This window comes from Solanum stenotomum, chromosome 6 (assembly GCF_019186545.1).
Source record: "Solanum stenotomum isolate F172 chromosome 6, ASM1918654v1, whole genome shotgun sequence".
Taxonomy (NCBI): Eukaryota; Viridiplantae; Streptophyta; class Magnoliopsida; order Solanales; family Solanaceae; genus Solanum; species Solanum stenotomum.
This window is the reverse complement of record NC_064287.1, coordinates 2,804,003-2,876,091: the sequence shown is the minus strand read 5'-3', so window position 1 is coordinate 2,876,091 and position 72,089 is coordinate 2,804,003. Positions and strand designations below refer to the sequence as shown.

At 33.6% G+C, this 72,089-nt stretch overlaps 5 protein-coding genes and 1 non-coding gene across 7 annotated transcripts; 3 read left to right on the top strand and 3 right to left on the bottom strand.

The window, feature by feature from the left end:
* Window positions 1-13,418: 13,418 nt before the first annotated feature.
* TRNAQ-CUG (transfer RNA glutamine (anticodon CUG)) lies at window positions 13,419-13,490 on the bottom strand. Its single transcript has one exon. It is a non-coding gene; the product is annotated as a tRNA-Gln (tRNA).
* Window positions 13,491-13,942: 452 nt separating this feature from the next.
* Window positions 13,943-16,053, top strand: LOC125867524 (cyclic pyranopterin monophosphate synthase, mitochondrial). The gene is made up of 2 exons (XM_049548057.1): window positions 13,943-14,207; window positions 15,167-16,053. The coding sequence occupies exons 1-2, from the start codon at window positions 14,100-14,102 to the stop codon at window positions 15,761-15,763; spliced, it is 705 nt and encodes a 234-aa protein (XP_049404014.1). The 5' UTR covers window positions 13,943-14,099; the 3' UTR covers window positions 15,764-16,053.
* A 4,009-nt stretch (window positions 16,054-20,062) lies between these two features.
* Window positions 20,063-25,725, top strand: LOC125867625 (E3 ubiquitin-protein ligase SINAT5-like). The gene is made up of 3 exons (XM_049548183.1): window positions 20,063-20,593; window positions 23,094-23,480; window positions 25,132-25,725. Exons 1-3 carry the CDS (start codon window positions 20,336-20,338, stop codon window positions 25,492-25,494), a joined length of 1,008 nt encoding a protein of 335 aa, XP_049404140.1. The 5' UTR covers window positions 20,063-20,335; the 3' UTR covers window positions 25,495-25,725.
* Window positions 25,726-26,830: 1,105 nt separating this feature from the next.
* LOC125867327 (phosphatidylinositol 4-kinase gamma 4-like) lies at window positions 26,831-30,129 on the bottom strand. Its single transcript, XM_049547781.1, has 2 exons — window positions 28,287-30,129; window positions 26,831-27,476 (listed from the first exon to the last, which is right to left on the bottom strand). Exons 1-2 carry the CDS (start codon window positions 29,616-29,618, stop codon window positions 27,102-27,104), a joined length of 1,707 nt encoding a protein of 568 aa, XP_049403738.1. The 5' UTR covers window positions 29,619-30,129; the 3' UTR covers window positions 26,831-27,101.
* Window positions 30,130-39,560: 9,431 nt separating this feature from the next.
* On the top strand, window positions 39,561-50,913 carry LOC125869248 (dynamin-related protein 5A-like). Its single transcript, XM_049549814.1, has 16 exons — window positions 39,561-39,869; window positions 41,351-41,414; window positions 41,488-41,592; window positions 41,778-41,879; window positions 42,491-42,541; window positions 42,691-42,752; window positions 42,960-43,050; window positions 45,364-45,428; window positions 47,387-47,581; window positions 47,811-47,930; window positions 48,102-48,172; window positions 48,266-48,491; window positions 49,702-49,752; window positions 49,870-50,098; window positions 50,259-50,398; window positions 50,508-50,913. Exons 1-16 carry the CDS (start codon window positions 39,741-39,743, stop codon window positions 50,634-50,636), a joined length of 1,830 nt encoding a protein of 609 aa, XP_049405771.1. The 5' UTR covers window positions 39,561-39,740; the 3' UTR covers window positions 50,637-50,913.
* A 1,105-nt stretch (window positions 50,914-52,018) lies between these two features.
* LOC125869246 (protein REDUCED CHLOROPLAST COVERAGE 1-like) lies at window positions 52,019-69,460 on the bottom strand. 2 transcript variants are annotated; one of them, XM_049549813.1, is made up of 25 exons: window positions 69,301-69,459; window positions 68,746-68,823; window positions 68,561-68,622; window positions 67,804-67,896; window positions 67,385-67,457; window positions 67,003-67,305; window positions 65,347-65,411; window positions 65,071-65,202; window positions 64,925-64,966; window positions 64,278-64,802; window positions 64,025-64,182; window positions 62,938-62,974; window positions 61,845-62,309; window positions 61,668-61,730; window positions 61,478-61,579; window positions 60,633-60,950; window positions 59,875-59,967; window positions 59,659-59,760; window positions 59,378-59,482; window positions 59,119-59,252; window positions 58,303-58,486; window positions 56,922-57,053; window positions 56,409-56,521; window positions 55,400-55,490; window positions 52,019-54,608 (listed from the first exon to the last, which is right to left on the bottom strand). In XM_049549813.1, the coding sequence occupies exons 2-25, from the start codon at window positions 68,807-68,809 to the stop codon at window positions 52,557-52,559; spliced, it is 5,508 nt and encodes a 1,835-aa protein (XP_049405770.1). In that variant the 5' UTR covers window positions 68,810-68,823; window positions 69,301-69,459; the 3' UTR covers window positions 52,019-52,556. The 2 variants fall into 2 exon arrangements, with proteins under 2 accessions (XP_049405770.1, XP_049405769.1); XM_049549812.1 differs by lacking the exon at window positions 62,938-62,974 and having other exon boundaries at window positions 61,845-62,346; window positions 69,301-69,460.
* Window positions 69,461-72,089: the final 2,629 nt, after the last annotated feature.

The following is a 72,089-nucleotide window of genomic DNA, read 5'->3' as shown; positions in this document are numbered from 1 at the left end:
CGATGCGCTGGATGTTGATCCTGGTTATATGTGTCTGCATCATAAGAAAATGCATGTCAAATGGCATCAGTACATTGAATGTACGAGTATGCGCAGGAAATTCTAAAACAAAACATAAGCTTGAAAAGAACTGAGGAACCTACCTGGCTCAACTCAACTCAACTTAACTGAACTCATTTCAATATAAAGCAGTATAAAACAAGTGCAATATAAAGAAAAACTTTTTAAAATATGGATATCAACTCTATATGTATACAAAGATACAATAACTCTGAAATGTATGTAAAAATATAAATAAATTGTATATATAAGAATACAATTACTTTTGTGAGAGTTTAATTTCTCTAACCGACAACCATTACGTAAGAGCTATTGTGATGATACAACGTTTTGCCTCACGCTGTCAGGGCCTTCTAATACCTTGCCGACTGTATAAAACCTGAACTACTAAGTGGATTCACTAGTCTATGCTAAAAGCACTAAAGGAATCATCTAAAAAGTATGACATTTCTCTACCCATGATGGCTACATAGTTTATGGGGGGCTGTAAGTTGTCTGAACTCTCCCTCATATCGGTGCTTAATACTACTCCCAAAATATGATACTAGCTTTTATGTTTAAAAACATACTTCTTTCTATGATTTGAGATAATTGCTCAAAACTTAGCTCAAAGGCTATCTTGGAAATCAAAGTTTCCTCTCTTGCTTAATTTAAAAAGCGATTACTCTTTTTTGAAAACTAGCTCAAAAGCTCTTTGGAAATCAAGGTTTCCTTTTCTTGTTTAAATGTGAAAACATTTCAATCTTTACTCTTTACTCTTTACTCTTTACTCAACTTGAACTTTAAATCTTAAAACAAAGTTAAAACATTTGAAAAAGACTTTTGGAAAACTCTAAGAACTTTTCTTGACTTGACTCTTACTTCTCTTGACTTTAATATTAACTTTCTTTGAATTGGATTATGGATTCAAGGTTCATGATCTCATGTTTATGATGATTTCATGATATTTAAACGTACCTTAGATTATAGAAATCAATTGGAAAACACAGGTACATTATTAAGGAACTAGTACGAAAAAAAGGGGGAAAATAGAGTGAATTGGCATCCTTGGCGCTCTGAGAGGCGTGAGGCGCCAGAGCCCAAAGTTTAGAGAACCCTGCTTGGGGATCTGAGAGGGGTGATGCCCCAGAGGCAAAATATCAGAGAATTCTGCTTGAGGCTATGAGAGGGGTGACGCCCCAGGCCCTTGCACTGCCTTTATTTTCTGAGTATCAACTTTAATTCCCTCTTCAGACACAATATGGCCTAAGAATGCCACAGACTCTAGCCAAAACTCGCACTTAGAGAACTTGGCATACAATTCTCTATCTTTTAGAGTCTGAAGAACTATTCTGAAATGACTAGCATGATCTTCTTCATTCCTCGAATAGATTAGTATGTCATCAATGAAGATGATAACAAGCATATCTAAATAAGGTTTGAATACTTTATTCATAAGGTCCATGAATGCCGCAGGTACATTGGTCAAACCAAAGGACATAACCAGGAACTCATAATGACCATAACGGGTTCTGAAAGTTGTCTTTGGAACATCACATTCTCTTACTCTTAACTGATAGTAGCCAGATCTGAGATCTATCTTAGAGAAACAAGTGGCACCCTGAAGTTGATTGAAAAGATCATCAATTCTCGGAAGAGGATATTTGTTCTTGATGATAACCTTGTTCAACTGGCGGTAATCTATACACATCTTAAGGGAACCATCCTTCTTTCTTACAAATAAGATCGGAGCACCCCAAGGTGAGACACTGGGTTGAATAAATCCTTTATCAAGGAGATCTTTCAACTGTTCTCTAAGCTCTTTCAACTCTGCTGGTGCCATTTTATATGGCAGAATAGATATAGGACGAGTATCTGGAAGAAGGTCTATACCGAAGTCTATTTCTTTTTCAGGAGAGACTCCGGGAAGATCATCTGGAAAGACTTCTGGAAACTCTTTTACTACTGAAACTGACTGAATAGAAGGTATCTCAACACTAGAGTCATTAACTCGGACTAAGTGATAGACACACCCCTTGAAAACTAACTTTCTTGCCTTAAGGTATGACATGAAACGATCCTTAGGCACTGCTGAACTACTTTTCCACTCTAAGACTGGTTCATTTGGAAACTGAAAATTAACAACTCGATTTCTACAATCAACTGAGGCATAACAGGCATGTAGCCAATCCATACCAAGAATGACATCAAAATCTACCATGTCTAGCTCAACTAAATCAGCCATGGTACTCTTGTGATTAACCGAAACAGAATAATCACAATAGAATCTCTCTGCTAGAATAAACTCACCAACAGGTGTAGAAACTCGCTCATGGGTCTAGCAAATCATAAACATTAAAGTTAAAGACTTGGATCATACCAATAACAACATCTGGCGAATCCTCTTGCTCTTCGCGACTTGTGCTAGCATATAGGCGGTTTGCTCCTCTGCCAGTACCTGAAGTAGCTCCTCTAGGTGCAGCTCTGTCTGGTAGAGCAACTAAAGAAGATTGAGCTCTATTGCCCCCATTACCGTTACCCTGCTTGTTCTTTAGACATTCTCACATGAAATGACCATTCTGGTTACACTTGAAACAACCAATTGAACCCTCACGACAAGTACTTGAGTGGTTCCTACCACACTTAGCGCAGACAGAAGGCTTACTATAAGCCTATGACTATTGTACTCACATTTGTTCTTTGGTGCAGGCGCACTAGCAGATGATGAAGCAGGTCCCTTCTATTTCTGTTGGAAAAATGATCGGTTGGCATTACTCTTCTGCTACCCAAACTCATTCCCTGTCTTAGCTCTCTTACTTCAAAACTCCTCTCTGTCTAACTTGATTGGTCATAGCTTAACTTAGCATCCGGGTAGCTTCACGGGATTTAGCATTGGTGACCTCCCCTTGGGATTGCACTTCTGGTGCATTAGGTACCCCTTGTTCCTGTGGTTCAATATTCCTTCTAGCGAGACGACCTCTGACAGCTCTTCGTGGAGGCATGATCCGAAAGACACGCACAAGCACGATTTAGAAAGATATTTTATAGAGATGAACTATATCGCACGAAGTAAGTATGAAAGAAGTGAAGAAATTCCTAAATATTGCAGCCCCCTAGATATAGATGTGGCGCGCTTCACACCGATAACTAGGGCTCTATAGACACGACTTCATAAACTCCGTAGGACTCTTGAACTTTGTGCTCTGATACCAAGTTTGTCAAGCCCCGAGCCTATACCCTGGGAGGGACTGGCACTCGAGAATCATTGATGGCCCCAAGCGAACCCTGGCCTGGCTTACTTACTCAACGGAAGACTTAAACATAATAAAGAGAATACAAATACAAGATAGCTCAACAGTCTCAAAACTAAACTCAAAATGTTTTAGAAATCAACATTTAACTTAGTCAAATGGGCAACTCAAATCTGAACATAAGCCAATAACAAGGAGTTAATATCTTTGATGGTCACTCAACTATCAACTTTTTTCACTGAAAGTCACTTAACTTTGATCTTCAATTCAAAAGTTACTTAACTATGAGATCTTTGCATAGAAAGTCACTCAACCTATTTAATTACTTTTTTCATTAAAATTTGTTGATGTGGAATTTTTATTTCTAACTAAAATTTTAAGAAATAAACATATATCCATTTAAACCATTTAATAACCCGCCCAATTGACCTAACCCACTAAAATATTTTATTAACACTTTTATTTTACTCTTATTCTCATAAGTTATTTTCTTGGTCTCTCATTCTTTCTCCTCTGTTTCTTTTTTTCTTTTCTTTTTTTAAAAAAATTCTCAATTTCAGCCTTTTGTTCCTTCTTTTAGTAAATCTCAGTTAAATAGGAATTAAATTGTGATTAAAATATTATTAGAAGGATGCAGGGTTGTACAGGGAGAGTTTATTAAGAGAGAATCCATGGAAAAGCTCCGGATAATGCGAGTTCAGGTTCAGGCAATATCGAGAGGCTTTTCTCGAAATAGGTTTTTTTATCCTTTTACCTTCATACGACAACTCTCATTAACAACATCATTTAAAATTATTTAAAGCTAACAATAGTAATGAACAATAACCAAAATAAAAAATAAACCGGAGACAAAATAAAAAAGAAACCGGAGATAAGAGAGAATGATTTAGTGAGATCAGAAATTGAGATACTCCTAACTAAAAGAAGGAAGAAGAGGCTGAAATTGAGATTTTTTTTTTAAAAAAAAAAAGAAAGAAAAGAAAAAATGCAAAGGAGAACAGAGAAAATAATTTTGGAAAATAAAGGTAAATTAAGAGGGTCAATATTATATTTTTAGCGGATTGGGTCAAGTAGAGCGGGTCATTAAATGGATTAAATGGATATATGTTTATTTCTTAAAATTTTAGTTAGAAATAAAAATTCCATGTTAGCAAAGTTTAATGAAAAAACAATTAAATAGGTTGAGTGACTTTCTATCCAAAGATCTCATAGTTGAGTGACTTTTGAGTTGAAGATCAAAGTTAAGTAACTTTCTATGAAAAAAGTTAATAGTTGAGTGACCATCAAAGATATTAACTCCAATAACAAGATAATGACGAATGAACTAACATCTGACTGACTATCTATGAAACATCTAAACAACTGAGATGGATGTTGGGACAAGACCCACGACATCCTAATGAACTATCTAACACTCAAAGCAATAAAAAGGGATCCTCCGGAAAACAAGGAGGCTCACCACAAAACTCTGAGTGCTCAACTGGATCAACGATGCGCTGGATGATGATCCTGGTTACCTGTGTCTGCATCATAAGAAGATGCAGTCCAAATGGCATCAGTACATTGAATGTACGAGTATGCGAGAGGAATTCTAAAACAAGACATAAGCTTGAACGGAACTGAAGAACTTACCTGGCTCTACTCAACTCAACTTAATTGAACTCATTTCAATATAAAGCAGTATAAAACAAGTGCAAAAGCTTTTTAAAACATGGATGTCAACTCTGTATGTATGCAAAGATACAATATAACTCTAAAATATATGTAAAAATACAAATAAACTGTGTATATAAGAATACAATTACTTATATGAGAGTTTCTCTAACAGACAACCATCACGTAAGAGCTATTGTGATGATACAACGTTTTGCCTTACGTTGCCTAGGCCATCCTTTACCTTGCTGATGGTATAGAACCTGAACTACTAAGTGGAACCACTAGTATATGCTAAAAAGCACTAAAGGAATCATCTAAAAAGTATGACCCTTTTCTACCCATAATGGCTACATGGTTTATGAGGGTTGTGAGTTGACTCTCCCCCAAATCGATGCTCAATACTACTCCCAAAATATGATACTAGCTCTTATGTTTAAAAATTTACTTTTTTTGTGATTTGAGATAATTGCTCAAAACTTAGCTCAAAGGCTATCTTGGAAATCAAAGTTTCCTCTCTTGCTTAATTTAGAAAGTGATTACTCTTTTCTGAAAACTAGCTCAAAAGCTCTTTGGAAATCAAGGTTTCCTTTTCTTGTTTAAATGTGAAAACATTTTAACTCTTTGGAAATACATAGTCCCCATATACTTTTGAAGAAATGAACTTCAATCTTTACTCTTTACTCTTTACTCAACTTGAACTTTAAGTCTTAAAACAAAGTTAAAACATTTGGAAAAGACTTTTGGAAAACTCTAAGAACTCTTCTGGACTTGACTCTTACTTCTCTTGACTTTGATCTTAACTTTCCTTGAATTGAATTATCGATTCAAGGTTCATTATATCATGTTTATGATGACTTCATGATGTTTAAACGTACCTTAGAGTATAGAAATCGATTGGAAAACATAGGTATGTTACTAAGGAACTAGTACGGCAAGAAGGGGAGAAAATGGAGTGAACTGGCGCCCAAAGTTCAGAGAACCCTGTTTGGGGATCTGAGAGGGGCGATGCCCCAGAGGCAAAAGATCAGAGAATTCTGCTTGGGGCTATGAGAGGGGTGACGCCCCAGGCCCCTGCCCGGGTGCCTCCGACTTTTCATCTTCGTTTTCAACTCTAAACCCTCTATTTCGACTTGGTTCTTTCCCCAAACACTTAGAATCAAATACACCATCAATATATGAAAGATTCTAATTGAATTCACGCCTAAAATCATGGATTCGGATCAAACAACTCCTTAACAATTTCAACGAATCAAGAATTCAAAGGAACTTAAACAAACCCATCAAGAACTCAATTTCTAAGCTTTCAAGAACTTAAATTCACTGAAATAAATCATGATTGGCGCGTGGGTGAACTAACCCAATACTATGTGATCTCACATACCTCATAGGGATCACCCCTTGACGAAATTCACAAGCAATTCTTGAAGAACTTGATGATTTCCTTGCTTCTCCTTCTCCTTTCTCCTCTTCTTTCCTCTTCTCTCAAAATCCTAACTCTTTTTCCAAAAGCGTAAACTAACTAAGATCAGTTTAGACTCCAACTAATAACCAAAAAACGAAATAAAATAATTGGGTAAGGAAAGGACCATAATGCCCTTCTAAAATTCGGTTTAGACTTTCCTTAACTGAACAACCCAACTTCAATTGGGAATATCTCACTCATACGAACTCAGAATCGTGCAAACTTGGTGGCATTGGAATGATTATTCCAAGATCTTTCCTACGATATCTAGAAACACACCTAACTCATTCTGAGCTAGGAGTTATGGTCATTTGAAGTTGACCAAAAACTCAACTTAACCTACTTAACAAATTTTCCAGATTTTTTTATTCTTTCCAAAATGACTATTTCCTATTTTTTAACTTCTTTCTAGTTCTTTCAATTTGCGAGATGTTACAGATTAAATATATATCCTATCTACACACTTCTATTGACTGATGACTCCACTCCACCACCAAATCAATCCCTTTTAATTAGCCTTTTGTTGGTTAAATATTATCCCACTTGCTTCATTCTTATATTATATTATTATATATCTAAATAATTCATTGCTTTGGGGTTCAAAACCACACTATACAATGAATAATTTTTGTTGCAATAATTATTTACTAATAATAATATAATTATCGATATATTATATTCAACGATAATAATTAATATATGTAATATGAATATTTATAATCCGTACTCTATATAAATGACGCTAAAGAATATTAGTTATTAATTATAACTTAGCTTTGCATTTCCAAGAAGAGAGAACAACTCGATTTCTAACTTTAGGAAGTCACATGTAACGCCATATTTCCTATTAATAACCAACATGTACGTACGGTTAGGTAGATTAGTAAGTGCTAATTTATTTTTAATCAGATATTTCTGTCCGAGGTCTGAATGTGGAATCATTTTTGTTAGAGAGCTCTTAACTACTTCTTGATGTGCCGGACTTTTCAGTGCAAATTCAAATTAAATTGGACTCTAATTAATATGATTCGTGTAGAGATAAATTTGTAGTGAGTAGAAATTTCTAATGTATTATTTGATTACATGTGCATCACGAATTATTTGAATATATTAATTAAGAAGAAATTGAAAGTCAAATATGTATGGTGGCCTCTTAAATTACTTGATAGTACGTATATGGACTTAAAGAGATTCCATTCCACAAGTGGTCAAGATGTGTTAAAAAAAAAGCCAATGATCGATAGTTACTACTAAACACCGTGTTTACCATGTATTTATTGATTTGATATAAATACAAACGTACATATTAATATTTAGTGCATGGAGAGCGAGCAAGCATGCAACGTACTTTGATCCTTCTACACGTATCACGAATAGTCTCATCACAAATACAAATTTTCTAATTATATGAAGAATTTTCAATTTCTTCAAAATAAAAGTAGGGAAACAATTTAGTAGTAGTGATCTATTGCACATGACAAAAACGTGGTGAGCTTAGAAAATAGTGTTTTCAAGGAAGAGAAAGTGATGAAGAAAATTCATAAACATTTTTCAAACTATATGGAGTAGTTTATAGCCTATGGACCTAGCTAGCAATATATGTTGAGCTATAAGAAAAATAGAGTTTTCAAGTAATGCATGTATTCTTTGTCGACTTATAGTAATAGTAGTATTATTGAATATGGAAAAAAAAACATGTGAAGAAAAGTATATGGTTGTGATGTACGGAGGGTAGATTGACTGATTTTTAGGATGACAAATTTTTGAAGATGACATGGTGCGAGCACATGTAACATGACAGTACTTTAGGTGAATCACACAGAAAAATATTTAATTAAAATTTTATAAATAGCAAATATCGAGATAAAAATAAAAAAATAAAAAGATTCCCTATCATATCATGATTCATGCTAGTTGATATAAAAGTGGGCACATTGGATTAAGATTTGTTTAATTGAGTAGAAAATATACTAATGTGTGATTTGATAACATGTGCAGCATGAATTAGATGACTAGTACTCCTAACTCTCACATAAATTATTCATAAAAATAATGAAAATTCCCCAAGTCAATATTTTGGAGCTTTTTAGTTATAATATATGGTCCCCTTCCTTTATTCGAATTTGGTATTTACAAATGGAAAGCACGAGTTGGTTGAATGTTAAGAAAAAAGCTAAAAGTCAAATCTGTAAGGTGGCCTCTCTACTTGATATAGTACTTATATGGCCTTAATTAAGAGATTCTAAGTGGTCCAAGAGGTGTAAAAAGACAACGTGAGTGGCTCAAAGAAAGAAAATTAAGCAAGAATTAGTTCATACATCACAAAGAAGATATAAATAGTTACTTTCACTCGATGTTTTGTACGTGTATATAAGTAAAAATAAGAAATTTAACTTTATATTAGCGATAACAAATTAAAAGGAAAGTTCATATCACTTATTCATAATTGAGTTATATAAGTGTGTAAATGAAAGATACATGTGTTTAGAATCTAAATATAATATTTATTGATTTGATATATATATATCGAATGGATTATAAATATTCAGCAAGGCTCAAGAGTGGAGATTTTTTGTTGAAAATAAAAGTAGGGGAACATTTTAGATTAAAAAGAAAGTGGTTTGTGGACAAAAACATGTGAACTAAAGTATGGTTGTGACACTCCTAACGGAGGCGGACTGATGAGAGTGGATCAACTACGACTGTCAGGATTTTAGGCGGGCAACGGATCCCACATCAGAATGGGAGATGCATTTGAACTATGATTTGATTATCTCAATATATATATATATATATATTTGAACCATAGATTAATACAACTCGAACTGATCTTATTCAAATGAATAAAATGCTGTAGTAACTTTGTTTACTTGATTTTGATTCTAAGTTAAAAAATAATTGACAAAATCAAATCGATTAGATAAATATCTATTTTGCACATCCTAATATTTTACGCTCTTGATTAATAAGGTAGTTAACATTAATGGGTTACTCTGTTATCAAATATTCAAATTATATTAGTTAACCGTGATTAAGCTATATATTAAGGTAAAATTATTAACTATGCTTAAGTGATAAAAATAGGAGTATTTAAAAGACATATGTTATATATATTCATTAGTTCGATAAAAACGTGTAATATAATGTAGGTTGTTTTTTCTAATGGGCTCTAGCCTGTATATATCTATGGAACCCTAAATCTATCTATTTTCTTGGATAAACTATCTATGTACACCAACATTCCAATCATATTTACTAATTCTTCTTATAGTTTGAAATAATTACATCTTATCTCACTATTTGATAATCGCATATCAGATTTCAAGTCAGATATATGTGAATCACACTAAATACACACTATATACATGTATCTGGTGTGATTTTCATATACATGGAATACCATATACACCAGCGAGATATGAGAGTGGCGAGTGAGATGGGAGGGAAGCGAGTGAGATTTGTCTATGTATTACAAATGCATGTGAATCACACTAGATACACATTATATACATGTAACTAGTGTGATTTTCATGTATCTAGGATACCATATACATGAGTGAGATATGAGAGTGGGGAGCGAGATATGAGGGAGGTGAACGAGATTTGATTATGTATCCCAGATACATGCAAATCACACTAGGTACACACTATATACATCTATCCGGTGTAATTTGCATGTATATGGGATACCAAATATGAGAGTGAGATATGAGAGTGGGAGCGAGATGGGAGCTAGGAGGCAAGTGAGATTTGTTTATGTATTCCAGATAAATGTGAATCAACTTGGATACAATGTATCTAGAACAAATCACACTTAATTTTGACTCATGTATCATGAGATACATGTATTCAGAAGAATATGGATGCACCAAAATCTGGTAAAATTCGTAATATTACAAACTAGGGTGTATCTAATTAAGTAATTAGTTCCTAAACTAGTAAATTTTTTGTAACTTACCCATTATTTTCATTTTTTTGGTGTAGTTTTCCTTATCAGTATTGGTACCATTACTCTTCTACTATCTTATTTCTTTGATATTTTGGCTATTATCATTTTCTTTGCTTTAGATTATCTTATTATTCTTGTTGTTACTATTTCTCTTTTGCACTATTTTTAGCGTAACTTCTCTATTACTATATTTTCTTTCTATACTTGAATATAATTTTGTTATGTCTTATTTGAATCGAGATTCTATTGGAAACAACTTCTCTACATGCACAAAGAGTCAGAAGCGAAATTAAAAATTTCTTGAAGGGTTTTCAATATATAATATGCATGTATAAAAAATATTTTTTTCTATACAAAATATAATTTTTCAATAAAGAATATCAACTGACCACCCTCTCTGATATTGATCAAAATTGTATACTCATCACCTCTTCAAATCCTATTTGTTGGATTACACTAATTATAAAATGTTATTGCTGTTATTCTTTCGTTTTTTTTTTTTTTTTTTTACTTTTTCAAGTCGAAAATAATTGTAGTGCAAATAGTGAATTGGACAATTAAAGTTTCAATTGTATTATATAGTGATTATTATTGCATTTTAGTTGAAAATTAGTCATGTGATTTACTTTTTCTACTTGTATTTTTTAATAAACCTTTCCTTGCTGATCAGTTCTCATGTGATAATTTATTTATGAATTTGAATACGTCATGGATAACGACCACTTTATCTTTAAATAATATTTGGTTTTGAAAATAAAAATTGATTTGTGGCAGCACCTGTAGTACAAGATTTGGCATCCCAATTGCCAGCAACTAAACAAATGAATGGTTTGATCTAATCTAGTTCACAAAAGAAAAGACATGTCAGACTTTTCTTAATCAATATTCAACTTTTAAAAAAATATATACTAGAGTAAAAATAGTTTTTTACAGTAATAAATATGCATATTAATAGAGTATTAAATTTTTTATCGATATTAGTTAATTATTAGTAAATTTAAATTCATTGTCGTTATAGGCTTTAGGAATATTTACAAATAATATTAATTGTTACTAAAAAAATATATTTAATGACAATTAAGTTGTTATCGTTAATTAATTGAGATTGAGATCCTCCTAGAAACAGACGGAGCAATTGATGAAATGAGTTGAATGTTGATTTAGACTAACATATTAGATTGGGACTTATATTTTAAAATAATAGTGCAGGATCATTGGACCAATTACCCTATACTCAATATTGGAAAAATTATACAATAATGTAAATAGGTGCTTTGTATTTATTTTATGTAACTATAATTTAAAATTTATATTACATAGTTATATTTAAAATTTAATAGCAATTCTCTCTTTTCTCTTTCTCTCTCGCTCTCCTATCTTACTTTCTCTTCCCTCTTCCTCTCTCGCTCTCCTATCTTACTTTCTCGTCCCTCTTCCTCTCTCTCTCTCTCCCTTTTTTACTCCCTCTCTCTCTATATTTATATTGATATTTTATGGTACGATACAAAATTTAATCCCCCGTTATAAGTAGGTAATTTTCTTTATTCTTCTTCTGAAGTGATCAATAAAGATTATCAGGAGTCTTTAAAAATCTAACCTTATGGGCATTACCATTGAAACGTAGGAGCTTGTTCAACTAAGAAAAAAGTACTGCAAGATTCTTCAGCATTGAAGAAATTGTGTTCCTCCATCTAAACATATTGTGTTGATACATATAATTGCAATGGTTGATATAATTGTATTTGTTGATACACGTGATACATAGTGAATACATAAGAAATAGAGACACTTGATACAATACTCATTGATACACGTGATACATAGTCAATATACAAGAAATAGATATACTTGATACAATTGTATTTGTTTATACACGTGATACATAGTGAATACACAAGGAACAGATAAACTTAATAAAATTATATTTGTTGATATACTTGATATATTCATTGATACAAATTATATTTGTTAATACAACTGTATTTGTTACACTACTAAAAAATTATTACTTTTCCACCAAAATTTCCCACTAAAAAAAGTTTAGTGGCTAGTAGCACAAATATTTTGATTGAGTTGGTGAGAAGAAAAAATAATAATGTTTTCATATAGCAATATCGGGAAATTTTTCACTATTTCAGTGAGAATCTATTTCTCACCATGCATTTTTCCAGTGAGTTGGTTTGATGAAAAATCATGTTCTATAGCACAAATATCTCATTGATTCATGATGGGAAAACTTTTATTTCTAGTAATGTTAATACACTTGATACAATTGTATTTGTTGATACAAATCAATTATGTATTTGTGATACAACTATATAAAACAAATACAATATGCATTCACACACTCTCTCTCTCTCATCAAATCTTGCTCGCCTCTCTTCTCCCTCTCCCAATCTCGGTCATCTCTCACCTCCTTCTTACATGTACAGGCGAACCCAAGATTTAAAGACTTTGGGTGCATTAATCTAAACTTAAAATAAAAACAACAAAATATGGCTTTAGTTAAATTCAAACCTTGGTCTCGTAAGTGGTACCTTTGGCTTGTACTAGCGGTACAAGGCACTTTTATGCTCTTCATGGGTGCACGGTTAATTATATCCTAATTTCTGTCAGTTTTTCAAGATAGATATACATATAAATACATATTCTTTTCCGAAATTAATGGATGCACATGCACCCCAACTTTGCATCTGAATCCGCCTCTGCTTACATGTAGCTATGAATCGTAATTAAATCGCAATTTCAAGTTCAAAACTTCTGAAATATGGATTTGAAGTTGAATTTTACAAAATAACATTAACATAAAGTCCAAGTCCAATTAATAGTGACTCCAAAAGGGAGAAGAGGGAAAGCTATTACTCGTCCGGTAGGATGATTGATGATACCCTACTCTAGCTATGTTGCTCAGTCTTCACAAAAATGTCGTGCATGTTGAATCTTTTAAAAGTAGTGTAATTTTAGAGAATCCGACACAGATACACTAACACTTTTGAAAAGTCCGAGCGAAATATCCTCTAAATGTTTCTTAAAAACACACAAAAAAAAAAAGGAAAAGTTGAGGTTCTACCGAGATTTGAACTCGGGTTACTGGATTCAGAGTCCAATGTCCTGACCACTAGACCATAGAACCATTTGTGTTGCAATATTTGTCCTAAATATAAATATATTATTTTTGTCTTAAGCAAAACACATTCAAAATTTATAAAGCCAAATACATAGTGCCTTTTGAATCGAAATAGTTTTTTAAAGTAATTTTATAGTATTTGAGTAAGATAAAAAAAATTATATAAGTTTAAGCACGAACAACCTCTTTATCTCTAATTTTTGCTTTTAATGCCAATTTAAAAAAGTATTTTCAAGTATGACATAATTTTGCTAGATAATTTTTATTTTATTCTTAAAGAAATATCTAAATTCAGTATTATCTAATTCAATTATAAATTCATGTCTTAGTAGATATAAATTTAGTTTTAACATTTTATGCTTTAAAAAATTCATATTGCAGGTGTTACACCCTCTGTCAGTTTATTCGGTGAGGACAAAGTGCTTACCTAGGCAGGTTAATTTTTCTCTTTAATTACTTGTTTCTACATTAACCCCAATAGTCATTTTGAGCTTGTATAGTATTGTAGTCAAAGTGTTTGTGAAAATGCCTCAATGAAAGTTCAAAATTTGACTTTGCTCTTTGTAATTTTGTCTGATTGCAGTTAAGGGTTTTTGTTGGAGCAGTTGAATAGTGATGCTTCTTCACGGAGTTGTATTAAGAACAGCATTACCTTTATCAAGAAGGTTATTTAGTAGTATTGGTAGCCATGATATGTCTAAAGCTATTTCCAAGCTCAATCAGGTATACCTAGTTCAAATATCTGTTTGCTCATGAAATTTAATCTGATCAAGAATATTTTCAAGTTCCCAAAATATGGCTTAGATTAGTTTTTGGAGTTTTGGGATTTCCACTCACAAAAGTTCAAATCTTTTCTGAGTAAAATGCATGTCCAAACACCACTTCAAATTCCAAAAATCACAACTTTAAAAGCTCAATTTGCAAGTTTCAACTTCAAAATTTATGGCCAAACGGAAGCTGAAGTTTTGTTTCAAGATTTTAACGTTTTTCTTTTTGAGACTTTAGGCTTATGTTTACTTATTAGATGAATGTTGTGGTTCATCAACAGTATAATGAACTGGTAGTTCAATCATTAAAGGCTTGAGATCTTTCTGTTGAAGACATTTTAAAATTCAATCAGCTGATTGATTTAAATAATATATCTGGAATCTCATCCTGTGTCCCATTGGGCAACTAACAGGTTGAATGGGTTGGTGTCGATAGATACCGAGCTATGTTTTATCTTAATGCGTGGAAAATGCAATAGAGGGCCAATTACCTCTTGTCAGCTTCTATTGAATAAACCTTGGAGTTTGTTCATGAACCATTTATGTCAGTTGGTCAAAATGTTTGCTTATTTGCAGCCAGAGCTTTGAGAATGACTTAATCTGCAGAGTGTAAATGATGAGACTTGAAAGTTTACCGGGGTTCTTACTAATGAAAAGTGGGAAAAGGGAGGAGATAGTTAATATTGGACTCATATTTTGCAAAAGAATATAAGTATTTAATCTCATATTTTCATAGGATATTACTCATGACTCATGAAGGAGACATAGCTTTAGCCGTTGAACCTGAAACGAATTTTATGAGCTGTCAGTGACCGACTTCATTTTATTAGCCGTAATTATTTGCTTTGTTGCTTGAATCTTGTAAAAAATAGGCGTTGGATGCTTTCTGAAAAATTTTGCTCATCTTCTTACTAGGAAATGGAATCTGTATTTGGTGAACCTCCTCCGTCTAGCCTTTCTGGTTCCATTGACAATCAAAGTATGACACAAGACTTGAAGCTTAGTACTGTCGAAATGGATGATAAAAAATCTTTTGCTGGATTGACACATATTGGCAGCAAAGGTGAAGCTCAAATGGTGGATGTATCTCTTAAAAATATTAGCAGGAGAGTGGCCATTGCACGTGGCAAGGTTATTTTAGGACATAAGGTATTTGATCTGGTTTCAGCCAATCAAATGGGAAAAGGAGATGTCCTGAGTGTGGCAAAGTTAGCTGGAATTTGTGGAGCGAAGCAAACAAGCAATCTCATCCCACTATGTCACAACATCAACTTGACACATGTCCGAGTGGACTTGGCTTTGAACCCTCAAGATTTTAGCGTTGAAATAGAAGGGGAAGCTGCCTCAGATGGAAAAACTGGTGTGGAGATGGAAGCCTTGACAGCAGTAACTGTTGCTAGTCTAACAGTGTATGACATGTGCAAGGCCGCTTCGAAGAATATTCAGATTACAGATATCAGGCTTGAACGTAAAACTGGAGGTAAAAGTGGGGACTGGTCCAGGGACAAATGATCACAATCTAAAGACGTGAGAAGGCAAGTGCATTAACAGCATGAAAGCCAGTGCTTGCGGGAATTATGTATGTCACTTCCATTCCATCAAATGTCCCTTTGCTATAAAATGTGGTAATTCTGCATTAGGATATAAGTAGATAGCTAGTGAAAACATGGTCCGTCCATAAACATAAAATCGTGATACTTCTGAAGTTGATTTTAACTAGGATCTGTTAAGTGTACGACATTTGTTTGAGAACATTTTCCTTGCACTCCTATCTATTAACTACTCTACTAACTATTTTGTCATGGTTAATTATATTTAGTTACAGGAGCATAAAAACCATCCACTCTATTAGTTCTTGAAGTACACAGCACAACCTCTGAAAGTTTCATCGCAAGCCTCACAGGAAATTTACACCCTCAATACACTAGTAAATATAGTGAAGGAACAGTTACATCTCAGTAAAACTAGAATTTCAAAAATAACTTGTTTGAAAAGATCAAGAATTTGAGATGTAACATTCAGCTAGTTAAAAGAACATGCTCGCAAGAGCAATATCAAGGCTTTCCTCCGACAGTGTTGGTACTTGGCAGTATTTACTGAGGTATCATATGTCACTGGAAGTATTTGGTACTGTTACTGTGATATCATATATGTCGCTGAAGTATTTGAAGTTGTGTTTTATTTGTGTGTCAATGTATAGCGCATAGTTAAGGTCACTGAAGTATTTGAATAGAACAGTTGGAATACAGTAAAGAGTTGATGGCTCAAGTATGTGTTACACACAACCAATTGTAGATTTATCAATTGCTTTTACTATCAACTTTCTTTCTTGGCAATTAAGAATGAATTCTTGTGCATTTATCTGAGTGAGAATTGTCATCACAGTATATTCTTCAATGAATCAGGTGTTGTATTCTTCACCCCATCTTTTTACATATTATGTTCCTTCTTTTTCTGGTTCTCTTTGTCATCTCCTTCCATTTTCAGTAGAGTGAAGATGGAACTCATGCTGCGTAATCTGCTTACCTTTGAAGGAACTTCTTTTAATTTCTTTTTCCAGGAATAGTGCTTGATACCTTAAGAAACTAGCTTGTCATTTACCTAACATCTTATTTTCAGAAACAACCTTTCTACCTCCACGAGGTAAGGAGTAACGTCTGCATACACTCTACCCATCCCAGAACCCACTTGTGGGATTTCACTGAGTATGTTATTGTTGTTAACATCTTATGATTCATTGACGTTGCTTTATAACTCCTCCTTCCATCCTTTTCTATGACAATTTTTGTTGGTAGGTGTAGGATTCATCATCTGTATTTTAAGTAGTGTGTAAAATCTGATGGAAAGAAAAGAAAGAGAGACTTGGTCTTGAGATGACAAGGAGGGACTAGGGGGCGGAACTCTGGGTGCAAGGGGTTCAACTGAATCCTCTTCGTCGAAAAAGTACATGGTATATTCAAGGTCAATTTATTTATTTATGTGTTGCTACACTACTCTTTGTAGTGAAGGTGTTGTTGAAGTTGTTTCCGAGATGATTATAATTAGTTCTTTGAAAGAATGATTTGATCAATGAATATTACACTCGCTCTTCAATGTAGATCTGATTACTTCAGTTCTTCTACTTTTTTAAAAAAAATATATAAAAATTATTACCTACTCTTCATCTTTACTAAAATTATTTACATTGTTATAGATACTAATTAAAGAAAAATCATTTTAGGAGATGGAATCTACACCGAAATTGCTTGTTTTCTAATTCTTTTTTGTCATTATTTGAATAAAAGTCCCCATCTTGGCCGTCTATTTACTTCTTTTTTTTTCTTTTACGTTTTGACATTTTGTAATAAGAACAAGTCAATATTCTTGATTTTAGGATAGAATAAACTGTCAGTGGCAGAATTTAAGCTAAAAAGTATAACTTGGAAAATACTACAAGTGAAAGGGATATTGACCAAGTCTTTCACAATTAAATGGGTTTGAGAAAATTATTAAAAACTTGTAAGTAGATATTAAAATTTTAAAAATTATTAAAAAAATTCATTACTAGTTTTCAAATAATTTTAAATCTTAATTTTCCTCGAGTTAGATTTATTATATGATTACTCAACGAGTAATTATTGTCTTAAAAAGTTACTTTGTTAAATAATTTGAGATTTTTAAAATATGTGTTATTAATATTGATTTATATTTATAAAGTATATTCTACCTATATTAATTAAAACTTGAATCTCTTTTCCTGTATTTAAAAAAGACTCGAAGGTCTCTTTTAATTTAAAACTCCAAGTTGAAAAATATAGACAGGACTGACTATTAATTTTGAAATTATTTGGACAGACCATTAAAATCCAATTGACTATTGACTTGGAAAAAAAAAATCTCTTCGTGAAAACTATTTTTAAAATATGATTAAAAATATATAGTATTTAATTATAATTAAGTAATAGTAATACATATATATAAATAAAAATATACCTTATATTTATTTATTTACTTAATATAAATATAGAGTATAATTTATTTTTTATAATAGTGACAAAAGTGAAAGTTGTTGGGGTTGGACATAGAACGTGAGCAGCAGTTCGAAAAAAAGGAAGAAGGAAAATGTGTGGTGACGTGCCGCATTCTGATTCGTGGTGTCTAAAATGAGGCAATAATGATACCTTCCTGTTTAGTGGGAGGGTAATGATTTGACATATTGGGGCCGAGTTTCAATTGAGCATATGAATATAAGGTTAAATTGCGATTAGTTTCAATTGAGCATATGAATATAAGATAACAGATTTCTATTAGACATAAACATAATCATAAATAAGGGTTTTACGACATACATGAGATTAATGTATATAATTAAAGAATGTGATATATTTTAACTGATTTTTTTTTAATTTATATAATAGATGCTTGAGAATATACGTAAATATTTTCTCAATATTTAAATTAAGTATGTCTAACAAACGCATATTATCATATATTCAGGTTCTCAACTGAAATAAGCTATAATTCAAATACCTAAATAAAAACTTATTACTAATAAATTTAATATATTAAGCCACTATTAAAATTGGGAAATTTTTGAGTGAATATTAAAACTTCTTAAACTTTTAAAAAGATTCCAGTATCCCATTATTCAATTCCACAAGTTTAAAATTTGAAAACTTCACCTCTCTCCTCTTCTCTTTTTCTTTCTTTTTTCCTTTTCTCTTTTTCTTGTCATGTCAAGTAGAAAGATCAATTAAGAGAGAGGTAAATAATTTTAAATATAATTTTATCTTTCATATTTAGGGGGATTTTACTTGAATTTAAAAAGCTTAAGATCTTTTTTTTGTTTTAAATAAGTCAAATCTCATTGATCACTAATTAAAGAAAAAAAGTCTCTTTCAACCTAAAGAAAAATCTTAATTTCTGTCTTAATTGAAGTTGAACAACCCTCTTAACCAACCCACCATTCTTTATTATGATGTACATCCTCAAACAAAATAAAATGGCTTAATATGAAAATTTTCAATAAATTTTATGTAGACATTTGAATTATGACTTATTTTGATTGAATATCTAAACATATGATACATTATTTTTGTTAGATATTTTTAATTTAAATTTTGATTATTTTTTAGCATGTTTTTAGGTGTCCACTATATAAATAAAATTAACCACTTAAAATATGTCACCTTCTTTAATTATACGTATTTGCCTTAGTGAATCGTATTACACGTAGGAGGCCACGTAGGGACACAAAATATTCATTTAGGGTGTCAAGTAGGACGAATATGCCCATTTGCTCAAATTTATACAAGTTCAAGTGTCTACTTGTGCACCCCCAAGTTAAACGTCATAGTTGTCAACTAATACCAAGTTAAAGGTCATGTTTATGTATTATGTCTTCCAATTGAGACTCATGCAATAATTAAAAGAAACAAGGTATGTTATGAGGTTAATTTACTATTCAGAGGTATGTCCTGTTATGAGGATCTTATATACACAATATAATTTTTCAATTTAGGGGTTTCAAATGAACCCCTGAAGTTCACGTAGATTCACCCCTAATTAATTAAGATAACGATGTGATCATATCAAATCAGTCATTACACAAAAATAAACTTTTCATTGTTATTTACTAAAATAACATAAACAATACAATAGAATAAAATGGGGTAGAACCATCTTAATAAAGTGTAATAGAAACAATTTATCAAATGTTTGTGTGCTCAATCAAAACATTGCAATTGAAATGTGGAAATTAAAATTTAGGAGGATATTTATGTATGAAGGCAAAATAGAATAAATACCCACAAGGTTTTAAAGCAAACAAAAATAGAAAAGCAGTCAATAAAAGTGGAAAAAAGCACCATTCTTTCCTCCAAGCAGAAGCTTAAAGGTTTCTGTCTCTCTTCTTTTGTCTCTTCAATCTCTGAATCAAAACCAATGATTTGAAAAAGAAAAAGAAAAATTGATGGAAACCCATCAACAAATTACCTCAAAAACCCAGAAATTCATCACATCTAAATACAGAGAGTGTTGAATTTGAAAAAAAAATCATACATTCTTGATTTTACTGAATAAAGAATTGATCTTTTTGTGTCAAGAATGGAGTTGGATAGCATTGAATGTGTATCATCTTCAGATGGTATGATAGATGATGATGAGATCCCTTTACATCACCCACATATTATTCATTCTCAATATTCATCTTCAAAGACACCCAACAACAACAACAACAACAACAATATTAACAATAGCAGCAGCAATAATGATGGGATTGCTGCAATTCATTCTACAACAAGTGTTCATGAGCTTCTTGAATGCCCTGTTTGTACAAATTCTATGTATCCTCCAATCCATCAAGTTTGTTCTCTTTCTACCTAAAATTTTGGACCCCTTTATTGGTTTGATTGAGGAAAGATTGAATTTTGATTGTTGGGGTCGTGCTATTTTTTGATGTATAGATTTATTAAGTTTCTTGAAATGATATGTTGGCTAGTTTTGGGGATCTATCTACCTGTTTGACTGTTTTTTGTTGCTAGAAGATTGTAATATTAGAAGCATCAATTTGTTTCCTCTGGTGAATCATCTGCAAGACTTTTAATTTCCTTTTCCTTTTTCTGTTTTATGGATTTGGTGAGTTGAGTAGTGAGGAGTGGTGTGAGTTAGGGAGTTTGTTTGTGGTTAGTGAATGAATTAGATTTGGTTTAGCTTTCAAGCTTCTGGAGCCTGGCTTATTAGGTGAACTCTGAGATTTGGTTCTGCATAGGACTATTGATGCATTGGGTGGAATTAGCTTGATTGATTGTTGTTTGTTTTAGTGTTCTATTTCTTCCTTGTGTGTTGAATCAACTCCAATTGCAAGAAGGGTTTGTGGTGTAGTGGTTTGTTTGTCCCTTTGCTCATGAGAGGCCTTATGTTCAAAACTCGAAGCCATTCATTGCGGATAGTCTTTTCCTTTTTGCTCCTATGGGTGTGTCCTAATGGTCAATTAAGAGACGAGAATCATGAGGTCTCACGCTCAAAATCTTAGTGGAGGCAAAAAAAAAAAATTTACCTTTCTGAATGATATTGTTTTGCAGCGAAGAGGGTAGCCTAGTGTTTAATGAAGCGTCTGCACAACTTGGAGACCAGGTTCAAATCCTAGCAGAGAAGAAATAACTAGGTGATTTCTTCCCATCTACATAAGCCTTGGTAGCCAAAGTTACCCAATACAAGAGGAGAGACGAAAACACTAAAATTAACCTAGTTGACCTCTTCTCCAGTTTAATATGGAAATAAACTCCAGCTCCTTGCAACTTGCAACTATAGCAAAGATTGGTTATTCTTGGCTCGACTTGATTTGGGCCAGTATTGATGCTCTCATCTTGACGTGCAGGGTGCTACTTGGGAAAATTGGCAGGAATAGATAGTAAGACAATACCATTTCTTTTGAGCCTAGGGTCTATGAGAAACAACCTCTCTACCTCACTAAGGTAGGGGTAAGGTTTGTGTACATCCTACCCTCCCTAGTCCCCACTTGTGGGATTACACTAGGTATGTTGTTGTTGTAGATAGTGAGATGATAAGAAGCTTACAACCTGTTGTAAAGGTTTGAAAAATAAAAGAAGCTAATCTTATTCCACTGCAGGAAAGAAATTTATTAAGGTGCCCATTTTTCAATTACTCCGAAGCTGTCTATTGCAGAATCTGGTGTTGTTTATACAGCCCCGTAGTGAAACACTAATTCAATTGTAATATTCCCACAAGATATTTTGATTATGGAGTACCACGTAAGTACTGAATAGTGAGATGTGAACTTCCTTAACAAGATCCACATATTATTACCTGTAATTGTGCTTGAATCATGAAGCCTCTAATTTTGAGATTGAATGCTAAAAAATTTCAGACAACTCCTTTGCTTTTCATAATAGGTCATATCTTATCCCTTGCGATGCTATGTATTACATACGCTTTCACCCTGTTCATGTTTTACCTTGCTATCCAACAGTGGCATGAATTTTGATTGCAGGCAGTGTAATATCCTATGATCCACAGCTATTGCTTACCAATCAATGAATTTTGTTTGTAATTATGGCTTAAACTGACATGGGGTTTAGTTTATGAATTAGTTGAGCTTATCTATTATGAGTGTTGGGTGGCGTATGTAGGGCTCAAGTGGATGATCTTGAATGAAGGTTCCTCCAGTAACATTGTTGTTCATATTGAGTAAAACCGATGCTTTTGAGATGTGTTCAGTCTTCCTAGTTTATATTGTCACGGAGATTCTCACCTTATAGGCTTTTTGGGATCGTTACGTCTAAGGTCCATTTCCTTAACATGGTATCGGAGCTAGCTTATGGATCTAAGATATACCAAGTCCATTTTCTTGCAAAATTATGCATGTTTTTAAGATAGATATCCCTACATAGCTTTATCTGTTCGTACTGGCATTAGGAGGCTTTCTGGTGTCTTTTTAATTACTTGTGTGGATGGAAATGATGCCTTAGCTTTTTCTCTAATTGTTTGGTAGGAGCCATTTATAAGCTGCAAGCTAGTCCATTCAGTTATCTGATATGCTACTTAGCTGACTCTACCACCCAATGTACGGTACCAAATCAGTGTCCCAAACAGGGAAGATAAAAGTGAATACACTTAATCATAACCCTGAATAGTAATGAATTTTGCAATGCCCTCTGCAACTCCATTTCTTGTTAATAAACTTATGGCACGTTTGTTTTGCTGTATTAGCAAAAATGTCATGGTACAAAAACATGCATTGTTTGGTTACTAATTTTAATTTCAACATTTCTAATACTGGTATAACTTATTTCTAAACCAAACAACCCTTTAATGTATCATTTTGTGTGTTTTATTGCTGCAGTGTCACAATGGACACACAATCTGTTCGACATGTAAAGCGAGGGCTCACAACCGATGTCCCACTTGTAGGCAGGAGCTTGGAGATATCAGATGTTTAGCTCTGGAAAAGGTGGCTGAATCGCTTGAGCTCCCTTGCAAATATGGCTCTGTTGGCTGTCCTGAGATATTTCCTTATTACAGTAAGCTAAAACATGAGTCAGTTTGCAACTTTAGACCATACAGCTGCCCGTATGCTGGGTCTGAGTGCTCAGTTGTTGGTGATATTCCTTACTTGGTTTCTCATTTGAGGGATGATCACAAGGTAGACATGCACTCAGGATGCACTTTCAACCATCGGTATGTCAAATCTAATCCTCGAGAAGTAGAAAATGCGACGTGGATGTTGACAGTAAGTCAGAAATCTCCTTTTTTTGTTTTATTCTCAGTATGTAAATTAAAAGGATTTTTTTTTTTTTGAGAAGGTAACAACTTGTATTCTATTTCCACAAAAACAGAAACCTGCCACAACAAGTTACAGGTTTCCTAATTACAATTGAGGAGGAGTATCTAGAAGATCTTCAACCCTTTTAACAAAAATTTACAATGATCCTAAGACATCCATACTTGATTCTAGATCTTCCCTATACTCCTGTTTACACCAAAAATGAAACAAAACTAAGCACTTCATCTTCATCTTCTGGATATTGTTGCTCTTGTTTTGATGGCACCTGAGGTTTCTTTCTGTCCAAGCAGCCCACCAGCCACCAGATGCAAGCTGGTATAATTTTCCACCTATCCTTATGGTCTGACAGGTTAGCATAACTGCTCCAGATCTTCAAAGTCTGATCTATTTTCCTTGGCATTACCCAGTTCAGACCCTTCTTCCTTAGAAACATTTCCCATAGTTGGAGGGTAATCCTGCAGTGTATAAAAAGGTGGGTTACAGTCTCAGCCTTTTCTTCACAGAAAAAACACCTAGGACTTAGATGTATCCCCCTTTTCATGAGGTTTTCTTGGGTTAAAACAGCTTGTTTGGCCACAAGCCAAGTGAAGCAAGAAACTTTATAAGGAATTTTGACTTTCCATATAAGCTTCCAAGGCCAGTCCTCAATCTGATTATCATAAGGGTTAAATTTTTTATAGGCCCCTTTCACACTGAAACTACCTTGACTGTGGCCTTTCCACTCCAATCTATCTTGGTCAGTTGAAGTTCCTTTGAATTGCTCCAATTTGCTGTAGAACCCAACTAACCTTAAAATCTCCCAGTCATTAAAAGGTCTTCTAAAGCTCAAATTTCATCCCTGATTTGACCAGACTTCGGCCACGGTGGCCCTTTGTTGTTGGTTTAGGGTGTAAATATCATTGAAGGTGTCCCTTAGGGGGGCTTGATCTAACCATTTGTCTTCCCAGAAAAGTACCTTCCTGTCATCTTCTGTTCTTATGCTGGAATTTTCTCTACGCTTTGGCCACAGGTTTCTAATGGACCTCCAAAGGTTGATCCCATAAGTATCAGTGACCATTCTGGTGGTCCAATGATCTGCCATTTCATACTTCAGCTGGATTACTTCTTTCCAGAGAGCTAACTCACTAGAAGCAAATCTCCAGAGCCATTTCATATTAAGACATTGGTTCTGAGTTTTTAAGTTCCTGACCCCCATACCCCCTTTTTGTTTACTCCCAATCAGTGGATATTATTGGCCTTGTGTTTTGAGTTAACATGTTCTTCAAAATTTGAGCATCTGATATCTCATCGAGGCTCTTAATATTTAGAAGGTGCTTAGTCACCATTCAATGCGTCTACTCTACGTAAACCTTTAGCATTCATCTGCTTCATTTTTTTTCTCTTTACACTTGATAAAATGGCTTGCCATATCTGCACCTTAGTTTTTATCTTGTGGGAAGATTCTTATCAAGAATTACACTTCTGCTATTGAAATTTCGAGTTATGATTTCATACCGTGTATGGTTTGCTTGTTTTACTCCTTTAGGAACTATTTTAAATTTATTCCACAAGATCTCAAAAGCAAGTTTATCTTAAGCGACTGTTACTTTCTTTTCAGGTTTTCAATTGTTTTGGTCAGTGCTTCTGTCTCCATTTTGAAGCCTTTCAGCTGGGAACTGCTCCTGTATACATGGCGTTTCTTCGGTTTATGGGAGATGAGATGGAGGCTCGAAACTATAGCTACAGCCTGGAAGTTGGGGGAAATGGAAGAAAACTTACCTGGGAGGGTACACCCCGAAGCATAAGAGACAGTCACAGGAAAGTAAGGGATAGTCATGATGGGCTCGTCATACAACGTAACATGGCCCTTTTCTTTTCTGGAGGGGAGAGAAAGGAGCTTAAGTTACGAGTAACTGGAAGGATATGGAAGGAACAGCAGAATCCTGACGGAGGAGCATGTATGCCCAACCTCTGTACTTAATGCTGGTTTTGAACTCAACACCTACTGTTCTTGCTGTCCCATGTACTGATTTTTCAAAACATAAACAGATTCAGACATTGAAGATTGTTCGAAAACTGTGTGGAAAGTTTTGTTCATATGTATGAACTGACCAGTGTATTTTTGTTATTAACGCTTGGAAGAGCTTGTACCATAAACATTTTAACTTACTTCTCCTAACAACACCTACTTGTGTGCCTGCATTGTTGCAAATCTGGCTTCATTCTATGGTAGTACTAAAATGCTCACTTGGCTCATCACTAACATTTTGTTTGGATGGTTGTTACCTATTGTTTGATAATGTATCGTATTGTATTGTAGTATATTGTTTTAATGAATACAATGTTTGGATAGATTGTATTGTTCGATGTTCTCTGTCCTTGCATAATGTTACACTTCAATAGTTTGAATGATAAAACTTCAAGAAAAGTAAAGTATGAGGTAGAGCTACTATGGAAATGTAAGGTAAAGATAAAATAGGATTATCAAATAATAATAATAAAGATAGAATGAGAAGAAAATATTAAGGTAAACAATGTGATCACACTAAATTGGTCGTTACATAAAATGAGACTTTTTGTTGTTGCATAGTGATGAATTTAAACAATATGATACAATTTAAGTAACAATCAAAAGGATTTAACTTATACTATACGTAAATGGTATGATAAATTTTTTGTCAATATATAGAAGTTAAATTCCGCTAAATAATGAGAGTTGGTTGGAAAAGAACCTCCATGAAATTGAGCCAGTCATCAAGAAGATTCAATAGGGTTTAGGAACAAATACATTGGTGCCAAAGGAAGTATCTGACAAGGCATCAGCTGATCTAGGTGGTCCGAAGAGAGTTCATCTGAACACTTTTTGTCGGAAAATTGTATGTAGGATCAAAATTTTATTTTTATTTACATTAGATGTTGAAACCCCTTGGTACAAACTAAAAACTTGACCAATGGTAAAGGTGGTTCAAAATTCTCTTATATGATGTAGGTTCAATTTATGCTAGCCACAGTTTCTAATGTTTTTATCTTTTCGCATGCTTGTTTCTTTAATTTTTTGAATCCCCTTAGCAAAAATCCTGCTTTTGGCATGAGCAGCTGAGTAATTTAGTTTGAATTGAATCGACATTACAACATGCACCTCCTACTTAAGAACTCAAAGGTCACCTTTAAATGTTGAGAAATGGTGGACATTAATCGAAAACTCCTTCTATAAATTCATTGTCACGAGTGATAGAAGTAATTTTCTTTAAAGCTTATGTGAGATAGATTGTAACTTGCAGTGTATCATAACATATTATGTCTTTTTACTTTTATCCATAACCCAAATATGAGTAAAAAACTTTACAGTATTTGTACAATTGATACTGACATAGAACTTGCTAAAAGCCTAGCAAGATCATTTCCAGTAAACTGCAAAAAAAATCTAAGGTTATCTCTTTCTTTTCTTTTTTTTCTTGTTTTTTGTTTTTACTTTTGATAAGTAAGAATCAAGATAGTCTCTTGAAATTGATGTTGGCAAAGTAAGGGTGTCCTCAGACACTCCTATGTACACCACCCCCCATATACCAACTCTTGAGTGAAATGTCGTCAGGCAATCTCATCAAGACGACGGTCCATTACATGGGAGACGGATACAAGGAACGAATCTTCACTTGAGCCAGGGGACTTAGAGTCCAATGCTTCTTGAAGAATCTCCTCAATCACGGATTCCTTGTTCAAGGTTTCCCTGCACATGATGTTCCCTATGGTAAATGGTGTGAGACCCCTCTCTGCACCTTTCTTCAAAAGCATGGTGGAGATGCGCAGTGTGCGAGCACTTTCCAAAGGTATGTCCCACCCATATAACTTCAATAAGCCTATGTCTTCCTCAGTGTCAAGTGATTTAATGTACTCAATGGTCTCGGAGCTAAAAGGTTGACGAGCTTGTGGCCAGTAGAGCCAGTCAAATGTGACATCTTCAAACTGCATCATTGTTTAGGTAGTAAGGACTCAAAAGTCAGGATGACTAAACAACATAAGAAAACCATAAAACAAGCATTCACAAATCTACACATTCTCTGCCAATTCGTCTTGGAATATGTCATCAATCTTAAATCAAAAATAGGTATGTAACAAGAGAACTTGAATGCTATGAACAAGCTGAGTGCTCATTAGCAGGATCATAACAGAGAGCAAAACAACAAAGGAAATATACTAGTAAATGTTTATAAGATCTTTTTGGTGCCCTTCTGGGGCAGATCATAACAGCTCTTCCGACAGCAAGGCAAAGGAAAGAGGGGTTCGGGTTGTAAAGATAGGAGCCTCTCAACTACTATTTCGCGAACTAAAATCCTACCGATACTAAAACATGATGAGCATAACATGATATTCCTTTTCATCCAATAGTCTATGCTAGGCACATGCCCCCTATTGCAAGGGCTTGTAGTTACATAAAAATTCCTGATAAATAGTTCATATAGAGTTTAAAGCTACATCACAGTTGCTTCCTAAAATCATAAAAGGAAAAAAAATCTCTTGTTACAAGGACTTGAGAGAATAAACAAAATAAAAAGAAAGATTACTGACATGGTAGAAGAATTATTCAACAAATGAAGGCCAAAATGAGGAACATCAAAAATATGACGAGATGCAACACGAACTATCAAACAAATAACAGCATCACATTTTTGTTTTTTGATGACAAGGGAACCCATAACAGCTATCCTTAGGGTGTGCACAATAACAACATCACATTATATCACCAAATGGACAGGAAAACGAAAGATGACTTACACTATCGGGCAAGCAGTAACCATGATCAATTGGAATGAGCTCAACCTGGCCATCTTCACCTTTGCTCATTAAAATATTACCTGCATGCCTATCTGCATTTGCCAGCCTCATATCTAATACTGCAATTTTATGCACCTCCTCGACAGGGAAAGAACTAGGACCTAAATCCTCACAACTGCCATTATTCTCCATGAATTTCTGCAAGGACCCCAGCTTAACTGTAACACCATCAGGATGGTTGAAACCCTTATGGAGGCACTTCACAAAAGTAGTTGGAGGAACACCAGAAAAGCCTTTCAGCTCACCTGAAAGTGAGCGTCGTCCACTCTTTGGATGATCCAAAATGTAGGCAGCGCATTCCCTGAAACCACCTTCTCCAACTCTTGTTCCTTTCTTCAAGCCCTCGCCATTAACTGACAGAGGCAACCCTTGGGGGTTGTTCACAGCCATAGGCTCCTCATCAATTGGCTTAAACACTGCAACAAACTTATTCCCTGATGCATCACGCATAAAATATGCTCCTCCCGTGCCTTCAGTTGATCTAATAGGATAATTTCCTCTATCTAAGCCTTCAAATGCAGAAACAATCATATCCCTAAGTACCACAGGAATTTCAATCCTTGGGTTAACAATTACAGGTTCCAAATATATTTCCCTATCAGGAGGCTTCCTCGGGACCAAAACTTTGTGATCTGTTTCAGTCCCACTCCCGTTTTCTCTAACCACATCATTCTGGTATGGTGCCACAATGGACAACTCAAAATTTTTGTCCAATGGTCTAGCCCTAATTTTCGCATTTTTACGCACAAACAAATGAATCACCCCATCATTATTCTTGCAAAGATCATATACGATCCTCCGATCTTCAACATATTCACCTTTACACAACACTTCCTGTTCATCAATGTCACCTAAACCAACCTTCTTTTCAGCAAGTTGACGTTTAACATATCCAACATCCCGACTCCTCTCTACATTAAATGTAAACTCTTCACCAGAAGAAGTTGTCACATTAATAACTTGAAGATCAGATAACCTAAGGACTAAATGAAGAACATTCCCATCAGAAACTCCATAATCCCTGATAAGTGAATCTCTCCTAGCCAATTCACGACCCCCACAAACCAATTTTTGATTTTTCACCACAAACCCTTTACAACTCTGAATCTGTACCTTCACAGATTCAATTGAATCATACTCCAAAACCCTTAATGGCATCATCGAACCCGACATAGCTACGTAAATCAAAATTGATTCTTGACCATGTACAAGCGGAATTACCATATTCTTTATACAAATTGGACTAATTGCAACCACCCCAGCAGACGACATTTTCCTCTACGGAAAATTTGTTCCAAACCCTATATTCACAAATCAACCTACAAATTATCAAAGACCCTAAACAAGTGAAAAATGTGTTGTGGGTTTCAACACATTTTTCACAATGCAATCTGTACAGATATTACTTACAAATGTAACAATAATTAAGAAAAAAAAGATAAAAAATAAAACCTCTCCCAAAGCCCCAGAGATTCAAGATTGGTTCTTTACTTGAATAAATGTTATAGTTACCAAAAAAAATATGAATTTTGGGAGCTTTGGGGAAAAATTTGAAAAAAACTATTTGGGGGATGGAGAAAATGGAATAGCTTTAGATAGGGAAATTGAAAGGCAAAGAATAGAGGACGGATTCTTACAGGAGGAGGAGAAGAATCGAAGGAAAATTGGATAGCTTGAAGGATGATATACCGAGAATTTTTTAACGGTGCCGGCGAATTTTCCGGTGAATGAACGGAGAAAATACGTACAGTTGGAGAAGAATATTACTTAACCACAAATCAGTAGTACTTCAATATTTTAGCCGTTTGAATTTTGAAATTGTATTTGAATTAAAAAATTACAAAATTTGTCATTCAAACTTTAAATTTAAAATAAGTATAGAAAATAGAATCCGAAACAGATTAGAAATAATATACAAAATATTTTTCTACAAGAAGAAAATTAAGTCCACTGAATACATAGTGTTGTCCTTAAGGAAATTATTCATTTCAAATATCCAAGGTTAATGGAAAATATTCTCCTAGAAAAGAACGATCCTACTCAACGATGAATTGACACCTAAAACTATAATGTCAGCGAACCACTCAACGGTAGTAAAGTACACTAGAATTTGTTTATATAGAAGAAGAAAAAATCCTTAAGTTTAAAAAATTTGTTGGTGAAAAATAAGAGGAGACCTCTATTTATAGACAATAAATGGTAGTGTAAACATATGTGTTTATTGTGCCTAACTGGAAAGATAATTCTTTGGAAAAGTCAAAAGTCATAACCCTTCGTAAACGTCACAATGTTACAAAAAACCCAATTTTTCATAAAAATCGCAATTCTTCATAAAAGTTACAACTTTTCATAAAAATCGCAATTCTTCATATAAGTCACAACTTTTCATAAAAATCACAACTCTTCAGAAAAGTCACAACTATTCACAAAAATCATGACTCTTCATTTTCCATTCACATCTTTTAAAACCTAACAATATTAACATATTGAGTGATAGTTTATAATTGAAATTTGAAGAGGATAAAATGTATTATCTCGCGGAAATAGAGAGTCGATTTTTGAAAGACTTTCGGCTCAAGTACAACAAGTCAGAGTAGGTATGAAATGAAAAAATGATAGTGAAGAAAATATAATAATTACTACAATAACAACAATAAAATTGTGTAATAACTAAAAACACCATAAAAACATATGGTGATAGAAAGCAAAATTAAGACACTAAAATAATAAAGTGAATACTACGACAGACATCACTGAGCCTAAAACCTTTCGAGAAGCAAGAGAATACTTCACTAACTACTAATATTCTATCATAATTTATGATCTCTACACCCTCTTATCTAAGGTCATGTCTCAGTAAGCTAAAATTGTGTCATGTCTTGTCTAATAACCTCTCTCTTATACTTTTTCGACCTACCTCTATCTTTCTCACACTCACTCTATCCAACCTCTCACATATCCTCATTGGTGCATCTGCATATCTCCTATATCCAACTAATATCTATAAAGAAAACATGTCAATTATTAAGAAAAAATCTTACCGAACATTCTGGAAAAAGATAATAACAATAATGAAGTAATGTGATAACTGAAATAAAACTATTTTAATTTTTTAAACACAATGTATGAACAAAAGGCTAGTCTATTCTCCAACCGTATAAACAATTTTTATATTTGGAATATATCCGTTGGTTTCAATATATAGTTGTACTTTTTGATTATTGCCCACACCTTTTTGTTGAAACAATAATTGAACATTGCAGTTGTGATATAATGTCAATTTAAGTAATTAGTATTGATTTAAGTTTATTTAAAAAATAAAATATACTTGGCAATTATCTAATTTCAATATGCTAGGGAATAGTACACACTCATGATATTCTAATAAATGGTTGGTTACATTCATAGTTATGGAGTATTATTTGGTCACGGTGTAATTGTATGTTCAGTGATTGATTGATCGCTATTTTGAAGGTTTTAATATTAATCGTTCAGAACTTATCATTAAGTACGTTTGTTTTTCTTATTTTACAATCATTTAATGAGTTTGAATAAGTATGAATGATTAAGATCTATAACTAGGTATTTATATCATTAAGATGTCTATTTAAAAAATTTTACAAAAAAATAACAGTTCATCGTTATTCCATCTACTTTCACCCATCACCTACAACCACCTATACTATGTACAACTACCATCCTCAATCCAACCACAACTACCGCTAATGTCAACTATCTAAATCAATTGTCATCACCATTAGCCATCATTTGTGATCACCACCACCAACCATTATTACATCCACTAATCATTTACGATAATTATCATCATTAGTCAATATTATAAATGCTAACCACCTGTTTGCAACAAATTTTAAAGTGACATAAAATAACTTACAATCACAATAAAATAAGAAGAAACATAACTTTTATTGATAAAGATTGCTAGTACAATTTTGTTCCTCCCTTCATTCTACTATCCTAAAATTTATCCATGATTCGAGGGCCGTTAGTGGCGTATTTCTCGAACTAGGATGATTTAGATTTGACCTCTATATGAATATTCCATCAATTTGCGGAATATTTGAGATGCCTTTTAAGGGAATTTAGTACCTTTTATATAGGCATGAAGTAGGGTTTAGGGTTTAGCCTCCAAGAATCCTAATTGGAATTGAACACACATTCTAGAGTTTCAATTCCAATTAAACACATCTTGTAGAGTCCCACAAAATTCCAACGTCTACAAATGACCCCTGCTTCAAGGCTTGTCGGAGTGTAGACTCGATGAAACTCAAAGACGAGGCTTGAAGTACTCATTCTTCCACCTTTGCAGCTTCAGATTTTCAGATTTGATTTATGAGAGAAGAGATAAAGGGCATATTTGGTCCCACTGGGCGTGCCAATTTGTTTGCAACAAATTTTAAAGTGACGGAAAATAAAATACAATCACAATAAAATAAGAATAAACATAACTTTATTGATAAAGATTGCTAGTACAATTATGTTCTTCCCTTGATTCTACTATCCTAAGATTTATCCATGATTCGAGGGCCATTAGTGGCATATTTCTCGAACTAGGATGATTTAGATTTGACCTCTTTATGAATATTCCATCAATTTGCGGAATATTCGAGATGTCTTTTAAGGGAATTTAGTACCCTCTATATAGGCATGAAGTAGGGTTTAGGATTTAGCCTCCAAGAATCCTAATTGGAATTGAACACACCTTCTAGAGTCTCAATTCGAATTAAACACGTCTTGTAGAGTCCCACAAAATTTCAATGTCTACACCATCATCATTCACCTCCAATATCATTCCACTACTAATAATCAGTCATCACCACCAACAACAACAGTTAATCACTACTACAAACCATTATACGTAGTGATTAACTATTGGTGGTGGTGATGATTATTGATTGTTAGTAGTGGAATGATATGATCAGTCAACACAATCACAAATCGACACATACAATAGCTATTGTTAGTCATCACCATCATCAATTATCATATAGAAATTTTAAAATATTTTATTTATAAAATATTTGTCAATTTAGTATTTTATTTGAACTTTATAATTATGATTTTTTAAGCAACGACAAATTCTATACATTCAGATATTGAGAAAAAAAAACAATATTAACTATTAGTATTTAGATTTTAATGCAACATCTTAATATTCAAATGAATAAAAAAACAGTATTAACTATTAGTATTTTGATTTTGGAAAAGGGTCAAATATGCTCCTAAACTATTCGAAAAAGGTCTAGTTATACCCCCCGTTTAAAGTTTGGCTCACTCGTTCCCTCGCCGTCCAACATTTAGTCTAGATATGCCCTTATGGGCGTTAAACGCCAAATGGAATTGCCACATCATTTTTACATTACCACGTGGCATTGGAAAAGGGTCAAATATACCCCTACACTATTCAAGGGCACGAGTGAGCCAAACTTTAAATGGGGGGTATATCTAGACCTCTTCGAATAATTTAGGGGCATATTTGACCCTTTTCCCTTTCATTTTAATGCAGCATATTAATATTCAGATGTCTATTCAGATTCATGCTTCTAAATCTTAATGCACATCTTAATATTCAAACATAGATTTATTCATACGTCTTAATCTTAATAAAAATAAATTAGGCTTTAGTCGCCCTACATGATGCCTACCAGTACATAGTATTTGTACTGATGCTACTCTTCAACTTTTTTTTTGTATAAACTGTGATCCAAAAGCGCCTACGAGACCCCATATTTAGCAGAGTTACTTCTAGATCTGAAGGTGAGCTTCTTCCGTTCGGACTGTCGTAGATCTTCCTTGCTTTGATGTTTTTCTTTCAGACATTGAGACTATTAATTTACTTATTCATCAGCTACTCTTAGACAATTTTTGTTAGAGTTTTAGTACGATGATTTTGGAATTCTGAAAATGTAATAGTTTTGACTTTCGCTATTTTATTAATTTAGTTTGACACTTTAGAATTATTTTGTTATGCTTTGTATTTATGTCTAGATTTCTTAAATGTTACATGAGTTTGAGTGTTTGAGTGTTGATTAGCCTACATTGGATTGACGTGGATGTCAATCATGATGATTTGAATAGTAACAACTAGTCTCTTAACTGTTTTGATTAATTACAAAAACTGCCCTCTTCTACTACTTCAAGTAATGCATGTTTCTATAGTTATATGATTAAACGGAATAAGTTCATAAATTATAGACAAGTGAGTAATTTCAGATGTTTAATAAAAATGTATACATATTTATTTTATTTAGTGCATGAATTGTCAATGTATTCATTATAGATCTGATTTCATATACTCGGAAACAAATAATCTTAGGCTTTAATATTAATGCATAATTAGTTTTGTAATATGAATAGCGTTTTTGTATATCTGTTAACAATAATAAAAATGTACGATTTTGATGTCGATATTATTTCAAGCTGAACTGAGTTTCACTAGAAAATAAAGTTAAATCTCCCCAAAAATAATTATTTGTTAAATGAGGAAGAAAACATGTTTAATTCAATCATTTAAAGAAGAGAAGAAAGGTTATCTTGGAGAAATTGTTATCCCCTACTTTTCACTTTGATAATTGTAGAAATTAAAAAATGTGAGGTAACTTTTTCTTGGGAAAATTACGCCAGTTGGCAAACATTACTAGTTTATTATTCACTATGGTTATAGTTTCAATTAATTATTGTGTGTGGTTATAGTTTAATATAATTTGCTATTAATTATGGGACCCACGAACGAATTGTATAAAGAAAGAAAAAGAGTACTTATTTGAATTCTCTCTTAAAATCACTCATACACATTGAATTTGAATTTCAAAATCTACTTTCTCCCTCCTAATCATGGCATCACAATTCAAGATTATCGCCCAAAACATGTTTCAACTCTTTTTTATTGTTTTTCGTTTGTATATGATTTATGCTTGTATTTTTTTTCTCAAAAATCTTTCTTTAAGTCTTCAAATTTTCAGATTCTTTCAGAAAAAAATGGATGAAGAAACTCCATTCAAGAGGATTACTAGAGGTATGCCATTGCGTGCCAAATTTGTTGATGATCCACCATCATTCTTGTTGAATCTAACTCAAGCATTCTAAGATATTGCAAGATCTATTGTTAAATCTAGACCGAATGAAAAAACTAGATCCATTGAAGAGTTTGGATCCAAGCACTGAAATGACTCAATTAAGATGCAACAAATTTTGAAATTTTTTCAAGAAAAACATAGACATGGAAAAGTTGTGGAAAAAAGTTTGATGGTTCAACAGGGATGAATCAATGGTATATGTATTTGTCGTTTTTATTGTATATTTCCATGTATAATATACAATTGTTTATTTGTGTATATTATTACTATATAAGAAAAGGGAATAACCAAGCACCACAAGCCAACATGTGTTCCAATAAGAGTTACTATAACCAATATATTTATAAAAAAAAATGACATATAAAATGAAATTGAGTGTTTTTGAAAATGGAAAAGGACAAAACACATATGAAATTAAAAGACATATAAAAAAAAGTTGGTTTAACTTTCAAACATAAAAAGTAACATATGTTATTAAAAACTTTAATAAAAAGTACTATAATTTACAATAAATAATAACTTAAATTACTATATAAGAAGAGGGAATAACCAAGCACCACAACCAATAAATTTATAAAAAGAAATGACATATAAAATGAAATAGAGAGAGTATTAGTTTTTGAAAATGGAAAAGGACAAAACACATATGAAATTAAAAGACATATAAAAATAAGTTGGTTTAACTCTCAAACATAAAAAGTAACATATGTTATTAAAAACTTTAATAAAAAGTACTATAATTTACAATAAATAATAACTTAAAATATCTACAAGACAAGAAAAAAAAGACTAATTTTTGTACTGTTTCTGTCACATAAATTAGGATTGGGATGATTTTAAAATTTTAATTTTGGTTATACATTATAAAATAGCCGAAAAATTGAATGATATAATTTTTTTAAAAATAACCGAATGAATCGTCCTATCGATAACCCTAATGTTACTTCTACTCTGTTTATTTTTACTTAAATTTAGAAAGATATGCTTCATTTCTACCCTCAATCTTATCGCTACATTTATTTGCTATTTAAAATTGAAATTAAAAAGACAAATGACAAATAAGTTTCTATATTAGCTCACTTATGAGCAAAATATATTATAACAATCTTTACTAATTTTATAACAATACATAAACTATACTCNTTGGTAAACATTACTAGTTTATTATTCACTATGGTTACAGTTCCAATTAATTATTGTGTGTGGTTATAGTTTAATATAATTTGCTATTAATTATGGGATCCACGAACGAATTGTATAAAGAAAGAAAAAGAGTCCTTCCCTTATTTGAATTCTCTCTTAAAATCACTCATACACATTGATTTTGAATTTCAAAATCTACTTTCTCCCTCCTAATCATGTCATCACAATTCAAGATTATCGCCCAAAAGATGTTTCAACTCTTTTTTATTGTTTTTCATTTGTATATGATTTATGCTTGTATTTTTTTTTCTCAAAAATCTTTCTTTAAGTCTTCAAATTTTCAGATTTGTGTGTATATATATATATATATCAATTGCATATATACAAAAAGGTTGTCAATTGTAAATATATAAATAGTTGCCTAGCATTTATCATTTGTATATCTTATACGATTGAATCTGTTAATAATTTTCTAGCATTTATTATTTGTATATATTATACGATTGAATTTGTTAATGATATTTATATACATTTTAATTTGTATATCAAATGATATATATGTATTTTTCGTTTTTAGAAATAATAAATAATTACTTATTTGACTAGTTGTATATATACCAATAGTTCTCATGCATTTATCGTATGTATATCTTATACGATTGTATATGCTCATGATAATTATATACATTTTGATTTGTATATTTCAGAGTTCATGATTTGAATTTTATTTATTTTTGTTTCAAATGAATAATTAGAAAGGATGAAGAAATCAAACCAAATTTTGATTGTTAAAACTCAGTAAAAATAAAGAAATCTGAATTTGAAGGGAGAATTTTATAGTTAGCATGAATCATGGGATATTTTCTTTTTTAAAACTAATTTTGTCGCATCAATTAAGGGATTAATTAACAGTTATATTTTGTTACCGTATTTAGCGCTCATGTATTCATTTAATTATTAATTTTTTTTTTGTATAATTTTTTTTAAAAAAACGAGATATACAAACCTAATGCTCCATTTCAAACTAAATTATACCCATAGAGCGTAATTAGATAAACTATAGCTATGAAACATTATTTGCTTAAATCTGTTTGCCATATATGAAATTTACCCTTTTTTCTTTAATGTTAACTATAACAACAATAACATATCCAGCGAAATTCACTATATAAAGTCCAGAAAAATAGAGTATACATAAATTTTACCAGTACCACAAAAGATAGAAAAATAACCTCTTAATGTTATCTTTCCTAATAAAGATCGAGTCAGGTCACGTAAAGCATGATCCACAACCCAACCCAAAATCAACTATGGTTATTTGCATATGCAAATAGAACATAGAAATATTTCTACAAGTTAATAACCCAAATAAATGAATTAATTTACAAAAATATAAGAGTGCATTACTTATTTGTTTAATGTTAGGTAAGTATAGGTAAAAATAATAATATTATAACAAAATATTTATACGTAATCTAGGAAATACTATTGAAAAATCACGAATGAAATGTGGTTATCAAGAAGGAAGTTTACAGCATTGAAGGAGAAAAAGATACTGAACTTAGCCATTTATAACACTTGTTTTCTTATTCTAATTAAAGGAATACATTTTCTATTTTTTAAAAGGAAATTTTTTTTTTGGCCAGAATAATATTTTATCTATGTTATTTTACCTTTTTAAACATTTTTAGCCTTTTAACTTTAATACCTTTTAACTAAAAAATGGAAAAAAGATCAATTTATTTTAAAATAAAAAAAATATTATAGTTNAAAAATGAAAAAAAGATCAATTTATTTTAAAATAAAAAAAATATTATAGTTTTTTAAATTTTCTTACCAAATTCTGGTCAAATTTTCTGGCAATTTAGCACTTGTTATGTTGAAAAAAACAACTTTTTTCATATATGAAGAACACCTTTATTTATCATATTTTCCTAAAGTTTTGAGCATTTAGTTTCCCCCCATTAATTGTTTTAAATCTATTTAGTGTAATTCAAACTACAAATACCAATTTATACAATTTTCACTACTAGATTTAGTTATAGCTTTGATCAAAGTTAGTGATTACTTAATAGACAATCCTAGTGATCCCATACCTATCTCGTTACTTTGTGCACCAACTTTCGTGTACCCTTGTGACCCAACACCTATCATTTCCCCATATGCCTCGGTGTCCGGTGCCTAAATTTGAGCTTCGACTGAATTTAGATCACACATTGTAGGGCTCATTGAGGGGCTGGCGCTCCCAACATGATTTTCTCCATCCTCAGGAGCCCAAGACTTTTAGTTAAGGGTGAAATAGTCCCACCACCGCACTACAACTCATGATGGACATATGCCTATGCTACTCTACGTTTCAATGCTAAATTAGGTAAAGACATTTTTTAATTGAATTAATAATTATTCACGATTTGTTAGTTTGATATTTAAATTATATGGATAGTATTGCTATACTTTGAACTATAATATTTTATTTGAGTGAGTGTTTGACTATGAGTAAAATGTAGTGAAAATAGAATATTTCAAAATCTTAAGGATAATTGTAATTTTCAGAGTTTAATTTTGAAAAAAGTGAAAATTTCCTAAGAATTGATTCAGAGAAAAACGAAGCATAACATGAAATTAGCGACGAATAAATTTTCAATATTTCGTGACCAAACGATTAAACTCCTACTATTATGACATGAAAAATCATCTCATTTTCTTTACAATGTGTAAAAGCTAGAAAATAAAATATAAAAAAAGGCTACTTTATGGTATTTTCAATCATTTTTTATATCTGAATTTATGTAGTATTATTTTTTACTTTGCAAAAGTCAATTTAAATAATCTTTAAAATATCCGTAAATAATATTTTTTCTCATATCATCAATATAATTAAACGACAAATAATATATTAACTTGAATTTCAAAAACACAAATAAATTAAGACTGAAAAAGGGTCCTGGTATTTTCTTAAAGCGGTTCTCCATTCAAATGCGAAACTCAAAAAGCTTTCTAATTTCAAAATCTTAGCTCTCTCACACACACAGCTGCACACAAAAATTGCGAAAAGCCTCTTGCTTCTTCTCTCCAATATCTCTTCATCTTCCCCTCTTTTCATCTTCTCTCATACTGTTTCTTACTCTTGTTGACTATCAAGTCGCCGATTGATATGGAGAATCTCATAGCATTAGTTAACAGATTACAGAGAGCTTGTACTGCACTTGGAGATCATGGCGAAGAGAGTTCGTTGCCTACTCTTTGGGACGCTTTGCCTACTATCGCTGTTGTCGGTGGACAGGTTTTGACACATCTAGATTCTCTCTATTTTTATATATTCTGTTTCGTTACTGTATTGTGAAGCAAACGCAAATTCTGTTTTATTGCGGTGTTTTATGTATGAATCTGGAAGTGTTAGCTGGCGATTCGAATTTTTGAAAGTTGTTGCTTCGTTTGAATAGTCGTGTTCTTATTTATTGAGCTTGAGTTTGTTGATTTGCGTGTTCATTGAAGTCAGATCTGCGGTTTGTATTGTATTTTTTGGTACTTGTATGCTCATAGTTTCTGTAAGTAGTTGTTGTTTGTTGCAATATCTACGTTGCTTCCATTTTTGGTCATTTACTTGCCTTATTTTACCTGAAAGTTTTGTAGTGGAGTGATTTCTTCGGGTCTTGTTACTTGGCTCAGCTTGATTTTATGGTTAAGTTACTTGCCTCAGGTTGATCCGATAACATTAGTCATGAAATGCTCATATATGTAGGTTTCACATTAATTACTCTCGTTGTGTCAATTCTTGTGACACGGTTGGAATTTCGAGATTCAAATTTCTAAACTTTTGGCTTGAATTTGGACATAGAAGCTTTAAGTTTTTTGAAATAAAATTTATATATTTGAAAATTGCGTAAAAAAATACTATAAATCACATTAACAAATTAAAATATTTAAAAGGCATATAAAAGAATTTCAGTAGAAAACTTGGTTGACTCTTGAAATTCCAACTGTCCACATAAATTGGGATGGGGAAGTAGTTAAAGTATTCTCTCAATTTTATTTTATGTGATATTTGACTTATATAGTAATATATTAGTGATAGTGAAGAGACATTTGAGAATTTTGTTTAATTATAAAAGCATCATATTAGAAGGTCTGAAATTAAATAGTTAAATGAATTGAATTCTTGAGAGTTGTAAAGTTCTATAGACATAAACATTTTGGAATGTCTCAAAAGGGATTGAAGGGAGCCGGACCTAGTATGTATGTTATTTGAATTATTCAGGACCCAAGTTTTTTCTAGCTTTATTTGGGTTGAAACTTTGAGAATTTTGGTTCATGTTAGGCACATGGGAAGAGGCAATCTAGTACCATAGTTTCTGTATTGAAATGTCGAAGCTGAATGTATCAATGTAATATGCGGTATATGTTTATCGTATTGAAGAAGTTTTATGAGCTGCTTGACATCATTGCTATGAACGTGCTGTTACATAGCTGGACATGTTTCTGAGTGTGCATTCTATGCTAATATACAATGGCTGTTGTGGAGAATGGACGTTTGGGTCCAGAAGTGAGTGATCCAATGCCCTTTCTGCTCAACTCAAACTTAGGTGCATGCTAATAGTTTTCTAATGGTGGTGTGCATGACCTGTATCATGTATCATGTGTCTCCTCTGTGATAATCTATCTTCTATTGTGTACTTAATGTCTTCCAAAAACTATTGATTCCTCTGATTTGTAGGTTTATTTTGCATTTATGTTGCTTAACTCCGTCTTTTGGATGACTTGTAGAGTTCTGGGAAATCTTCAGTGCTTGAGAGCATTGTTGGAAAAGATTTTTTGCCTCGTGGATCAGGTAATAATTCCATCAATTTGAATCATAGATGCAAAACTTTAACAATACCAGAATTCTCACATATCATGTACAGGAATTGTCACCCGCCGCCCCCTTGTCCTACAGCTTCATCGGATAGAAGAAGGTAGAGAATATGCAGAATTTGGACACCTACCAAGGAAGAGGTTTACTGATTTTGGTGAGTTTTTGACTAGCTATTCTACCGTATTATTTGCTCAATTCTACTTTTCATCTTCTGCATGTAGCACCTGTCAGTGTGTGTTCTTGTTTTCATTATCTTCTGGGACTTCATTAGCAAACTTTTCCTCAACATTCACTTCAGTCTGCTGTTGTTTTTGCTTCTAAGTCTTATGTGTCTTTCAGCTGCTGTGAGGAAAGAGATTGCTGATGAGACTGATCGAGAAACTGGCCGCAGCAAACAGATTTCTAGTGTGCCAATTTATCTCAGTATATATTCTCCATATGGTATGAAGAACTGTTTGTTTTCTATTTGTGCAATTCAATTGTCTGCAATGATGTATTTTTGAGGTTTTTGGTGGGTTTTTTTTTTTTTGGACAAAGGTTGTTGATGATGTATTTGTTTTGAGTAAGCAGGATGTTGAAATTTGTAGGATGAGGTTGAATTTGATTACAAAAAAAAAAGTATTTTACTGAAGTCTGGTGTTAAATGTTTCTCCCCCAATAAATGCATTCAGGTACTAGCAACTAAAAGATTGTTGCTTCTGATAGCTGTGTGGATAATTGCTTTTAAAATCACCTCTAACATATAGTGGATAGTTATCTGGTGAATTCCTTTGTTGTGTATGCTTAACTATTGCTAATATTGCCTTTTCAGTTATACATTCACTTGTTAGAATCCATTTGGTGTTGAAATCAGTGTTTTTTTGGTAATTTGTTACCAGTTTGGCGTAGACTTCTAATTTTACTTGCCTCAGTTGCAGCATTTTTTGTAGCACCAATACATTGTATAGTTATCCAAAAATCTGAGAAAAGATTTTCTACTCATTCCATTCTAATTTTACATTGCCTCGACATTAACTACTTCATCTACTTATTTTGGATTTTTGTCATGGCAGTTGTTAACTTGACTCTGATCGATCTTCCTGGACTTACAAAAGTAGCAGTTGGTGAGTGTAGGGTTGCTGTTCATTCGTGTCATTGATTTCAAATGCAGAAAAATGTATATTGGTCGAACATGTTTGCATTGATACATAACTTTTGTTTTCAAAACAAAAACTGTTTCTGAATTGATATTCTGTCCATTAAATTTATGTAGAGGGACAGCCTGACAGCATTGTACTAGACATTGAAAACATGGTTCGGTCTTATATTGAGAAGGTCAGTACTAGTCTTTTATCCAAGAGAAAATGTTCCAGTATGTAGTGTTAACATTTTGAAAAACAATAATACTACAGTTCTCTAGTATTGCAGTAGTTTGCTATGCTTGCTCTAATATGTCAGGAAACATTTAAATTGTGTTAGAAGATCGCAATTTGCTCTTAATACTTGTGAAGGTCATTGCTTTCTGTTTTCTTGACATTGCAGCCCAATTGTATTATTCTTGCAATTTCCCCTGCGAATCAAGATCTCGCAACATCGGATGCAATCAAGATTTCTCGTGAAGTAGACCCTAAAGGTCAGATTCTGGGAATTCTTCGTATAATTTTCCTTCCCTCTAGCTCTGGATTGTTCTGAATGTGTTAATGGACATTTTCTTTTATTGGTGGGAAGTAGTTGTATCTAGTTTATTATAGTTGGTTTAGTTAATTACTGTTAGGCAAATTATACACTTTAACAGAGCTGCCACATGCATTATAGATCTGCCACTTGATTAATAAAATTGCTTACCTTATAAAAGACTGACGACTTTAGTGTAGACATGAAAAACTTTATCCACCTTCTCTACCTTTCTCCAAAACCTATCTTTAGCATCACAAAGTTCTAGAAGTACCAATTCACGTGGTCATACACATTCTCTAGATCCAACTAACTTTCAAGAAGCCACTGCCTCATTTTCCACCAATCCTGCATGTAGAATTTATCTGCCCTCCACAGATACAAACACATCCTAAGAGAGAGACATTGTATCACCAAGACCTTTATTCGTATACTTGAAACCATCTTAAAATTGATCTTGTTGATGTTTCCTGCTAGACTAATAGTTCCACATTCCCCAATATTTGAGGCTCCCTCCTCCTTTTGGGTGATGCAATGAATGCAGTGGGGGTTTTTTCAAGCTTTTCTGATTTCTGGAATGATGTAGCAGTTTTCATGTTGTCTTCCTTCACGACACTCCCAACATTGCTGGAAAAAAGGAGTGAAGTCCTCCAGTCTGATGGTTTATCTCCCGCACGATTCTCCAGTCTCCCTCAACTCCTCTCCTCTTCTACTCCCCAACCACTCCTTCATTTTCTCTCATATTTGGTTAAACTCTATCCTCCCGAATTCAGTCTCTATTCTTCCTTTTCTTTGTACACACTCTCCAACCACTCTTTCATTTTCTCTCATATTTGGTTAAACTCTATCCTCCCGAATTCAGTTTCTATTCTTCCTTTTCTTTGTACACTCTCCAACCACTCTTTCATTTTCTTTCATATTTGGTTAAACTCTATCCTCCCGAATTCAGTCTCTATTCTTCTGTTTCTTTGTACACTAGGGAATAAAAATTGCAACTGACTTGACCTCTTCCTCATCTTTATAAACCATCTCCCCCACTTCTGTTCACTTCACTAAGAACTTTTTATTGGACCCTCCTCTTTCAAACAGAGTGTTCCATTTATTTTGTTTTCAGCTAGTCTCCCAAGCTGTTGGTTCATCTTTTCTCCCTTGTTTAGCCTCCCCCGCACCCCCCGACACACACTAGATCTCCCGATTTGTTCATTACCTCCCGCATCTTAACCTGCACCCTTCCAAAGATGTCCCTATTCCACTCCTTGTCCTGTTTAACAGTATCTTAGCCAAGCAAAATGTAGTTTCACTTCATCTAAATTAGAATTCTGAGGATTACGAGTGCATTTTTATTTACTATGTTACTTGGACTCTTCATAAATGTCAACGGGTGCGTGTCGGATTCTCCAAAAAGTACTGTATTTTTGGAGAATCTGGAACAGTTGTGACAATGAAAGTGAATAGTCCGCACAACTTAAACCCTAGGTTTATTGATTATGAATCAAAGATAAATTCATACAACTTATTTCTTTTTTTTGATAAAGAAGATTAAGTCATACAACTTTTATATCTTCTGTAAGAAAATTGAAGTTTCTTATCCTATATTGACTTCCCAGTGCTCACATTCTTCAAAGTGAACAAGAGTTGGGAAACTTAATTTAACATAGACCTTCAATGTGCTTCACATTTGTACTTATCTCGTTTACGGTGGCAAAATTCCAATATTTGAAGGCCTAAATGTTTTTCAAGTTTGCCAATGCGTAATTTCATTTTTTTTGATGAACAGAAAGATCATCAGTGTTTACTTATCCAAAAAGAATAAGAGGAAAAATGAAGGCAAGAAAGACCATTCCTGTTTCTTAGTTACCTGCTAAAACAGTCACTACTAGTGAAGTCTAGTGAGACATGTTCCTTTTATTTTATGCTTATGTTTATTTTGAGTATTGATTACCTTTTACTTGTCGTTTTGCAAATTTGTTCATGTTGTGGATATGTCCATTCAATTATCTTTTACATTCAGAGAATTATTTGTTCTCACACTCATTTGTGATCATTTTTTGATTGAGCAAATAATGTAGTTTAAGTTTTATCTAGGTTCATAATCTCAGCTCATTTGCTATCTCTGACTCTCGACTCTCGTCTTTTCCTTGTGTGGTAATGTGCTAGCTCGATGCTAGTTTTACAATATGGTTCATTATTGGTCAAGATTATGCATACTCATATCAAGAACAATTACATCTTTTAAGATGCTTTTGACTCAGTATCTGACCACTTGTCTCAGGAGAAAGGACATTTGGAGTTCTGACCAAGATTGATCTCATGGATAAGGGTACCGATGCTGTCGATGTAAGCTTTTATTTGGTTGATAATAATTACTGCTATACTTGTTTGAACATGCATTTTTACTTAAATGTAGCTTCAATTGAGCGTATATGAGTATGGACCTTATATATTTTTGTATCTTTGAGATAAAACTAGAGAAAAGTTGCTTTTAGTCTTTTCATTCCCCTTTGGATCTCAAATTTATGCCATAAGTTGATTTTTTAAGTGTGATAGTTAACCATACATGGATCTAACGAAATAACCTCTCTACCTCGGAAAGGGAGGGGTAAGGTCGCGTATACCCACCCTCCTCAGACTCCATTTGTGGTAATAAACTGGGTATGTTGTTGTTCTTGTAGTTAACCATACATTGTTCTTTCGGAAACAACCTCTCTACCCTGCAAAGGTAGGGGTAAGGTTTGCGTAGTTCCCATCCTCTCCAAACCTCACTTGTGGGAATATACAAGGCATGTTGTTGTTTTTGTAGTTAACCGTACATACATGTAGCTTTTTAAAATTAATGCCATTAAGTGTACTCCATCTGTTCAAGTTTTGTGGTGATGCTTGACTTGACACGAAGTTTATGGAAAAAAAGGAAGTCCGGGACTTTTCTAGTGACATTTTTTGTGACTATAAAAGCATGTCATTATAGGTAAATGAGAAATTTAAAGTTCAAGTGTTGCCTTGTATAGAAATGTGTCATTCTTTTTGATAAAAACTCATAAGGAAATAATGCCACCTAAAATGGAACAGAGGGATGAGTTTACATTCTTACATTGGGAAAAATGGGGAAGTATCTTTTATATAAAGAGAAATACCGGAGCTTCCGTGAAGAATAAGGAACCTCTGTACATAAAATGGAACAGAGGAATGTTTCATAATTTTTCTAGTTTTTGGAGAACTTGTGTATTTTGAGTTTGATTGGGTTAGGGTGATCGTAGTTTCTTATTCTAGTTTGATAAAGTCCAAATATCAATTTTTTGTTGATTGTTGTTGTAGACTTGTAGTAGTAGTAGTCTAAGTTGCTCGGACTCTTCACTTTTGGTGCTGCACCCGTGTTGACATGACATGGGTGTGGAATCCATCCGTGGTCAACCGATTTTGGGTACTTTGACCAAAATCGATGGGGAAAGTCTGGACAGTTTTAATCATTTCAGTAGCCAATACTAAAACTAAGGTGAAATTGAAGAAAATGGTATACCTTTTATATAGAAGTTTTTATGTCACTCCTTTTCCTTTAATCTCCTTCCAGGATTCTCCTCAAGTTCTCCACATAATTTACGTTTAATAACTCTTATTTTTATATATTTTAATTATTTTTAGGCGAATCCTCGCACCCGTATCCATACATGGATCCATATCCCCAAATCTTAAAAACTAGATCATGAAGGATTTGACCTTTAGATCCGCACTTGTATCGGATACCCACACTGAGTCCGAGCAACTTAGGTAGTAGTATCGTAGTGAATACATAGTCTCATATTCGGTGAAGAGTTATTTGAACGGATCTTGTGATAATACCCAAGGAGATACTATTTGAGTATGCTTTATTAAGTAAAGAAGTTGAGGCAATGCACATGACATGACATGATGTGGAGGATGAATGTTATGATTTTGCCAATCACTCTACTTGAGTACTCTTCTTTTAAATTTATGATTTTGGACATTGAAAGCCTATCCTTGTGTTCTTTAGTCTGAGCATCTTAAAATACTACCTATTGGAATAGACAAAGGCACTTCTTCATGCCCTCTTGACATTTGTAGGAGCAGAAGTGGTAATCATATCTTTATTTGTTTCTGCAAACGTGTTTGTCAGTATCCACTGTTTAATTCACATTCCTATGATTTATGCTTTCTGATTAAAATTTCTGCTGCCATCAAGATGTCTGTTAACATTTACAAGAAAAAATTATAATGGTTCTTATTTACTTACAAATATTATCAATTGTTGATTATTCTAAATCAAGTTCTTGGATTTCCAGATGTTGGAAGGAAAATCATATAAGCTACAGTTTCCATGGATTGGTGTTGTCAATCGTTCACAAGCTGATATCAACAAAAATGTGGATATGATTGCTGCTAGGCGTAGGGAGAAAGAGTACTTTTCTAGTACCCCCGAGTACCGGCATCTTGCTAACAGGATGGGTTCAGAACATCTTGGGAAAGTTCTGTCGAAAGTATGTCATATTCTTTCTAATAGAATATTCAGGGGTTGAAGTTTTTTTCTTTTTTAAACTAGAGCATTGTTCATCTTATTTCACTTTTCTGCCTCCAATGAAATTCCTCTTGGTGCTCTAAATGAAGCCTTTAAGGTCTTTATGCTTTCCCTCTTTGATGTAGACTTGTAGTTGTGGTTTATGTTGGATAGCTAACTGTTTTTCTTTGATTTTCTGTCTACGTTTTTAGCATTTGGAGTCTGTTATCAAGTCTCGGATTCCAGGTCTCCAGTCTCTTATCAACAAAACTATAATTGAGCTAGAAACTGAGTTGAGCCGTCTTGGAAAGCCCATTGCCACGGATGCGGGAGTAAGTATCCTATTTAAATCTCTACCTTTCTGTTGTATTGGTCATTGAAACCTGTGAGGCAATTTACTTTCTTCTCTGTGCTTCCATTAGTTTGTAGAATATGAGTTTGCTTTTGTTGCTCTTCTGAGCGTGAATCATATGTCTTGTCCTTGTTTTGCATGTTCTGATCAGGGAAAATTGTACATGATAATGGAAATCTGTCGTAGTTTTGATGGAAATTTCAAAGAACATCTTGATGGAGTGTAAGTGTTCCATGTTTATTTTTTGTCAACATATCCAAGTAAACTATATTTTTATGTGGTCTAAGCTTGTTTTCTGATGTCTGGATGTCACAGTCGACCAGGAGGTGATAAAATATATTATGTCTTTGATAATCAGCTCCCTGCTGCATTGAAGAGACTGCAATTTGACAAGCAACTTTCAATGGACAATGTAAGGAAACTTATAACTGAAGCGGATGGATATCAGCCGCATTTGATAGCTCCTGAACAAGGATATCGTCGTCTCATTGAATCTTCCATAGTTTCTATGAGGGGTCCTGCTGAAGCAGCTGTTGATGCGGTATGGATTTTTGCCCCCTGTTGTATGTACCTAAAATATACTATTATAAGTTGCACTGTGTATAATGGTTTCAACTAGCTTTGTATCTTTTCGGAATGGGTCAGATGTCTCCTTTTCTTCAGCCGTTTTTTGATGAAGCCTCTTTTCATCAGCCATTGATTCTTCTTTGCCCTTTTTTGGGAATTCCATTCTAGTATTCTGACTCAAATTATCAAGAATTGGAATAAAACAGGTCCCCAAATGGAGCAAGCTGGATTCTTATAGCAGACACAACTAAATTGAAATTGAGGCTTAATTGTTGTTGTGTACTGCTTTTTGTTGATTTACATTTCAGTCTTCTTTATGGAGTAGTCAGGTGTGTAGTAGCTGGGGAAGGAATTTCACTAAGGGATTCAGAAAAAGAAAAAAGAGAGGCCAAAATGCAGAATTAGGAGTTGAATCTGCAACCTAGGGCATTTTTTAAACCTCTGCAACTATACTAAAGGTCTCCTGCAGAATTGTGTATATATATATACACAATTTTTTGTGTAAGCCCACTACATGGCTGTTGTTTTAGTCTTGTCAAGTTACAAGAAATAATAGCAATGAGACTTGAAGCTTGGTATTGCAATATGAGTAGATGGGGTGTTTTATGACATTGGGACGAGTACGATGTTCATTCTCAGAATGCCAGTTTTTTTCTCACCGTAGCAGCTTTTGGAACTTTGATAATATGTGACTTCAAAGTTGGCATTACTGGGAAAAGTACAAACTACTAAACAAAATGATATTAGGAAATAATTTTTGACATCGAAAGTAAAGCTGGAAATTGGCTAGTGTGGGTCTTCTGATTGGGGATCACTTTGTCAATAATGTCAACCGAAGTAGATATGTGTAATTTGATTTTGCTGTGTTTGATTTTTCATTGACTTGTTCCTCCCTGTCAACTTGACTTACAAATCTTGTTAATCTCCTATTAAAAAACAAAAAAGTAGTGAACGAAATAGAATTTAGTTATCTATATTTAATCTTGTAGATTCCTTTCTTAAAATTTAATCAGCTTATCTGACTATTCTGACTGTAATTAGATGCTACCAAGATTAGGAAACATTGTCTGAGTTGTTTTCTGCTTAGTATGGGAGGTTTTTCTCCGTCATTAGGGGCAAAAATCTTGTACAGTTGAGCAAACAAATCACGGAGTACTAAGTTACTTCCTTTGTGATGATTGCAGGTTCATGCTATACTGAAGGAACTGATTCACAAGGCAATCAGTGAGACTGCGGCAAGTTCCCTTTCGTTTCTAGTTGCTGTTCGGAGTTGATGATACATAAATTGTTATAATTATTATTCTGGTGTGTTAATGGTCTAACAACTGGACGCATGCTTCTTCTCTGTGCAGGAGCTAAAGCAATACCCCTCCCTACGAGTAGAGGTCAGCAATGCAGCTGTTGAATCACTAGATAGGATGAGGGATGAAAGCAAAAAAGCAACTCTTCAGCTGGTTGAAATGGAGTGTAGTTACCTGACCGTAGATTTCTTCCGAAAGCTTCCTCAAGATATTGAGAAGGGAGGGAATCCAACACATTCTATTTTTGACCGGTATAATGATTCCTATCTTCGCAGGATAGGTAAGTTGTGAACTAGCCATCTCCCCTTAATTCTTTGATTCTCCGAAGTATTTTGATAAATGCATTAAAATTTTCTGCTAATTACTCGTAATAGTCACCTAAGATCTTTTCCCTTGCAACTTTTTTTGGGGTTATCCTCATAACTGCCTTTTGTGAACAGGGTCAAATGTCTTGTCTTATGTCAATATGGTTTGTGCAACTTTGAGGAATTCAATTCCAAAGTCTGTAGTTTATGGTCAAGTGCGGGAGGCCAAACGCAGCTTGCTTGATCATTTCTTCACTGATTTAGGCAAGAAGGAGGTGAGATTCTGCCTTATTTGTTAATCTACCTGAAACTCTTTCTGGGTGAGAGGAGTGCAGCAATGGTATGACTTACACGGATATTAATGTTCGCCTTATTCTTTTGCAGGGGAAACAGCTGGGTACTTTGTTGGATGAGGATCCAGCAATTATGCAGCGTCGCCTCTCTCTGGCAAAGAGACTTGAGTTATACAGAGCTGCTCAAGCTGAGATTGATTCAGTAGCATGGTCTAAGTAAACAGAACTCCATTTTTCATCACTTCTCGTTCACCACGATTTGCGTATAGAGATAGGTGACCAGTGATTCTTTGCCTCGATTTGTATTTCTTATTGTAGTAGTTATAAGTAGTGATTAGGTTAAAACTGCTACTTGCGTGGGTAGTGTCATCGACAGTACTAAAAGCCAAGTGTATGGACTTGATATTGCTATTACATAGAAAACCCCGTTGCTTGTAGAGTATATAATATATTGAATGTGATGTCTTGCCATTTCATACACATTTTGGCAGGATCAATGCGTCTTATAATATAGCGACAGAATTAGCAAGTCACATCTGATTGATTTTGTGTGACCTTTCCTCTTTTGTTGGCTCTGATTACTTGGCCATTATATTGTATGAAGCTCCGTGGGGTTTGGTTCGAGGTTGACTCGACTCAATACTATAATAAGTTTGGTCTAACTCAGCTTGGCTCCAGTCGACTTAATACCGTAGTAAGTTTCGTTAGACTTGGCACCGAAGCCTATGTCGTGCGCTGTAATTGACTTTCTTTGTGGAAACTGAATTAAGAAAGGAAGTCAACGTGTTTTGGTTTTAAGCATTTTCTTCCTTTATTTTTGTAAAATATAATCTCAGTTAAACGAGCTCATTACATACGCAGAATGTAGTTGGGAACATGAACCTTGTGGTGGCTTCTGCCTTGCGGTTTTTTGGTTTTTTCTAGAAAAATAAGTAAATTTGATACGTAAGCAAAATATATTATTATAAAAATATTTTTATAGAATTTTAGAAAAATATTGCTAGTTCACGAGGGGAGGATTGTCCTAATTCATAAAAGAAGTCTAAATTTTCTTAATGTGAGACTTCACATCCAGCATCATGTCCAAGGTGTGTGGATAATGTAATATGGATGTCCAACACTGATAAATTATATATTGGAATGGATCTGGCTCTATTACCAACCATATAAGCATTTTTGTAAAATTCACCTTGAAATTGGTCTTGGACGTAATTTACATCCCGAAAACTAGCTATTATCCAAGTCCATATAAGGAGTTCAAATTTTCCTCATCCCACTGTTGCGAGACTTAACAGGGGTGGGGGTGTGAGGTGGCAGGGAAAGGGGCTACAAGAGTGTGGTGAAGATGAGGTGCGGTGAAGAGTGGGGAGGACACAATCAGTGTGGAATGCTATTTTTTCAGTCCTGCTTTCCATCTGCCTGCATTTTTCAGCAGTATATAATCTGTATACTAGCAAACCACACTTTTTCAGCGTTCAATTAGTAACAGATACTTAAAAATTATTATCAAAGAAAAGTTTGGTGTTACAAATGTTTGTATAACATGACGAAAGAGAGGGTATTCTCAATTCATATGACACTCTTTTTCATTTTGGACAGGTATAAACTTTAAGCAGAAACTCAGAAAGTATACGAGTATATCGTCGGAAGATATCTAGATCAGATGCAAATACACTTCCATTAGAGGTGTCAAAAGAATAATTTTGCTTCGTATACAAAGTAATGAAATCAATGAGTAGCATTTGAGGAAAAAATGGAGTAGTTGTCACTGGTGAACTAAACAGTGAATACTACTCCTTAATGCCAAAAAGTATGATCAAACAAACCTGCACTAAAAAAAATACTCATCAGAAGGACCATCTTTTTCCTCAGGTGGCAAAGGGTATTTGTCTTTGTTCGAAAGAACTAATCTTCAAAACAAGTTGATGTGGCATAACAAAACGCAAACAATATCGAACTGTGAGTACTACCAGCGCTTTTAACCAACACCTCAGCAGTCTTAGCATGTGAGCAACAAAAAACGTGTACTCAGCTTAAACTGCCCATCCTGCTACAGTTATCTTGTGAAAGCTGTAAAACTACCTCAAGGAGTAATCTCTATGCTAGTTCCATTTGGATCAGAACTGGTAGAGTGGGAACCTCAGTCTCTTATTACCCTGCAACATACAGCTTTGAAGGGCTGAGAAGTATATGGTCTCTTAAGCAAACTCATCGGCATTCTCAGAGTTTGTTTGCGGTTCCTCCTACCCCTTATTAAAATGTTGAAGGTCTTCTCCTCATCAGTCTTACAAGGGTGTCTCTGTATGTAATTATCACAGGATCCAGCATTCTCATTTGGAGCGTCACCCTTCTGTGATTGATTGTCCGACAAGGTAATGTACTCTGAAGCCAATGTGTCCATTGCTCTCACTTTTTCTGATCCAACCTCAGCTATATCATTCAAAGTTTCCACTGCATCTGGTGCTGGAAGATTTGCTTCTGCCTTGACCTCATCCCCGGAGATGAGATCAACACGAAAGCTTGGTACCAGACTTGAGCGCTCAGAATTATCAGATGACTCTTTTGTGACCGAAACCAAAGTTGACTCAGTAATTGGTTCAACCACAGGTAGCGAGACAGAAAACTCTATTGGATGGCAGCCAGACCAAACTGAGCCAGGAACATAATCTGATGCTTTAGGAATCATATTGCACTGCCAAGCATAATGATTGGGATGGAAAGCGCTGCTGTTTACTGGGAATGTAGTTGGAGCTAACATCTGGGGTTGAGAATAGGGAGGGTACATAAAGGGCAAACAGTGCATCATGTTTGGGGTGGGCGGAGGTGAATGATATGAGTGATGAGGGGAGGAGCACATTGGGTTGGGCAAAATAGTGGGTGTTCCTGGATGACCACTCATGTTCATTGGCCAAGGACCTACTGGCGGTAGTCTTCCAGGACCAGAAGGGCGATTAATGTTCATAGGCAGTGGCACTATACGAGCAACGGCTGGGAATGGGCTGAATGGTGCCGCTGATGCAGATAACTGTTTATTGGACAATTCTCGATTAATATCACTTGAATAAGATACTGAAGCTTTTACCTCTGGGTACTCCATCTCTTGTAAGGTAACATTTGAATTACCATTTGAATCTAAATTGTCAGAAATACACATGCTATGAGTGTTGACACCTTCCTCTTCCATTGGACTAACATCAACATGGCTGGATTGAACTGAAGGCATGATTGGACACATGACATCTGAAATTTCACCACCTCCCAAATAACTCAAAGAAATTCCTTCTTTGTTGTCAGTAGCTACTGTTTCATCCCCCAGCTTGATGGATTCTGCATCGCTTCTCATTACCTCAGAATTTTGTTCCTCCCCATTGGCTTCTTCTCCAAGTTCCAGAACTTCTTGATTATCAGGAACTTTGTCTTCAGAAAAACTCTTCTGCAACATACAGATGGTACCTGGTGGGGCAACTGCTACATCCTTGTAGGAAGGAGATATTCCTAAGCTTACTATGGAACTCCTCTTTGGTATTGGTCCAGCCTCTTTTACTGCAGAGACTTGAATCTGCCCCACTGAAGAACATAATAACTCACCTCCAGTATTAGAGGTCAAAGCAACAACATCTCTGACAGACGATGGCACAGACTTGACCCGATACATGACAGCTTTGGCAACTCTTCGACCAAGTTTGGTTCTGGGAGATGGACTCTTTGCTACATAGTAATCTGCATTATTTCCGTCTGATGTCTTTTTCTTTAAGACAAAATATCTATCAGCTTGATAGTTATTCTTCAATCTAGCATGGCCAACTTCAGAAATTGAGTCTTCATTCTGATAATCAATGACCTTGCTGATGGTTTGCCACCTCTGTCTTAGTTTTTGGCCATAAATACCAGCTGATCTTGGTTTCTGTACTGGCTGCCATCCGTCATCTGCTTCCGCATAAGGTTCAGATAAGATAGTGCCATTAACACACTTCTCCAATCTAGGTTCAATGGGTTTGTTGTACTTCTCTGAAATTCTTCGGTCTGCATTCAGATTGGACTTAACTACTATGTCAAAGGGTTCCTCATTCGTCTGGGAATCATTATCATCTTTGCAAATTAGTTTCTGATCATCTTGCTTCACTTCCAGGACATTTTTAGGAGTGTCGGAGTTTGCTGAGGCACAATTGGTCTGATCAGATTTTCCCTTTACCTGAGAAATAAAAGCATGAAGCATAAAGAGGGCAGAAGCATTACGGAGGCTTATGCTATGCAAGCCTCAAGCTTCCAGCTAAATCTAATTTCACATAAATGTGGAACAAGCAAACGGCAAGAGTTCTTGAGACGTAAAAAAATAGCACACTGTAAAATTTGAATTTCACAGCAACGCATTTGCATTAACATATAACAGGAAGGCATACAGACCTTTGGAAGCCTGAAACATATGTTGAAGCATCTACCTAGAACCAAAGTTTCCTTTTAAGCTAATTCAATCTTTTCTCTGTAGGCTTGTGCTGGCATTATGGACGGTAGACCTTTCCAACAAAACAGCTCACGCTAGACTTTGAATTTCACAGTTTAATCTATGATATCGTCCAGCCATTTCACTTGCTCGAAGTTTAATATGATAATTAGACTTATGTATCATATTATTGAAAGTGGACGAAAATATTACAGTTTTCGTTGAAAGTTTGATAGGGAACATCATATCAAAATTTAAAATTTTGAATAGTTAAATGAATTTGAGATTGAAAGATGTAAATGTTGCACAGTCTAACCTTTTAGTAAGCTAGTGTTACAATTTTTTTGAAACGTCCTAAATGGAAAGAGTGTTATATAAATTGTTTGCATATTGCATTAACATTTTTCTTTGATAAAGAACATATTTGCATTAGCATATACAACTTTGTCCCAAATTACAATTACTTACCCCTTCACGCTGATAAATATTTGCAGCATTTAAGGAAAAAAACAAAATATAGAAACATCACGAGCATCCTGTACCTTTGAGGCAAAGCCTTTTCTTTTTGCTAAAATAGCGTTTCTCCCTTTGGCATCAGAACCGGGATTGATATAGTCGAGCAAATCCGACACACTGTCCATCAAGATAGTATGTCATAACAAGATCAAAACCCAAGTGTTTTACTTATCAGTCTCTAGAGTAAAGCTCTGTCGAAGCATCTTTTGAGAAGTTATTGTGCAAGTAAAGCAAATTACAAGATCTTTATGTAACATCTAAAAATTTTACGTTGACAACATAAAACATTGTCACTTCCTAAACAGATTCATAGTCAAACGACTTAGCTTCTCAAAATAAGCAAAATATACCACATGGAATGTCATAACTCATAACAAACTCAAATGTAAGTAGGTGGATTGAAGGTGTTAAAGAAACATGAAGACAGGACCTAACTTAACCCCAACTGTTAGCTCATAAAGTGAGGATCATTCAAAATGATACAGAGGAACTACAACTCATATCCTCAATCAGTGAGATTCTAACATTCCCCTGCCTGGCACAACTGGAGCTAGACATCTGAAACGTGAATAACATAACATGGGGTCCAACATAGAGTAACCCAACATAAGCTAGGGGTCTAGCTTTTATACCATGTTTAAAAACTGGTCCTTGGTCTAACTAAATCCAAAAAGCAAGCTCATGACGTCAAAATTGACAGAGATCATATGAAGAGACTCATTGTATCTTCAGTCAACTTGTGACTCTAACAATAGGACTCTGATTTAACAAAAGAGCCAACAAACCTTAAGCACAAGTCAGAAGAAAGTAGCATAGTAATGTCCAAAGATATTTCAAAGGAGAAGGACAAGGGCAGCAGTCAAGGGAATGGCAAGAATAATGATCACTTAAACAATGGGAGCTCAAGCCCTCCAATTATCACATCAGCTAGCCATGTAATTAGATGTAAGACAAATTGAGACAAATTCTTCTTTGCTGATTATGCCTAACAGTATCTAATCCAAATAATTTAAGAAAGTAAAAGTGCTAATATACCTTAAATGGCCCTTGCTGGCTATTGATGCATCTGGCTTCCTAGTCCCATTTCGAGCAGCTTCTTGCTGTTCAAAAGCCTTGGACTCGAAGTACTCAAGCCAAGCAGCAGCATCCTGCAGAATTCAGTAACAAGATCACAACAAGATAAAATTCTTGGTTGAGGTTAAAACAAGCAAGCCATAGAAATTGCCGTAAAGAACTTTATCATATTTCGGCAGTCTCATCGCTCATTCCCATTACTTAAATGTCAGCATATGAAAGAAAAAGATATTCACATAAAGACTATCTAACTATTTGCGTGCATACTTACAGTATATGAAACTCTGAGTACATATTTTTTAATTAAATTGGACTGTTATTTTGTCAGTATTATTTGCCAAATAAAAAAAAGTAAAAGAAACAGACAAATACTCTAGTAGTAAAGTGACAGAAATTGTAATTCTTCATGCAGCACTACTCTGGGAAGAGAGCATTTGCTTGTGCTTGTATACATGTGCATGAAACAGAAGGTACCTGTGTGCGAAGGTCATCTGGACCAAGCTTCGTTTTGAGTATCTGCAAGGTTGTTTGCTCATGTTGAACACTCAAAGGATAAGCTTCCATCAAAGAGAGAGCAATTGCTATAGCATGGTAACTCGCAGCAGTCTGGCAGAGAAAGTGTAGCATATTAGAGAGATGCAGGCACGAATTTGATACTTTTTTTTCCACGCACATTAGTTTAAAGCATGTCTAACTGTTGTATAAGAAAGACAGTTCCCCAGAAATTCTGGTTTGACCACAGCTAGGGATTTCACACGGTCATCAAGTTCAAAAATTTATAGCACCATGCTCTAAAGAGAGATTTATTTCAGTTATATGGCCAGAGACAAAAATAAGTCGGACTGAAGAGGTTAATCAGGTCTCTTGACAGAACAAAATGACTTATTACAAATTCCACTATAGAAGAAACTAGTAACTGTCATCAGCTCAGTCATAATTATCATCCCACAAGAAAAACTTCAATGATGACCCGTTCTGTTAAGAATTAGGAATTACTACTATGACAAGAGTTCATTCCTTGTTTATGTAGGAAATGTTTAGAATCTCTATAATGCGTAAATAGGAATTGCAATTAATAGAAATTGCTTCCCGTCCCATTTTAGGATTACTTGCATACTTTGCTGTCTTTTGGGGGATTATTTGTATTTGTAAACACTATATAAACTCCAACATGCCAGAGGAACAATCAAGATATTCATTCCCATCATCTCTTCTTTTCTCATTCTTCACACCATTCTTTGTCAGGCTGTTGGGGTGATGTGCTAGTAAATAGTACTGTCTTTAAATCACAAACATAGAACCAAAAGGCTGAAGTAAGCTCGTCTGTCAATGATAGCACTTTAACCAAAAAAAGAAAAGAAAAGATGCACGCTATTTGGAATATGAATGAACTTTGAGTCCAGCACTGTTAGTCAGCATTTCTTGCTGATTTTGAGGTTGATAATTGATTACCCTGGAAACTCAAAACCCCTGGCACTATAGCAAACAAAGAGAACCGAAAAAAAAATCTATTTCAAACAGAGACTGACACTGTGGAGACCTAAACCCTTCACTCAAGCCTACAAAATCACTTGAATGTCACAACTACTTGTTTTTGCCATGGTCAAAGAAGCACACAATAGAAATTGGAAATGAAATAACAAATCATTCCTAAGGCACATACTTTGAGAGGGAAATCATCCTCATTCCACCCTTTCGTAAATCAGCAAATTAATACATAGCTTGTAAAATAGGAAATAAGAAACTGCAGTGTGCCGTTAAAAGCCAGTTTGTCCAGACATGCATGGATGTAAGCAGAAAGTTGTGAATGCTAAAACCAAAACAAAATATACTCATAACATCAGTCAAAGAGAACCTGAATATGGTCAGGCCCGAGTAACCTTTGATTGCACTTCAGAGCTTTATGGAGATATCTGAGGGCAACATGCACATTACCAAGCCCTTCTTCCATCATAGCCACATTTATGTATGTTGCGGCAGTGTTTGGATGTGAGGGGCCACATGTGAGATGCAACTGATAAAGAGCTCGCTTTACATAACTGAATAATGGGGAGGCAAGTTGTCAATAAGGTATGAATAGAGCAGTTACACCATTAACAATAGCAGAGTTAAACAGGATTAAGTTGAAAAGGTAAGGAGCAAATATGAGTGGTTTAAATTTTTAAATCATGGGGGCATAAAAAAGGTGCACAGTTGGTGTTTGTTTAGTTCATAGTAAAACTAAAAGCTTGTCCTTCATAAGCTAACAAGGTCATTGTGTCAACTGTGCAAATTTGTTATTTGAATTGTTTCAAGATCATATTCACATCAAGTTTTTTGAGCTATTATATCCATCCCCAAGCTGTCAACTATGCAAATTCATCATTTGAATTGTTTCAAAAGATCATTTTCTTTACCAAGTTTCAAGCTGTTATTTCCATACTCCAGACTCGTTATTTCACCTTCCCACTATAAATCTTGGATCTAACTCAACCTCAGAAGCTAGCTCATTAAGTGAGGGTTGGTCAAGATCATATAAGGAGACCAGTCATTTCCCTCAATCAAAGTGGGACAATTTTAACGCCCCATATTGTGTAACCAAGAATTGGGATGGGTCTGGTAACACACATCATCATAATTGTCACCAGCACAAAAATTTTAAAATACTTGGCCATCTTAGAGAACTACGTACTTGAGAGCCAACTCTGTGTGTTGAAGTCGGTAATAGAAAACTGCAAGATCTCCGTAACTTTTCATGGTATCTGGGTGATCAAGCCCTAACTCTCTTTCATTGATGTCCAGGGCTTTTTGCTGATAGACAGTTGCCTGTCATTGAAACACTAGTATTAACATACTAGAAAGTATAAAAGGACAAGAGGCCACATATTTCAAATATACAGGAAAAAACATGTTTTAGCACAAACCCTAAGCTAATGAGTCTTGAAGAATACCTGATTAAAATCACCGGTGTGATACAAAACAACAGCTAAAAGGCTATATGCTCCAGCTGTCATTCGATGGTAGGGACCACATACTGCAACCAGCTTAGCAAGAGCCTGAAAGCACCATAAATTGCACTATTGACCAAATGGTGTACAAAAATTTAATTATTTGTTACCAAATGCATGCCTAAAGATGACAAGAAGCTATAGAAAATCGATGGTTTCAATACGAAGAAGGGAGAATGTAATGCAAAGAAACTTTCTTTATTTCTATCTTTAATATTAGTTACCTTAGTCCCATAGCTGACAGCATCTTCGAGTTTACCCTTATCCAGAGCTGTCTTAGATGATTCCAAAAGCTGTCGCCCATCTGCAGAAGAGCAAACAGCTTGCTGCAGTGTATAAAACACACAGATCCAACGGAAAGTGGGAAAAAATTAGTGACTCAAAAAAAATGCATGGGTGATTCTAATTATCACATATGATAGCAGAGTTTGCATTGTCACCTTATGCACAGGTACTAGGCTGACAATGTCTTCCTTTCTAAAAGGATTTGAAGAATTCACATCATAATCTCTTGGAACAAGTTCGATTCCCACCTAAAATAGACAAAATATACTCTTCATTGCTCTTTTCCTTTCAATACTACAATATACGAAACAATATCGTGTACCCAAAAAATTAAATATACAACAAGATCGTGGAATGATGAATCAAATGAATATCGAATCACTGAGGCTATGCACCAACCGCACTAAATCAACAACATAAGTGACATACAACAATAATGTGCCTATTTGCATTGATCTAAAAACAGGGCAAGCTAGTCAATAGTTCTTTGGTTCTATCACCAATTTAACGAAAACAATTTTCAAGTATTCTAGTTGGCTGCTTGATACATCTTACTAATAATGTCGACATAGTCAAGATGTAGAGTCGATTGGGGTCCCTAGAATACGTATGGTATTTCCTGGAAAAGAAAAGGCATATATTCCTGTATCATTAAATCATTTCATATAATTCTATGTATCTACTGATGCATCAAATGTGACCACATAATTATACATGTTGGACATATATTGACAGACGAAATAAAGAGTATTCCTGCTTTTCCGTGGCTTTGATCACAAAACTCGAGTTCGTCACTGCTTCCTTTTATTTCACTTGGACAGTATTTATCATTCCAAACACAAATTGAAGCATGCATAATGCCAGGATTATGTTTATTCCTAATTGACCAAGATTTTTTTTTTTTTTGAAATACCTTATGGCATAAACCACGAAGAATTGTGATTTTCCTCACATCCTTGTAATTTAATCTGCCAGTCTCCCATTCATATCGATTCTTCAAAAATAACTCCAGCCATCTCCACACAAGTGGGTCAATGCCATGGGGTTCATTTGGTTCATCATTTCCAGGAAACCCAAGCATCATATTTAATGTAGCAGCAATTACTGCAGCCAAATCCTCTATCTCAACGACCGAAGCAATAACAGCTTGCAGAATATGCTTAAAAGCTCTTATTATCATCTCATGTATACATAGAGATTGCACATGAGATAATTTGTCTGAAAGTTTTATCTGCCAAAAAGAGAATACATAGAAAGGGTTCATACAAAAAATGATCAGCATAATATTTTCTCACAGTTGCAACTGTATTCATTCATAATGATCTCCTACCAGATCAATGTAGAGGCAACATGTAGAGAGATGAAAAATGTGAAGTTAGAAGTTCAGATTATCTTGGGATACTTTCCATAGCACTTAGCAGTAACAAATTTGCAACGTTATTATACGAGAATCTAGTGGTGCTTTAATTTCTTATGCATATTAGTATTATGATTGGGACACCAATATAGGTTCTTAAACAGCATGACAGTGCAGACATTCAAGGGTACAAAATAATAAAAGAAGAAAGCTTACACAAATAAAGGTTCTTTATGGACGGCGAAAAAACTAATTTCTCAGTAGATAGTAAATTAGATTTAAAAAATGGAGTGTGCTTTTTTTCTTGGCAATTGAGGGGGGAAAAAGAATATCATAGGGACGCTATAGATATAAAAGAAATTCCTAAGGGTATAAAAATCAAAATGATCACGAAGACTTACAATGTGTCCAAGAGAACGCATTCGCAGACCTCTAGTATGCATGAAATCAGTTAAGGTTCGACCATCAACTGGTGAGAGTTCCAGAGATGCAAAATCCGCAACCTGTAATACATTTATCAATTAAGACACAGTTAACAGACCAATTTTTTCATTTATAATTCATCTCTATACAGTAATTAATTACGGTTACCAGTTTTGGAAGGGCAACTTCATTGTAGTACTTCTGTGACATATCAATCAGCTCTTCCATAGACTATCAAAGCAAGGAGGATGTTAGAAAATGACTAAATCTATCTTGTACCCTGTCACTGAACATTTTTTGATGAAGTAACCTGTCAATAAATAATAAAGACTTGCTAGTTGCCACCTTAACGTGAAGTCCGGTCTCCGACTCTTTCAGACGAGTAAAACCATCATCAGACAACAATGACTTCAGTATGAGCTGATTTTGATTGGCATCAGTCTCACGTTGAGAATCCTCTGATGGAATGACATCTTTTTCTGATCTCCCATCTACACTATCTGTGACAGGTTTGAAGCTTTCAGACTGGAGTTCGTTCTGCTTTCTGTTCTTAAGGGATTTGAGATGTATTCCAAGTCCCTCAACCTTGATCTCATCTTTTGTCTTCATTGTATGAGTTTTTTTATCTTTCTCTGATTTCTTTAGATCCCGTAAGTGTTGTATCCAGCAAGCTCCAAGTTCCCATCTGATAAAAGAGTCACCTTCTATATTCTGTTCTTGAAGCTTGATAAGACTCTCTTCTAGGATTCTCTTGACAAATGCCCGAGAGGAACTGATCTCTTCAGATTTTGAGGGTTTTGAATGCATTACCTTGTTGTCATCTTTTGCATGAAGCAAATACCTTAAACTGCAAGATATAGTGTAAAAGCAGGATTCGTAGATAATAAAGGACTTGAGGATATCAAGGGAAACACGGCCCTACTAGCAAATTGTCCTAGAAATATCTGAATCAGTAGTTGGTTTATCATCAACAACAACAACAACATACCCAGTGAAATCCCACTAAGTGGGGTCTGGGGAGGGTAGAGTGTACGCAGACCTTGCCACTACCTCGTGGAGGTAGAGAGGCTGTTTCCGAAAGACCCTCAGCTCAAGTACATCAAATCCAAGTTAAAGGCGAGGAAAACAGTGTATAAAACATACCATCCAATAAGAAAGATAGTAAATAATCAACAGAGGAGACGGTAGCCTCAATAGAACAGTGAGAGAAGTGAAACGCCGTAAACAACATAAGGCTATAGGTATCACAGACAAGAACTGCAAGTGCAAGGCTAAGACCACTACCCACGCTAGCAACCCATACCCTCGCAAGAAAGGACAACACGCTAGCCCTACTAACCTTCAACCTTAATACGCGACCTCCACTCCTTCCTATCTAGAGTCATGTCTTCGGTAATGNACTGATCTCTTCAGATTTTGAGGGTTTTGAATGCATTACCTTGTTGTCATCTTTCGCATGAAGCAAATACCTTAAACTGCAAGATATAGTGTTAAAGCAGGATTCGTAGATAATAAAGGACTTGAGGAGATCAAGGGAAACACAGCCCTACTAGCAAATTGTCCTAGAAATATCTGAATCAGTAGTTGGTTTATCATCAGACATCAAAAAGTTAGAAAAAAACGATAATGAACCTTTAGTAAAGGGCAAATTAACTGATAGGGACTAGGAGGTTGTAAACATCCAAGATGATACAGGAGTATTTAGAAAATTCGGGGATCTTGCATAACATTTTCCATGTTAGTTCTAGAAGCTCCTAAATTTTAACCACCACCCCACCCCACCCCGCCCCCCCTCCTATTTTTTTTCTTTATTTGTTCTTGTGGTATCAAGAGTCTTTTCAATATCAATATATACTTTTGCATCAGATAATATTAGTATGGTAATTTCTGGTGATCAGCTCTTCTGACATGTCATTTCGGAATTAGTTCCTAGTTGAATTCATTTTCTCCATAATAATTTCTTCCTCCTACAAGTCTCTTCTTTAAATGCTGAACCAGATTGAGCATACAGAGTTATTGAAGTTAATTGTTTTTGCCTTTTTTTTTTTTTGATGACAAGGAAACCCGCAGCCGCTACCCTTTGGGTGCGCACAGGGTAAAACCCCCACTCCTATGCAATAGCTCGCAAACCACATAGGAGAGGTAACCCGCACTAGGCAAGCCCGGTGCGACGAGATCGACCCAAAAGGCAAACCCCTTGCTTTCGTTGGCAAGGGGTTTCGAACTTGAGACCTCCAACATGGAAGTCCCAAGCCCAAACCACTGGGCCACCCCGAAGGGTAATTGTTTTTGCTAAAAACTTTTGAAAAAGTCTTCAAAGAGCCTATAATTCTTTCTGCAAGTAAGTCATAACATAAGTTTATTGTTTGTTTTAACTTAACATGGAAAAAAGAATGAAAGAAAAACCTATATCTTTTGTTTCATGAAACCACCATGGAGGATAAACTAACGTGTACTTATTTTGGCTCTGTAATGCATACTTAGTAGAAAATTCAACGTACTTCTTATGAGAAAACATGCAATACCTGTTGATATTAAGCGCATTTGCACCACCATCAGGCTGATCAGCAAGTTCAATGCTTTCCGATGGAAATCCCACTTTGTCACTCTCTTTCCCTTGAACTTTTACAGTCGCAATATAACCACAATGCCTTACATTCAAAACACCTAAAGTGGCAATATCCTGAACTCAAAGTCCAGCAATTTTCATTTCAACAAAATGCAAAACTTCAGACAGCAAACAATAGATCAACGTCATTCTCTTTAGTATTTACTTACATGGGCAGCAGTATTTTCATCAGCAGTAATCCCCTTGAGTAGATGTCTTTCAATCAGATTTTTCTTAGCTATTCCGGTTGTTTGACATCCATCAATTTTGGTATCGATTTTGCAGCTAGCATCCGCCAGATCTTTGGTGACAGATATGCTCAAGTCCCCAACTCTCTCATTATAAATGATTTCTCTGTTTGCCTCAGAATGACCTGGTTTAACTTTCTCCATTACATGTCGCACAGCTGAGATGGCCCGAGAAATTGCAACATCAACAAATAAACTATGAAGAAGAAAAGCCCTTCTATCTCGAACCTGCCTCTCCTCTGTTGTCTTACAAGGCATATATGCAATAAACAAAAGTTCACTTGCATAGGGTAATAAATCACTTTTTCCATCTCGGCCTAGACCACCTCCATTTCCTCCCCACTTGTCATCCTCCACAGGCAGAGATGGAAAGATTGATGGCATCTGTGCAACCACAGGGGGAACAAGCCATGTGTTGGCTCTGAGACCATAAGGAAGATTCCCAAACTGTAGCAAAAAGAAAAAAAAATTACATCCTTTGTGTACATGAGTCTCAAAAGGAAGAGGATATCTTTTTCACTATAAGCACTCGTTCTAGAATTTAACGTGGTCAAAAATATTGACGGCACCTTGTTACGCTCCAGAAATCCTTTCATGAGCTCATTGTAGGCCTGAAAAAGAGGGATCATCAATGCTAAGAGTTCAGTGAGTACATACCCTGGCAAGCAATTGCTCACACTTAATCTGAAGAAGAAAAAAAATCTACAGAACTCACATTGTCAAATGCTCTGCTTAGTTGTCTCAACAAATCCACAAGATTGTGACAAAGTATCCCATGCTTTCCAGTGTTATGAAAACCTTTTCTGCATGCTTCAACCAAAACCAACTTCCCGTTAAAGAGTTTCACCTGCAAACAGTTAGAGATGCCCATTAATAGATTATTTCATGGTTAAACCACATCTAAAATTTTACATCAAAAGACATCTGAAACTGCATTAGTCAAATTATTGGAACAAGGCACAAGAAAGAAGCTAGTTGGAGAGAGGCTTACTTCCAGTGAGAAAAGATAATCATTTGGTAGAACTTCATCAACCTTTCTTGTTTCCCTTCTTATAACTGCAATAAATATGGTTAATTTAGTTAGTGCACAGCTATAATATAGCAAGAATTTGCACCTATGATGATGAGAAATGAATCCCCTCCCTAAGAGAAAAGGATGAAAGGCAGATCTTAAAAGGGATAATTTGCCATCTAAGTTGTTTTTTATATCCTTTCTCCAAGATGTATTTGATGCTACAAAAAGAAATTTGGTGTCAATTGGTATTGCTCATTACACAATCAAATCTTGGTTGAGTTCTAAAGATTAAGGAACATTTATAAAGTTACTGGAATTAATTTGTTAGAGATTTGTCAAAGAGAACATACTGAACTTATGATATGAAGGAAAAAGAATATAAACACCAACTGGGATGCGATGAGTCACACACAACACACACAAATATAGTAGAAGCTGATTAACATATTTTCATCAGTAAAGACAGATGGTATCTTCACATCAGACCTTTAACTTGCATTATATTTTTAGCTTTAGGCATTAAACTGCATACCAAAGACAAAGATTGATCTTTTCTACTATTAGTTATGTCATATTGATTAGGTGATTATTTCTTTTCTATTAATATTTCTACATTTTTATAGGTGAAACTGCTCAAAACTATAGAGTAAAAAGAATAATTTGCATACACCACGAATAAAATACATGTTCACTTAACAATAATAATAAAAGAAAAACGCATGCACCCAATGTTTATACCAAGATTAATTAATTTAATCCTAGGAGTCAATATTAAGTAATTACAAAAGGTTTATTAATAATATAAACATCCAACATTTTTAGAGAAAATATATTTTTTATAGTGGTTAAACATTCATTTTCATGGTTTATGATTCAAAATTCATTTGGTTTTTTCTTTCATCACGAAATTTAATACATATCTTAATTCTCAAAGTAGTTTAGTCTATTATTTGAAGTTCTCTTCAATTTTTATTTAACTTAAGCATTGTTACAACAACCTACACAATGGGGTCTGAGAAGTAACACTACTCCCATTAACCAAAGAAAGAAAAAAAAACAATTTTTTTACTTTTTTAGGAACTAATATCTTTAGAATGTAAAAATATCATGTAGTTATGAAACAACAGTTAGCTCTTCAAATATACTTTTTATGTCCATTTTTATGTATCAACCTTTTCTTTTTACTCCATATCAAAAGAATTGTCATTTTTCCATAATAAAAAATAATTCAATTTTAAAATTCTCTTTATCCTTAAAAAAATATTTATAGACACAAATATCCAACATTTGTTTTACACCTTGAATTTCACATAGTATTTTTTAAATTTCACACTGCCCTCTTTTGACTTTTACTTATCACGTTTCTTTTCACGGAAATCAATATAACTAATCTTCAAAGTTAAATTGGATTACTACAATTTTTAAATTTTGAATTCAGATATTAAAAAACTATACGAAAAATTACACAAGTTACTATTTTTCTCATTTAAATTAATCTGATTAAAAAATATATATCTTAAAATTTATGTTAAAGTTGACACAGTTAACTCTGGCTGAAAATCGAAATGTGACAAGTAAAAATCAAATACAGATAGAGTGGAAGAGAGAAAAAGAGCAAATTAAGAAGTTTACACTGAAGAGGTGGCGTGAGATGAGAAAGTGAGAAGAATTCGTAGAAGCTACCAAGCTTCGGGCAGGAATTACTCATTTCTCCGTCTTCATCCACCACCGTCGCCGCACCCTCCGGCGGTGAAGGAGATCGCTTTTCCTTTCCATTTCTCCGCTGCTTACTCGATTTCTTAACGCTCTTCGATTCATTTGTAGCTTCAGAATTCTCGCCGGAATCTCCATTAGACGGCCCAAAACACGTCGTACAGGCGACGATATCCAGCAATCGTTTAACGTGACTCGTCGCGCTCTCTTCGTCGTAGTCCTCTGCAAAGGAAATAATCAAAAAGTTAAAGGGTAAAAATGGTAGTGTAAATTTCCAGTACGGCGTCGTATAATATTTCACCTTCTATGAGTGTGAGGACGCATGGCTTCAAGGCGGAAATGTCCACCGTGTCCTTTAAACATGGGCCCCTTACCTGTTCAAACGATAATTTTTTATTCTTTTTTTATAATGAATATTTAGAATAAGAATTTATAATTGAATATACTTAAATATAATTAAAGTGAATCACCACAACTTTTCCAATACAAAAGGAAAAAATGTAAGTAGATAAGTTTTTATTATTATTTAGATCAAAAAGAGAAATCAAGTTTAGAAAAAAAACCTCCTTGCATATACCTAATATAATTTATTTTTGAAAAAAACGTTCGACTGATTATTCGTTATTATATATGGCTACGTTGATTAAAGATAAGAAGGCAAAAAGGAAAAAATGTAAAGTTGTTGGCATTTAAAATTGGAATTTGGTCCTAATTAGTTACCTCATGAGATAACGAAAAATTGGTGATATTACACGTTGCTGTGTTCACTGATAATAATCGACGAACATCGATTATTCTATCCGTAGATATTCCCTGCCAAAGCCAAAAAAAAAAAAAAAAAAAAAATAAATAAAAATCATACAGTAGCAATTATTTTCTCGAAATGTGTAACAACTGCTGTAAAAAAAATATAATCACTCTTAAAATCGACGCAAATTATTAGTTTCATTTCAAATTATTTATGGTCTTAAAAAATATTTCTTTACTTGATTAATTAAATTTAAATATATCACCTATGTTGTAACATGAGTGTAATGTACTCCTAAATTCTCGTCAAGTTTAGGAGTGTTTTCAACACTACTTATTTGACTTTTTATTAACAGTTTCATACTTCTACGAGAGTTTGAAACCACTGGTTATGTCATGTGATAGATCGGAGATGTATAACTTTAGTTAGTCAAGTAAATAAGTGTATTTAAGACTGTCAACAAATTGGAGACGAAACTAATAATTTGCTCTAAGTTTAGAAACGTTTTCAATACTTCTCTTAGTTAATAAATGATTTAATGACCACTTATGAATTGAATAAAAGAAAAGAAAAAATTCTCTCTGATGAAAAAATAAAATAAAACTATAAACAATTTTTTAAAAGACGATAAAATCAAATTTCCTATTTCCTTAAACATTTCAATAATATTTCTAATATTGAAAATTCAGCATTAATCGATTATAATCTTATCTTATAAAAATAACAAACCTTTAGAATAATATGAGTCTCATCCGGAAGATTAACTGTTATATCCATAGCAACGGGAATAACTGCAAAAGAAAAAAAAATCAAAACTAAATTAACAATATTAATTATGATTATATTTTTTGTCTTCCAAAATATAAAAATTAAAATCAATATTAGTAGCTCTTAAATAAAATTTCAAAAAATACCTTTTTCTTCTTTCTTCTTCTTGTCTCCTTTTGTCTTGCCACGACCATTCTTGTTTGGTGCCATTTTTCCAACTAAACCTGAAATTACTCCAAATTTTCTAATGTAAAAGAAATCACTATTTTTTTCAGTTCACTTAGAAAAATAAATAGCCAATAGCTATTTTTTAGATATTTTAATTAAATCAGTGAAAAAAAATAATAGTAATTATATATGAAAAAAATTAGAAAATTTCTCAATATTAAAATTATATTGCATAGCACAAATTTTTCATTAATTTGAAATAGAAAAACATCTGTTTCTAATAATGTGTAATCATACATATGAATCTCTCATAGCCAATGTGAAAACCATAACTTTCAACAATAAATTTTTAAAAAATAAAATAAAAATTATAATTGTAACAAATTTTAAATCACATTTGTCGGTACAAGAAAGATTTATAATTTTTTTTTTTTTAATTGCAACTAAGGGATAACAACTTTTTAATTCAATAGAAGAAACACCAATAACAAGTAAAAGAATATTTGAAGTATATACGTAAATCTTATCCTTACCTTTATGAGATAAAAGAGATTGTTTCCAATAAACAGTCGACTCAGAAAGTGAAGTTGTAGAGCGGAAGCAAGCAAGTTTAGCTGAGAATTATAACTAGTTGTTTCCTTCAATAATGGTTATGTATTTATAAATATATATGATGGTTTTAAGGGTTTTAAAGTGGAAATGAATTCTCAACAAGTAGCTAGAATGAAGAAGAAGAAGAAAAGGGAGGCTAAGTTAAGTTAGTGGGGATTTTAGTATATAGTGAGATATAAAAGGATGATAAGAAATGAAGGGTGGAGATTTAAAAGTCAGAAATTTTAATGGCTCTATCTGCATTACTTTTTTATTTTAATTTAGAGGATATTTTTTTATAAGGTTATTTTTATATTATATGTATATATATCAAAAATAAAAGAAAGATTCAAAATTATATGTATATATCAAAATAAAGGAAAGATTTAAAATGGACTGTTAAATACATAGATAAACTTTTTTACCAATTTTTAAAAGGGAAAAGAGTTAGAGACGTTTTTAATGTATTGTAGATGGTTTTAAAATGTCTTTCTTATATTTATTTGATTAAAAATGCTCTTAATGTTTTTAGGTCTAAAAATGCTTTTTTAATAGCAATTTAAAACTAAATCAAATTATATAAATATATATTTTTTTTCTTTTTTTGTTTTTTTTTTTGTTTTTTTTCTTCTTTTTTTTTCCCCTATAAATCAAATTATATAGGAATTTAAAATTCTCAGTTTTTTTTTGGCTCCATATTTAACTATAATGGTAAGGCGTTTTTATGTAAAATTTAAAATGAATAAATAATAGACATGAGCGCTCCATTTTCAATAGTTTATGAATATTATTACTCAACTTAGCTGACAGAACGAGATTTTTAAGTCAAAAAAGAGGTGACAAATATAATTGCTCTATTTACAACGTTCAGACATATCTTATTGCATTTAATTAACTGTAAAGATATATTTTTGTTAAAAAACAAACAATAACATTATTATTTCATTTTTATTGTTTAGGAGCGTTTATTAGCGTTTCCGAAATCAAGGATAGATAGTTTGATAGACATTCCACATGGACATTGGACTTACGTTAAAATTTGTTTGGTCAAACATTTAAAATCAACTTCTTTTGATTATTATTTTTTATAAGAAACAATTAAGATTTTACCAGTTAAATGTTAAATCACTTTTAAATGATAATTAATATTTAAATAATTTTTAAACATATTTTAAATATAACTTTATCAAATAAGCTATTTATTGTCTCTATCCCCCAACTAGCCAATTCATACCGACCGTTCATGCGTGGTGACGTTGGTCTACTTATTTTTTTTTAATACATACTGGAAAAAGTTAAATTACTTTATGTTTGCTTGATTGTATTTGTGGTCAAACAGGAAAATATATTTAAAAATAAATATTTATTATAACTAGTTTAATTTGAAAAATCCAAGACTAAAATATTTTATTTAGTTTCTAATTTATCTTTATTTTAAAATTGAATACATAAATAATCTTTTAAATTTGACACGGTTTATAAATTAGATAATTTAACTTAATGAGTGACGAGATAGACACTAAAATATGACCAAAAAAAATGTCTTTAAAATACATGAATCATACGTAGCATTTGGAGTGTTGTTTTGTTCATTATGGATAGGTGAGTTTTGTTTAAGCTGTTGAGTCAACTCTTCTAATAGCAGGACCGGATCTATGTATGAGTGAACATATAACTCTCTTTGACAAAACAATATATTATTTATGCACGAATAAAATTATTTTTTATGTTCACTTTTTCATATTTTGAACCACCTAAGTGAAAATTCTAACTTCGCCACGATCTTTAATATTCTTAATTCAAATCTCCCCTCATCTTCACTCTTGTAAAAGGTAAATACCTAGCATAACTCTCTTCTCCATATCTAAGCAACACAGCAGAAGATTAAAAATCTCATATCAACTCCTATTTTTATAAAGAAAATAATAATTATACATTCCCTAATTTTATCGTATGAACTTCATATTCTTTTGACAATATCATCTTTTTGATACTTTCCAAACTTTTAAAAAAAATAATAGAGATGGTCATTATTCGGGATCCAAAATCTTATTAAAAAGAAGAGTAATTCAGGAAAAAAAAATTAATACATTCTTGAACTTTGAAAAGCTCATTTATTTTGAACCATAAAAAAATGTCGAAATTATTCATATTGAATAGAAGGAGTATTAACTATAATTATTTTTCAATGTATTATTAAAAAACACTAAATTAGTTTTATATATAAGGACCGACATTGTAAAAAATGTCATTTTCTTACTACACTTAAAAGAGATGTGTCAAATCAAATACTCGAGAAGTAAAAATGGATGAAAAGAATACTTAATAATGAGGCCTAATATATAATAATGTTTCCAACCGATAAATTTATACTCTTTCTGTTTATTTTTACTTACCCAGTTTGAAAAATCAAGAGATATTTTATCACTTGATTTCTATTTTACGTTTATTATAAACTATTGTCATTTTCAAAATTATTTTTCAAAATAATTTATTATATTTAAAAAATAATAATATTGTCATTCCATTAATTCTCTCTTAAAATGTGTACCAAATTAAATATTGAACAAAGAAAATAGTACCATGATAAGTTAGTGATATCGATGTTTACCAAAAAGGGTTATATTTGCTTTTTTGAGTACTATCGAAAATAAGCTATATTTACCTATCATTAATTAGAGCTAGTAATATGTATCTCTTATCTATTAAAATTGTATTTCAATTTTAAAAA

Excerpts from the sequence above, each read along its gene's own strand:
- LOC125867524 (XM_049548057.1), top strand. The coding sequence starts at position 14,100 with ATGCTTCTTCACGGAGTTGTATTAAGAACAGCATTACCTTTATCAAGA. Across the intron at positions 14,208-15,166 it reads CTATTTCCAAGCTCAATCAG|GAAATGGAATCTGTATTTGG; the intron begins GTATACCTAGTT and ends TCTTCTTACTAG.
- LOC125867625 (XM_049548183.1), top strand. The coding sequence starts at position 20,336 with ATGGAGTTGGATAGCATTGAATGTGTATCATCTTCAGATGGTATGATA. Across the intron at positions 20,594-23,093 it reads TGTATCCTCCAATCCATCAA|TGTCACAATGGACACACAAT; the intron begins GTTTGTTCTCTT and ends TTATTGCTGCAG. Across the intron at positions 23,481-25,131 it reads ATGCGACGTGGATGTTGACA|GTTTTCAATTGTTTTGGTCA; the intron begins GTAAGTCAGAAA and ends CTTTCTTTTCAG.
- LOC125867327 (XM_049547781.1), bottom strand. The coding sequence starts at position 29,618 with ATGTCGTCTGCTGGGGTGGTTGCAATTAGTCCAATTTGTATAAAGAAT. Across the intron at positions 27,477-28,286 it reads GTTACTGCTTGCCCGATAGT|TTTGAAGATGTCACATTTGA; the intron begins GTAAGTCATCTT and ends ACAATGATGCAG.
- LOC125869248 (XM_049549814.1), top strand. The coding sequence starts at position 39,741 with ATGGAGAATCTCATAGCATTAGTTAACAGATTACAGAGAGCTTGTACT. Across the intron at positions 47,931-48,101 it reads CCATTGCCACGGATGCGGGA|GGAAAATTGTACATGATAAT; the intron begins GTAAGTATCCTA and ends TGTTCTGATCAG. Across the intron at positions 48,173-48,265 it reads AAAGAACATCTTGATGGAGT|TCGACCAGGAGGTGATAAAA; the intron begins GTAAGTGTTCCA and ends TGGATGTCACAG.
- LOC125869246 (XM_049549812.1), bottom strand. The coding sequence starts at position 68,809 with ATGGCACCAAACAAGAATGGTCGTGGCAAGACAAAAGGAGACAAGAAG. Across the intron at positions 65,203-65,346 it reads ATTATCTTTTCTCACTGGAA|GTGAAACTCTTTAACGGGAA; the intron begins GTAAGCCTCTCT and ends AACTGTTTGCAG. Across the intron at positions 56,522-56,921 it reads CAGATGACCTTCGCACACAG|GATGCTGCTGCTTGGCTTGA; the intron begins GTACCTTCTGTT and ends TGAATTCTGCAG.